We start from the raw sequence: 60,948 nt of genomic DNA on the forward strand, positions 1-60,948 counted from the left end.
AGTTCACCTGACCAATAAACTGGACTGGACTGATCACACTGCAGCAACCTATAAGAAAGGTCAGAGCAGACTCCATCTGCTGAGGAAGCTCAGGTCCTTTGGAGTGCAGGGGGCACTCCTGAGGACTTTCTATGACTCTGTGGTGGCATCAGCCATTTTCTATGGAGTAGTCTGCTGGAGCAGCAGCATCTCGGCAGCAGGCAGGAGGAGACTTGACAAACTTATCAAGAAGGCCAGCTCCATCCTTGGAATATGCCCTCTGTGCAGGTGGTGGGGGAGAGCAGGATGATGGATAAGCTGTCATCACTGCTGGTGAAGGAGTCCCACCCCCTGCAGGACACTATCACAGCACTGGGCAGCTCCTTCAGCGATAGACTGATACACCCCAAGTGTGTGAAGGAGAGGTATGGCAGGTCCTTCCTGCTGCTGTCAGACTCTACACCCAGCACTGCTCCCAGTAGACCTCACTGTGCACTGTGCAATAAAACTCTATACATAACTCATTTTAGTTTGCACTGAGCAATTTTCATACTCATATTTAATATTTATTAATAACAATACACTGCTCACACTGTTTATAATTACACTTTTTATACAGTAATTTGTACACATGAATATGAGTCTATTTCTATTTCTTACCTTTTTATTATATTGTTTTTTTTTACTATTATTATTGTTTATTGTTATATTGAACTGTCCTTTGGCTGCTGTGATGCACAAATTTACCCGTTTGCGGGACAAATAAAGGAATTTCTGATTCTGATTTGTTTCTGACCACTTAAGGTATTTGTCTTTCACACATGAGCACATACATTTGAACCACACTCACACCCAACCAAGTCAAGTCAATCATCAATTTGTGTAGGGTTATACTGTAAGGCATTCATTTTCCATATATACCCCTTTAAACCATTTAGTAGTTAGATACATGAAATTGAAAACTGAAATATGCATACTCAGAAAAATAGCTACCTGAATGGCTGACTTCAAAACGGGGAACTCGCCACTAATGTTGCACGACACAACTAGCACCATTGGTCACAACAAGTAATCAATTTATTACAAAATCAAACATAAGATAATTCAGATTTATATCTTATATTCATAATTTATATTATTAGATCACTTTGATATATTGGTATTTAGACAAGAAATAGTTCGGTTGGACCTGTGTTAGACTCAATGTAGTGACATTTCTCAGCCGCTGGGGGGGGCATCGCCTCTCCTGCCTCCCCACAAAACACACCTATGCATTTAGTATGCTGAAACAGTATGTTTCTTTGTAGCTACCAACTGTAAGTGTATTGCATACTCTTTTCGGGGAAATATTACAGAATTCAAGCACTGCTGTAGTGGCAACAACAACAGTGCAACAGAAATGCAGTCTTTCTGTTTTGGATCAGGCAGATTAGATGCTGAAATGTCGTCCTGCTGCCCTTTACTGTTTGTAAGTAATGTTCCTTTTGACAGTTATTTACATTCTTTTTTGTCATTCAAATTTTTATTGATTTTCTTTCAATTAAATATTCAACATACAGACATAATACTTACAAAATAGCAAACAAAACAAGAACAAAAAGACAGTCTTTAATGACAATGTAAACATTTCACAGATGCATCCATATATACTTTGTCATGAGCCCTTAATAAATAGAAAGAAGTTATCCCAGACTTCAGAAAACTTCCCTTTTGTATTATTCATTTGAGCCAATAAGTATTCAAAAGAGGCAGCTTCCGTCATTACTTTAATCCATTCAGCGTATTCTGAGTTTTTTTGTTTGTTGTAACTCTTGCTGCAGTAATGTAACCATTTCCCAACAAACCAAACTGAGCTTTAGTGACACCTGGTGGCAAAAATGTTTTATCCCCAAGAAGACATAACTGAGGGGAGAGTAACCACGCGGCATTCCCACATAGCATGCAAGAATGTGCCCACTGTATCCTTTCTTTTCCAACAATTTCTATCATGTATCAGGCCCATTCTAAATAGCTTTGATGAGGTGTAATAGTATCTATGTATAAGTTTGTAGTGTGTAAATTTACTTCTAATATCTCTTGTGGCCCAGCCAGTCCTGGATATGATATCCTGCCATGTCCCCTCTCCAATATCGTGTCCTCGGTCCCTTTTCCAAATTAACCTTAGATTTTCACATTTGTCACTTTGTGTTTTTATAATGGCTTTGTAGAACAATGAAGCACTGTTATTATGTTTGGTCAGTCAAAAAGCCTCTGTATTGTATTGGGTTCCTCAAAACCCCAGTTAAGTTTGAACAGGCTCCTCATACTGCTCCTTAGCTGAAGATATTTCCTGAATTTTCCCTTCCCTTCCAAGTCATACTGGTCAACTAGCTCCTGATATGTCTTAATGTCTTCTCCATCTGTTTGTCTCACCTGCGAAAGGACTTTTATGGATTTAAAAGGGACCGTCATAGATTTATCTATTTTTATGCAATCCAAGTGAGAATTGTATTGAAGAGAAAATGTATTGTGCTCAATGTTTCACTAACTTTTTCAACTAACTTTCACTAGACAAGTCTTTGAATAACTGCCTCCTTTGAAACAATGCCTGTGTTATACCATATTTATCTTTTACAACTGAAATAACATTTTTGTTTTTACAGTGAGAGTTAAGTATAAAAAAGGCCCTGTTAGGTACTGGTACCAAATTCCAGGTACGGGTATTGGTGAAAATGTGAATGATACCCAGCCCCTACACTGTAGAAATAAATGTTATTTAAGGCACCAAAATAAGTTCAGGATTGTTATAAGCTCAGAGATCCATTTCAGATGAATGTTGGTGTTATAAAGAGCCTTGTTTTCTGAAGTCTGAACGAAGCTTTGTCATATGTGTGTATGAAGCAAAACGGTGCACTTCCTTGTTAGTTGATGTTAGGCAGACATGGACCCATGGACTGCTCACTGGGAGTCACGTTCTGAGTCATGTGCCTGTCTCCTGAGTCAGCCAACCAATTCAATGAAAGTCAACTCTATATGGCAGTGGCATGACTCGGCACCAACTGCCTGCATCGTGATCAAATGTGTGAATAAGACTGGTTCAAAAACTGGTATCGACATGAGTGACGCATCCCTAAGGGTCACCACTGTTTGCATTTCCATATTTACATAGTGCTGTTGAGGGGAACAGTATTGTAGATAGAGCCTTTGTGGTGGAGGTAATATGAGGACACTGTTTACTGGTTTTTGACCCGAGGATTGATTACTAGCTGTGCCCTTGAATTATACTTTACCTCCTGCACGGAAAACTGAACTCAGAACAAATATAAGAAATGTGTTGCTTTGACTGTTATAGCTGATATGATGGACTTTGCCTGGATCTGATCAGCCAAAACATAATAAGGAATAACAGATGAAGTTACAATGCAATGTTCTGCTGGGAATCCTTGGCTCCTGATATTAAAAGAGCATTAAAGAGGTCAAGGCATCGACCTGGCCTCAAAACATCCCAGATTCGAATTTGATGGAACATCCGTGGGATGTCCCAGAAGAAAACCAAGCAATGGAGGCCCCACCATGGATTGGATTTTAGTCTGACTCATCAAGGCATGGACACAAGACTTCTGGGGGTGTCGTGTGATATCTAGCACCAAGGCTTTGGCGGCAGATCCTAGGCTAGGTAGATGCCTTGCACTCTTTGTCATGTTCCTTAAGCCGTTCGTGAGCCTTTTTTGCTCTGCAGCTGGGGGGAGAGGTTACTGACGTTCTCCTTGTTGAAGTTTGGTCACTGCCATCAGGTAGTGCCATTGCAATGTGTGTGTGGGTGTACTTGGTCTGCAGAGGTGTTGGGGTGGCTGGTGTGTGTCAAGTGGCATCCACATGAATGCCAGGATCCAAGATGTCCCAGCAGAATATTGCAACGTTGGTGCCCGATGGGAAGACAGTAACCCAAACTGATTCCGATTCATTAGTTACCAGATATGATTGATGACAATCATCGACAAATTTAAAACGCGAGTCCCCAAGATAGAGGCTGTTTTGCCTTCTTTTATTCATTTCTGCGGCAGAAAGATTCTGAACTGTATGTGCAAATTGCTGAACCATTGTGAAATCATCTGTTAACTTAGGAGGGACACTGCAACGTTTTGACGTGAGAGAAGACTTCCTCGTCATAAAGATAAGAGGACTTTGTGGTGTCTTATTTTCCCGACATATGCTTGTAGGAAACTGGTTCCTGCTGGTTTTCTTAAAAAGGTAACTAAGAAGAGACACAAACGCCCCTCTTAATAGTCATTCCCATAGAAACTTCAAGGCAATTGTCAGGGTTGGCAAGTTGACATGAAACTGTATGGAGTTTGGTGTCAAACTGTACTGGGGCACACTACTACATCACTGACTGCAGTGATGTAGTAGTGTGCCCCAGGTTGCTTCAGTACTCTGTGACATCACTGTTGGCTGTGGTTTTAGATGCAATAGAGCAGACTTGACAATATATACAGTCGTGGTCAAAAGTTTACATGCAATTGTAAAGAACATATATATCATGGCAGTCTTCAATTCCAATGATTTCTACAGCTCTCATTTTTCTGTGATGTAATGAGAGGAACACATACTACTTTGTCACAAAAACATTCATGAAGTTTGGTTCAATAATGAATTTATTATAGGTCTTCTGAAAATATGACCAAATCTGCTGGATCAAAAATATACATACAGTAATTCTAATAGTTGGTTAATTGTCCCTTAGTCATTTTCAACTCCATTTGGTGCTTTTGATCCATCCACAAGCTTCTGACAGGCCTCTGGCTGAATTTGTAACCACTCCTCTTGACAGAAACAGTGAAGTTCAACTAATGTTGTTGTGTTCCTGGCACAGACTTGTTTCTTCAACACAGTCCACATGTTCTGATGGGGTTCATGTCAGGACATTGGGAAGGCCATTCCAAAACCTCAATTCCAGCCTGATTTAGCCATTCTTTTACCACTTTTGATGTGTGTTTGGGATCATTGCATCCCATTTGCATAATTGGGATGCTTTTAGGTTGAAGAATTTGGAGATAATCCTCCTTCTTCATTATTCCATGTACTTTCTGTAGAGCAGCAGATCCACTGGCAGCAAAACAGCCCCACAGCATAATAATACCAGCATAGGTATGGTGTTCTTGGAGGTAGAGGTCTCACCTTCTTGCCTTCAAACATATTGCTGCTCATTGTGGTCAAACAACTACATTTTTGTTTCATCTGACCACAGTTTTCCTCCAAAAAGTGTTTTCTTCGTCCATGTGATCAGCAGCAAACTTCAGTCGAGCTTTAAGTTATTGCATCTGGATCAAGGGCTTCTTTCTTTCACAGCAGCCTCTCAGCTCATGTTGATGTCAAACACACTTGACTGTGGACACTGACACCTGTCTTCCAGCAGCTTCTAATTCATTGCAGACTTGCTTTTTGGTGATTTTTGGTTGACTCTTGACTATCCTGACCAATTTCCTCTTGGCAGCAGGTGATAGTTTGCATTTTCTATGACTGTTACTTGCCAGGCTAATGCAAAACATCAGCTTTGTCACATGACACATGTCATACAACGTCAAAGTCCATCAAAACACATACCCACACTATGATGTTTTGTAGTTCACCCATGTCAACCTGATCCTCCAAAGGGACTCAGATACATATCAGTACACAGATGCAATCAGCAGCAGTGAGAGACAGAATGGCTCTCCAAGGCTCTTGGCAAGGTGATACAGTGCTAGTTGAATGGCAGGGTACAAAGTTCCAAGGGGTATACTTTGTGTGTACTGAATCATTATATAACTCCTGATGAAAAGGAAATCCACCTTAAAAACAGACTTTATAATAAGAAATGCACTGTATTTTTTGACAATAAAGCTAATATATTTACAAGTGACAAGATGGAAATTACTGTGCTATGCTTGAATTAATCATGTTACCACGTTATTAGTGACCGACTCACATAACATTTCTATTTGAGCTTATACATCCAACCATCCAAAAGTTTTATTAGTATTTATTGTAAAATACTTCAGATTAACAAATAAAGTGTATTGTCGGAAAATAAATCTATTTTAAGGTGGATTTTCCATTGAAGGCTTGTATCGATTTATTTATTTATTTACTCTAAGGCCTGTGTGAATGTTGTAACTCAGTATTGCATAAGATGTTCCCAACTTATTTACGCTGCATGTTTTCTCTTTTGCTTTTAAAGCCACTGTGTACATCTTTTATGCAATATATGCTGTTTTTTAATATTCAGTTCTTTGTATGTAAAAATTAAATAATGTGTAGCTCTTTCAGTTCATTGCTGTGATATTCATTTTAATCCACCATACGTGGCAATGTTGTGAGAACATGTTAAGCACAACCCCGTAAGCATCAGCATTCTAGCATTGTGATCCTGTGGGCATTTAGCTCAAAGAACCACTGTGACTAATCAAATCCTCACAGAGCTGCTAGTGCATATGTCATCATCTAGTCATTATCTACTCCGATTGAAAGTCAGGTGAGGTTTTAAAAGGGAGTAAATACACTGCCTGGCCAAAAAAAAAGTCACCATCTGGATTTAACTAAGCAAATAGATAAGAGCCTTCCATTGGATAATGACTGCAGTGATTAATACGTTTCAGCTGGCCACAAGTTATTGAACCCTAACTGATGCAGTGAGTAGCTTTTGATTTCTTAAACAACCATGTGGGAATACATATCCTGTGGTCGTAGAAAGGATATTACTCTGTTTCAGAAGGGTCACATTATTGGCCTGCATCAAGCAATGAAAACAACTAAGGAGATCGCTGAAACTACTAAAATTGGGTTAAGAACTGTCTAACACATTATTAAAAGCTGGAAGGATAGTGGTGAATGATCATCTTCAAGGAAAAAATGTGGTCAGAAAAAAATCTTGAATGATCGTGATCTGAGATCACTTAAACTTTTGGTGAAATCAAATGGTAAAAAAATCAACAGTAGAAATCATGGATATGTTTAATAGTGAAAGTGAGAACATTTCTACACGTACAATGTGAAGAGAACTCAAGGGATTGGGACTAAACAGCCTTGCAGGCCTAAAAAAAAAACACTTACCAGTGAGGCTAAATGGGGGAAATAAAGGCTTCAGTTTGCGAGGGAGCATAAAGATTGGACTCTGGAGCGATGGAAAAAGGTCATGTGGTCTGATTAGTCCAGATTTACCCTGTTTCAGAGTGATAGGCTCATCTGGGTGCGAGGAGAGGCGGATGAAGCGCTGCACCCATCATGCCAAGTGCCTACCTTACAAGCCTCTGGGGGCAGTGTTATGATCTGGGGTTGATTCAGTTGGTCAGGTTTAGGTTCAGCAACATTATATACCCAAAAGCTGAGGTCAGCTGACGACCTGAATATACTGAATGACCAGGTTTTTCTACCAATGGATCTTTTCTTCCCTGATGGGCACATTCCAAGATGACAAAGCCACAATTCATTGGGCTGAAACTGTGAAAGAGTGGTTCAGAGAGGCATGAGACATCATTTTCACACATTGATGGCCACCACAGAGTCCAGACCTTAACCCCACTGAGAATCTTTGGGATGTGCTGGAGAAGACTTTATGCAGCAGCCTGACTCTCCCATCATCAGTACAAGATCTTGGCGAAAAATTAATGCAACTCTGGATAGAAATAAATGTTGTGACATTGCATAAGCTTATCAAAACGATGCCACAGCGAATGGGTGCCGTACTACAGATTTTCCATTGGCATGGGGGTGAGTAGATAATGTATGAATGTTCACTTTGTTTACGTTCTACTTTAAGATTTTGCTCTAAAAGGATGTTGAATTGTTTATTCACATTTTTTTATGTTTTACGCGACCTTTTTAGGGATGACTGGCCTCACTTCCTCTTCTTTGTATGTTGTATATGTTGTGTTTATGTCCTGCTGCCCATTCTTACTCTGGGAGCTGTCCTGTGTTCTTTTGGCCATTGAGTGTCACTGGAATAGTCGATAGTTCAGTGCCTTGCTCAGTGGCTTGTTAATAGTAGGTCACTGTGTAGGTGACAGGGTCACTCATCTGATTTCATGACCCACATTTACCCTAGCAGTTTGAAGACTCATACTGGACACTTTCTGGTTATAAGACCACCTTATTAAACCTCCAAATTACTGCCAATGAAAGGAGAATTACATTACATTACATAACATGACATTAATTCATTAAACTGTGCTGTTTATGGCTTTGCCTTAAATTTGTGACATCTTAGAATGCAGAAAATCCCTTTAGTGTGGCCAGCGATGCAAGGTTAAGTCAAAAGCTCTGACTACTTGTGGTGAGCTCATGTTGACTCCCCACCAAGCTGATTTATGATGGGGTACCACACAATGACTTTGCAGTTTTGGTTAGAAGCTGAGGTCCAATTTAAGGTCCACACAAGCAGCCAGATCATCTACTGACAATAAGACAAACCCATCCTTTGCTTAGGTCTAATGTTCAGGAACGTTGATGTTTGGTAAAAGATAAAAGTGAGGCTAATGGTATTTTATGTTGTTGTTGTTGTTGTTGTTGTTTGGAAGAAGAAGAAAAGCAGCAATGAATGTATCCTTTTAAAAAACATTTTCTTTGTAGTGTAAGCCTGATACATATAATGTTCTGGTGCTGTAGAATTGTACTATAGGAGAAATTCATTGGTGGTTTTATCTTTTGAAGATATTTGTCAGTAATGAAAAATATAATAACTTTTTCTATATAATTAATGCAAAAGCACAACATGACTGTTTAGTTTTTATTACTCATTTTGTACCACTTTTATCTGTTCTCGATTTTTCTCGATTACAGTCAGAGGACTTTCTCAGCCTTCACTGTCAGTATTTCATTCAAAGGGAAGCTAAAATGAGCTGATGCAGAGCATGTAACCCTACCGTTAATAGAAAAAACAGCTTGACTGACCAGCTCTTATGTAAGCAGTAGTTTTCCACTTATATTGTTTAAGTTAGACCTCCCCCTTTTCCCTGCCCACTGCCCGTCAGGCTGCAGTTCACTGAATGTATAGGAAATGGGGTACCTTTGAAAGATGACTCAAATGCGTCCAGTAGCAAAACAACCCCATCATCAGTGTCTTTTTTCTAAACTAGTGTGTGTAACATATTGATGTAACACTATGTGACCTGGCAGTCTAGTGGCTCACATCTGGTAAACACTGACACATGAAATCATAACATGTTTTGTTGACTCAGTTGTTAGCCTTAGTATATCATACACATCATGAATAAGTAACTTTTTTGGTTGGGCAGGGAGCACCTAGAAGCGAGGGGATAACCGTTACTGTTATTCGTTCTGTATACCTGAGTATTTGTTCAGACTTTGCAACATAGTTTCACGTGTTGTTTTGGTCAGAGCGTTGAATTAAACATTTTTACATCTTTTAAGGCTCACAAATCTTTTTGTATGTGAAAGAGAGTAATCACCCACCTCTGCAATTCCCCTCAAGTCTATCGAGCTTAAAGGAAAATGTTACCCTAAATTTTGAAAATTTCATTACCATCTACTCACCCCCATGCTGACTGAGAGTCAGGTAAAGCTCATAGTCCACAAAACATTTTTGAAAACAGCATTGCAGCATTCTCCTAAACAACTGAAGTAGATGGGGATTTGTTTTAAAATGTTCCTTTACTTCAGTAAATGTAGCACTGTTACAATCTATATACTAATGGAGGAAATTAAAATATTAAGTATGAAAGTATAATTAGCTAAATGTACTTAAAATAGGCCTGTTCAAAGAAGTACTTATTATGAAGAAAATGTCCTCCTGTGTGTTATTGGTATTGTTATTTGAATATTGGTGCATTAATCTGTAGCATTATAGTTGGTTGAAGTGGGGCTATTTTTTTATTTAGCTCAATGGTTTGATCTGTAATATTGCATCATATTTTTAAGCTCATATCTTCTCATCTCTTATGTAAAATGTGAAATTGTAAATTGTAGTTGTTCAGTGTCAGGAAAGTATAATGTAGTATAAAATAGAAATACTGGGGTCAGTTCTTTTGAAGAAAGACAGAGTTTTTTTTGTAGTTTCCCTTTATAATTAATGTATTTTTTTTTAGCAAGGCAAGGATGCACAGTAGTTTAGTATTCAGGTACTTGTCACTTTCATCCCCGCAGCCACGTTGACGAGCCCCTGTTCTGACGCCAATGCGTGTGACGCACGCCTGCAGATGCCGCCGAGCTGTGCGTGAGAGCCGTTCCCCTGCACCCTGTCCTATGGCCGGTAATTGCCTCCGTTAAGTGTTTGAGGAGGCATGGTTCGGGTTAGTGATGTAAGAGGGGTGTATGGTACATTCCTCCGCATCCACCAATGGAAGTAAGGGCAGGGCTCAACACCCATTTTTGGAGGTCTTGCTATAAAACCGACATAAAACATCCCAAAACTATTCAGTTTATATAAGTCATTAACCTGTACTGCAGTCTTGCCGGGAGACTTTCTGTTGAATATATAATGAGGTAAGTACAAATATATGATTTTTTTTTAACAAAAACTTTTATCATTTCAATTAATGGTCTAATATTTAACAAGCTGCATGATATTTACACACATGTTTTCAAGATTCATCTGTTTTGCTGATGTTTTGGAGATTTATCACTGTAAGTTCATCTTCAAAAGATCATTTGTTTTGCACAACGATATATTTATGTAAGAGTTGAGAATATGGTCTTTGTGACACCCGTTTAGAGCGATTAAGATGAATCACCTCCCGGTCCGTTCAAAGAAGATGGAACACAAAGAACAGAATTACTTGGATGACTGAAAATGAAATAACATTTTGTGAAACCAGCAGAATTAATAAAGAAACTATATATGCTAATATGTTCATCTGATAATAATCTCTGAATGTGCTGAATGATGAGCAATAACATATGAATAAGAATATTTAGATTGGTATTCACTTTAAGTTATCCTCTATAATGCATTCAGACAAACATTATGAGGCAGTTTTTTTGTGGTTGTGCATCAGCCTTGTCAAAAGGAAATTTCCACTGTCGGTGGAAGTATTCAGCTCTTCTACATAAGTAGAAGTAACAATACTCCACTTTAACTTAAGTAAGTATGAACAATCAAATGTACCTCAAAGGTATGAAAAGTATATTTCAAAAGTATTTTTCATGCAGAATGGCCCCTTTTAGTGTTACAATATTACATCTTTAATACACTGTTATTGGTTTAATGTTATTGACAATGATTGTAGGTGGTTGCAGGGGAGATCATTTTTAGTATTTTATAATTTGGAGTATTTTATATAGTTTTGTAAACTCCAAAATATATAATAATTCATTATATTTTATAAGATGGTCATATGTATCTAAGTCTAAATGTCTGAAGTAACTAGTAACTTTAAATGTTAGATAAATGTAGGGGAGTAGAGAGTACAAGATTCTCCTTTAAATCTTAGCGGAGTAAAAGCATAAGTAGCATATAATGGAGTATTCACATAAAGTACCTCAAGATTATACTTAAAGGAACAGTTCACCCAAAAATGAAAATTCAGTGTTTATCTACTCACTTTTGTTATTTAATTCTTTATTTAGTTTTTCAATCAACATGAACATTAACACAAATGTACAAGTATGGAGAAATAATAAAAAAAACATAGACAAATACCAGACTGCACAGACTAGACAGAAGCACAGCATCATCTTTACACTGCTCATATCATTAATGATTTAAGAGTTCACCAGCACAATACCAGGCTTTGAAAAAGTCATCCATTGATCCACTCTAGTGATCCAACTCGGCAACTTAAGAAAAGTCCAAATAAATAAATGAAAGAGAGAACCCGTCCTTACACCATTATAATAACAGAAAATTAAATACTGATGAAATCATTGAGAGACATGCATCCGAAGGCAAATACATTTCTAAAATACTGCAAATACAGTCATGCTATGCGGGGTCAAGTTGAAGTCCAAACAAGTGAGTCTTGAGTCTTTTGCGGAAGATGGCGTGTGACTCTGCTGTCCTGACATTGGTCGGGAGTTCGTTCCATCACTGAAGCGCCAGGTGCGATTTGTCAGGTATGATGTGAACCAGGTTAGAGCAGAGTCAGCAATGCCAAGTTTAGCCAGGATGGAGAGGAGGATTTGGTGGTTGACTGTGTCAAACGCAGAAGATAGGTCGAGGAGAATGAGAGTGACTCAGTCACTGTGAGGAGGGCCGTCTCAGTGGAGTGAGCAGTCCTGAAGCCTGACTGATTAGGGTCGAGGAGGTCGTTTTGTGAAAGATAGGAGGACAGTTGGTTGTGGACAGCGTGTTCCAGGGTTTTAGAGAGGAATGAAAGAAGAGATACAGGTCTGTAGTTCTGTAGTTTCGGATGTCATCTGAGTCTAGGGTGGGTTTCTTTAGGAGTGGCTTTACTGTAGCTGTCTTGAAAGGAGCTGGAATACGGCCTGAAGTGAGGGAGGAGTTGATCAGGGTGGTGAGGAATGGCAAGATGTCGTGTGGGATGTTTTGGAGAAGAGAGGAGGGAATCGGGTTGAGGGAACAGGTGGTGGCACTGTTAGACGTCACTAGTGTGTGAACATCTTCAGAGGAGAGAGGGCTGAAGCAGGTAAGGCCATCAGAGGTGAGAGTTGGGGGAGATGCTTTCTGGTATGGCATAGGAGTAAATGAGGAGATGATGTCTTTTACTTTCTTGGTAAAGTAAGTTGCAAAGTCATCGGAGGGGTGAGGAGGGAGAACAACATAGAGAATAGTAGTTTCCTGGGGTTGGAGGCAGAGGAGTTGATCTTTGACAGGTAGAAGGCAGATTTGGCTGCTGATACAGTTGAGGTGAAGTCTGAGAGGAGGTGGTGGTAGGGAGCAAGGTCATCAGTATGACGTGTTTTTTTTCATTTTCTCTCTGCTGCTCATAGTCGTTTTGTGAAAGATAGGAGGACAGTTGGTTGCTATTGGTTTGCAGAGTTTCAGACAACCAGGGAGGGGGGGGGGGATGATCGAACTGGTTGGGAGGTGAGGGGACAGAGAGCGTATAAATAAGAGGAGAGGGAGGATAAAACGTTGAATTGATTCAGTCACAGGTCTGCCTAGTCACTCCTGTATTGCTTTAATTCTATCTAACTCTTTTTTCACTGCTCTAACATTTACTGTCCATCAACCTCGCCAGCTCCAGGATGGATAACAAGTCTTACTTGGTTCAGATGAATGGGAACGGAGTCCATGGAAAAAGCACTGTCAATGCCAAAAGCCTCAATGGGAAGGGAGTACATGGAAATGGTATCCACCATGTCAGTGTGAATGGCAGTTTTTATCCGGCCAAAGCCAAGAGCCGCAGGCAGAGATGGGAGGTGAAGCCCTCTGAGATGGCCAACAACACACTCAATCCCATCAGGGCCATTGTGGATGGGATGAAGCTCACCCCGAACCCGGATAAACCCATGATCGCGCTCTCCATAGGTAAGAGGGTTTCTGCATGACAAAGCTGGGGCTTTGAAAACTTCTGGAGAAACTGCTTTGTTGTTTACATGCAATTCAAACATTCACTTTGTAATTATTAATTAATTAGGTTCACCAGGGTGAACAGGCTGATTATTAATCAATAAGATGTTCAGATTAATTCAATATATGGTTATAATCAACAAAGGATAACTATCCTCTTGGATTTCCAATTAGTTTCTAAGATTGGAAACAAGATAGACTAAATAAATTACCTATAGTAAATGATAATAATAATAGAATAGTTTAAGTGGTGGTAGATACATATGAAACGGCATACTGTCCACTGCTGTCCACTTCTTTACTGTTTTCGGCTAATTCTAATAGCACTTTATCTTGTATTTTACATCCCTCATTGTTGGCTGTTTGCTTACCATCACATTTTTTCCTCAGGGGATCCCACTGTGTTTGGAAACCTGCCTACAGATGATGCAGTGCTTCAGGCCATGAAAGATGCCATAGACTCCCAAAAATACAATGGCTATGCTCCTTCTGTTGGTGAGTCACACTAACCAGTAAACTAGCTAAATTCAAAGTAAAATAGCTGGATATAAAAGCAGGACCACAGATGCATAAAGATGATGTGTTTTTGTAGTTTTCAGCTACATTAGGTCCCTCTGTGCATTGTCACCTTCAACATATAAGGAGAAATTTAGGAGCCAGCTATTGTTTGATTTCAGTAACCACTGCATGCTTCTATTTATCAACCCCAACCATCAGTGAAACAGCTCCAAAGGGAGGAAATGTAGTGAAAAATATTATTCGATTTTCCCCTATTCTTCAAGAGAGCCAATGTATCTCTGTTTGCATCTTCTGTATATTTCCTCTGTGTCTACCGGCAGGTTATCTGAAGAGCCGGCAGGCAGTGGCCAACTTTTACAGCTGCCCCGAGGCTCCACTAGAGGCAGAGGTGCTTACTCCTCACACACTTCATACCCTTTATATTCATGCTTTCTCATCCTCATCCTTCTGCAGTGCTGCCTTTTCATCTGAATCACAGTACATTACAACTTAGTGCATTGCTCCCACATAGTTAGCAAAATTAAAATTTCTTTCAGCAGGATCATGTTATAAACACTGTTTGCAACTTAATGCTCATAATAATCAGATTGTAATGAATCAGAGTTTATGTCTTAGAAGTTAACACACTTTTTACATTGACTTTATTTAAGTCAAAGAGTAGAGACTGTAGGGTAAGCATGAATGTGTGGTTTTGGTGTCCGTGCTGTTAAAAGTAAAGTGCACCCGCCCTCCCTTTCAGGATGTGATTTTGACCAGTGGCTGCAGTCAGGCCATTGACCTGGCTATCAGTGTTCTGTGTAACCCAGGGGACAACATCCTGGTCCCATGCCCAGGCTTCTCCTTATATAAGACTCTGGCTGTCTCCATGGGCATCGAGGTCAAACTCTACAATCTGCTGGTAAGACGGGGCACGTGTAACACCATGCTGTTTATTCTCTGTTCTCACTTTATTCTAAACACAGAAACTGTACCTATACCTTTCAGTTTGCAAGCTTAAAGACAGAACACTATTTCTTGCTCAAAAAGTCTCACTCTGCTAAGACAACTGGATACAGTGCTGTGACTCATACTTGCTCATTTACTGCATAAAATATGGATGGATATCTGAATGAATTAATGAAGCCGAGGCAAAATAGCCTGAAACTTGCATTCTTTCTAATGGCCAACAGGGGGGAACTCAACTGGTTTAAAAAAAGAAGTTCAATTGTATGTAAGCTTATGAGAAAATGACCCTAGTTCTCACTTGATTTATCACCTCAGTTAACAGTTTCCGGGTGGGTGTATGGTCTCAATCACTAGTTTCAAGTCTTCTTCCATACAGCATGATGTTTATATGATGATTTTGCTTTAGGGCGTAGAGGTTCCAGTGGCCACTTGTGATATTATAACAATAATATCCCCTGCAGCCTAAAAAGCATTTTCCTAATAGACCACCATTATAAGTCAAGACACGTTGAAATACAGTTATCATTCTTTGTATTATAAATTGTATTCAATGGGATTCTATATTTTATATTTTCTCCACAACAATCCGGTGCATGTATACTTCAATGGCTGTACGTTAGATCAAAACTAACTACTACTTAAAACAGGAATCTTTAAAGAGGAGGAAACTTCACCACAAATGGAACAATATGCCTTCTAACAACTCCAAAGCTGTCTTTTTGAAAGTGTAGTTATAAGTTGGACCTGTATCTGTTGCCTTCAAATCCAATTGCACTGCCATTGTAACTTTCTGCAGTCTGAATACATCTTAATTCATAGCGTTCAGTAACAGCAGCTTCTCCACAACTGCCTCATAAGAACTGTTTATGTCATTATGGAGAAACACATAGCCACTGTTTCTGAATAGAAACTGTTGTTATTGATTATTTACAAATGTGATCCATCAATGCTGTGAGCATCATAGATGTAACTCCAATCATCTCCACTGTATTCTGGTGAGCGCAAAAATCAGAGGCAGGAGTTTCGACTGACATACATCTTTGTTTTGCAGCCAGAGAAGTCATGGGAGGTTGACCTACAACACCTGGAGAGCCTTATTGATGAGAGGACATCCTGTCTGATTGTTACCAATCCATCCAACCCGTGTGGCTCTGTCTTCAACAAGGAACACCTACAGAAGATCCTCAAAGGTTAGCTGCAATTCTGCCTCACTCTGCTTTAGTAGGAAAAGGAGTTCAATCCTCAAAAGCTTTCAATTGGCATCAGTCAAACAATTGGACAGTATTGGACAGAATGTACTTAATCTTAGAGTTACACTGAAATTATTCTTGTTTTTCTCAGTGGCCTCCAGACACTGTGTTCCCATCCTGGCTGACGAGATCTACAGCAATATGGTGAGTACAACTAGGCAGCAACACAAGTTACAAAGTACAGGTTAGCAGGTGGGCTTGGCCCTCTGTAACACCAGCGAGACACATTTTTCATCACAGTGAAAGCAGGTGTTTCATTTGGTGGTATTTGCTCTGGCTCTGGATGGTGGGTGGACAACCCCACATCAGCACAGGGGGGATTACAGGCCTTGTGTGTTGAATGAAGCCTGGAAGCAGCAACCAGTATGTTGGATGAGTGGGGGGGGTGGAGGTCAGCAAGGGCAAGCAGGGGACGTGGGCCGGGTGATAGCATTTTAGATGCTGGCTATGTGTATGTATATACTCAAAAGTGCCATCCAGTTCAAATATAATGATTATTTATCACAGTGAAGTTTTTCACATGACAGTCTGCTGCTCTGTCTAGAGGTTGAAAATAGCATACATTACCTTAAATGGTATTTTTTAAGGCTTTTTTTGTGATACAACATATCCTCATACCTACAACGACTGGATAGGTCAATTGCCAGTGACTACCGAAATGACATGACGTTCAAACATAGCAGCAACAGGAAGACTGGACCTTTGTCGTACTGTCACAGTCTGGTTAGGTTTAGGCACTAAAACCACTTGGTTAGGCTGAGGGCACATTGTTCTTTGGCTTAAAACAACTACATTTCTTATCTAACTTCAGTTATGAACGTACCTACCTCAGCTACATCATGTATGTGACGTAACCTCATTAAGTTACTAAATTAAAATAACTCACCGATGACTTTGGGTTTCACACTGCACATGAACAGGGGCCTCTTGGGTGAAAGTCCTGTGCTTGTTGGACAAAGTTGGATTGTTGCACCCCTAATTTCAGCCTCATCTTAAATGCAACATCATGCTGATTATTCATGTGAAGTTTACTACTGGAGAGTTTTTGCAGTTTGTGTTTATTCAACCACAGCTAATGTCCAAACTTTACAGACATTAGTTGTAGCTATCAATGAGTGTGTGGCTATGTGCAGAGGTGACATACAGCTAAGTACATTCACTCAAGCACACTAAATTACAAATTTGAGGTACTTGTACTTTTCTTGAGTATTTCTATTTGGTGCGACCTCATACTTCTACCCCACTAAATCTTGGAGGGATTTATTGTACTTTTACTCCCTACCTTTATCTGACAGCTTTAGTTACTAGTTACTTTTCAAAAAACAGATTTTAATACCCATTCTGTGCATCCTGCATCTCCAAATGGGTTGATTTAGAACATTTTTGATAAACTGAACTAACTGTTCCTTTATGGGTTGATTAAATTTTCTGATTTCTTAAACAAAGTATTTAAAAATCCTCGTTGATTAGCTTGAAAATGTCACAAAACTGAAAACAGGCTGACATCTTTATATATTAATCAATGTTTTCTCTCTTTCAACCTGGAAATGAACAAATTATCAAAATAATTATACAAATTTGTGTTTTATGACACATTGATGTTGTAACTGCATATTAGACTGTTGAAAAGATGGTGAGAGAAGAGATCATAGATGTTTTTTCAGATTGGAAATCACCCAGGTTTCAACTAGAAATCAAAGTTGGAATCCCAGTTTGTGCTCACTGGGTACCTTAATTCAAACAGCCTTAAGCACATTTGTGTCTCAGTCACGTCTTTCCATTTTAGTTTCACGCAATTGCACAGTCTCTGTGATTAGCTTTTCCTACAGTGTCTATACATCGTTACTGTATAATTCACAGTGTTCACTAATACCAGCTTTTCCTCAAAAACTCCAATCATCTCTAATGTATTGGGGTAGAGGCAGAAATCAGAAGTAGAAGAACTAGAAAGTGGGTGAACCTACCCTTTAAACCTGAAAATGACCAAATTTAAATATTGACTGTCAGAAAACAACAGTTTTTCAGCACATTCAGTCCAAAGTGTTGGCATCAGTGCTGTCCTTGGCCAAGTCTGTTCTGCTCAAACTTTAGTTAAAGGTCAGGCAAACATGTAGATGCACACACACACACGTAGACTCCAGTAGTTTTCCACTTATGCAACATTCTGATAAGGGGATCAACAAAAATCATGGGTCATGTCTGAAAGCATCTTTCAGCTTCTGATTCTTTGAATGTCACCTCAACTACTTGAGTGTTCTTCAACTATGATCTTTTAGAGTCAGTGTTTTATAGTACATTAATTAATCTCGGTGCCTCTGATAGCTGCAAATGTAAAAATCAATAGAAGTGTAGTTTAAAGTGGACAAATAGAAGTTTGGTCTGTTCATTCATCAAAGTATGAAGTTCATTAAGACAAGACTACTCGCAATTACATAACCCCCCCGCCCCCATCCTGCTCCTCCTCCAGACCAGAATGACTCTGCACTTTTTTGCCTGCATGTGTTTGCGATTAATGCAGATGTGGGTTTTTTGCAGCAGAAACAAGAGGAATGGGGTGTGTGTTGTGGTTGTTGGAGAGCTTTTATGACTTGAATGTTCAGAGGCCAAGGGGCCAGGGTGTCTGAACTTCACCAGCCATGCAGGGGGAGAGGGTTAGGGGGGTAATGCCCCACTGACACTCTCCTCCATACACCCTTAGAAGTAATTTATATTTTACAGGGCATGTCTGCAAAATTAATTGTTTTCTTCTTCAGTTCCGAAAAAATTGGTTACTGCTTGGTTGTTTGCTCATTTACAGATGTTTTTCACTGCACACATTGAATTAACCGCTCCATATTGATTATAGTGGTTTAATGTAATCCTACTATTACTTGCCTCATACTTGATTTCAGAGAGGGGAGGGGTGGCAGAGCCTGCCACAATCCAAAAACTGCTTTAAATTAGAGAGCTATGCAGACACACCATGTACTGGGCAGGCTCCTTTTACATGTCCATTGATGTTGTCATTCATAGCAGTCTGGCCAATAGAAAGTGGGGCAGTTCCCCTGCTCAGTGTCAAAGAAACTGTACAGCTGTAATGAGAACCAGCTTTCAATGGGAGGAGCGTATCTGACTATAGTTACAGATAACCACAGTCAGGTACTGTGATCAGTGTCCCTCCTCCATACACACTCTCTCTCACTCTTTATACTATCTAATCTAATACTATATTTCTTCTCATACTCTTCCTTTAGTTTCTCCCTCACTTCCAGAATAACTATTATATATGATTTTGTGTTCACAGCTTGTTCTGCCGCCCCCAAGTGGCCAAAAAGTTAGTTTATGCTGCTTTAACCACTCAAATTTTTCCTTCTTTATGGGAAAAATTTCTGATAGTGCCAAGTTTCTGAACCAGAACCGTGGCTATATACTAGACTAATATGTTAGAGCCCAAGGGAGTAACATTTTTTTTGTTGTCTACTCACGACTTAATTGACTTGAATGTGAGGCATCCATTTGAAATTGAGTTCCATTCAATGTCAGCATGAATTGGCGTTACCATCAAGCCCACTGTCAATGTTGAGTGACAGTGGACAATGGTGACCAGTGACCATAGATGGTTTTGCCATCTGAACATGTGTCATTGTGTTCCTGCTCCCTTTCTCAGGTTTTCCCAGGATGCGATAGTCCTTCCATGGCATCTCTCAGCAGCGACGTTCCCATCCTTTCCTGCGGCGGTTTGGCTAAACGGTGGCTGGTCCCTGGTTGGAGGATGGGATGGATCCTTATCCATGACAGGAATGATATATTAGGATCTCAGGTATATAGGCTTTTTTGTGCATTATTTTAACAGAGAGTAGGAAGTCTACAATAGATAACTGTTTCACTGGCCTAACTGACACATGCAGTATGTCTCCTCTAAAGATTCGACAGGGTCTGGTGAAACTGACGCAACGTATTCTGGGAGCCTGCAGCATCATCCAGGGTGCCTTAGAGAACATCCTCAACAACACAACTCAAAGCTTCTACAACAACACCATCAGCTTTCTTAAGGTAAAAACAGGGCGTGATGAATTAGGACTGAGTAATATCTTTAGTCTGGGACATACACATTGATCAGAATACTGTCTCAGTGACTCCCTGGACACACAAGTCGGTCTTATTTTAGGCCCTGCTCTAGGGCAAAAGAAATCTTACTCAAATCCCTCTAAACTTAATGTGTCTTCAGTTCTCTTTGACATGTATTAAACATTTTTTACTGACTGGATGTTTTATCTTTTCCTTCTTTAGTCCAACTCAGAGATTTGTTTCAATGAGTTGTCCACCATCCCTGGCCTGAATCCTGTCATGCCTTCAGGAGCCATGTACCTCATGGTCAGTGTTTGAAGTTTGTGTGGTATATTTTAGACATGGACACACATGCAAATATTTTTTGTGTCATGTTGACTTTGTAGTTTGGGGGGCACGCCGCAGAGTTTTCTCGTAACAGACAGTATAATGTCTTCTGTTGTTCTGGAGGGAGCTCCAGTATCTGGATATTATTTTCTGAGATTGCCGATATAATAATTCAATTTAATGTGCCATTTAAATGTGCTAATTTGGCTCTTGTGCGGCATGCAATCTGCAAAGTTACAAGTAACTCAAGTTCTGAAATAAATCTAGTGCAGTAAAAAGTACAATAGTTATCTCTCCAAACTGTAGTTGAGTGGAAGTATAAAGTAGCAGAAAATGGAAATACTCAAGTGCAAGTACCTCAAAATTGTACTTAAATACAGTACTTGAGCAAAGGTACTTGCAATTACTTTCAGTTACATTCCCTCACTGCAAAATACATCAAAAAGCCTCTTACATAATCAGCTGTTACATTAGAGCATCTTAAAATTGATAGCCATATTAACAAATTAAGCAGACAAACATGTTATTTTCAGGATGTCACTGGTAATTAATGTTCACCTTCTTATGAAACTGGTGCAGGTTTTATACAAAAAAAAATTCTGAAGCTTAAGCATGAAAAAAAAATTCTTAAACTTCACCACATGAGCCACACTTGATAGTCAGTATTACACATCACACCACATTTATTTCACATTAAGGTTCTTATCTCAGCTGTCCATGTGAATCTGAACGTTTTATTCTATCATTCTACAGTTTGTTCTTCACTTGATGGAAGTTTGAATATAAATGTGAGCTTCTTCTAAGAGGAAACTGTGTGTATATGTGACCTTTATCCAGGTGGGGATTGACATGGATCACTTTCCTGATTTCAAGAATGATGTGGAGTTCACTGAACGGCTGGTGACTGAGCAGTCTGTCTTCTGTCTGCCTGCCTCAGTAAGACACCATCCTTTTTTGTCCCTGCTCCCTGCATTTATCCATTTGTCCCAATATGTACACACTTCAATATATGTATAAATGAAAGGCGTGTGTAATCACTTGAAAATCTAAGAGTATCCATTCTCTGTTCTTTCCCAGGCATTTGAGTATCCTAACTACTTTCGCATTGTGGTGACTGTGCCGGAGGAGATGATGGTGGAGGCTTGTGGTCGGATCAGGGAGTTCTGCCAGCGCCACTACCGGCCCAACAGTCGCGACAGCAATGATCTGGACCAGTGATGCAAATCAGAGCTGGACCAGTCATGGACCTGAGGGAGACCAAAGCCTAGAGGATGGAAGAACTGTCCTCCAGTCACATATACTGAGCTGGAATCAGCTTTAAATTTTATTCCACAATGTTGTGAAGTTAAAGATGTAGAAATCTGATGTCAAAACTGTGTAAATATCATCAGTGTGGCAACAAAAAGCTCAGGAGCAACATATCTTATGGTCTATTGACGGTGTAATTTTTGATGTAAACCGTATGAAATGAGCAGACCTAATATTTATATTTTATACAGGAAACTTATATTAACCTCTTCTTGTATTTGTGTATTTATATAATTTGTGTAATGCGTTGTTTGTCTATGTAATGTAACTTCTTTGACATGAACTGCAGGTTCGTAGACTTTGCATACTGTACAAATTGGCTGGCTTCTTCGCTGTCACACACAGGGAAAGGGAATATATATTTGAATATCAATTTTTATAAATGTTATGAATAGTAATCTTCTGCATCCTTTGCTTATGCTAGAAAACACTTGCCAGTGCAGTGTTGGACTGCATTGGCATGGTCTTTATCAGAACATTCTGTGTATATTGTTTGTATTTTAATTGTCTGTCATATTGAATCACATATATTTACAGACAGTTTTGTTGATAGTTACATAATAAAAACGTGTTAAAAAGACTGCTGTTGACTGATATAAGAGAAGATTATTAGATATGCATTTTTATTTACAAGTAATGATGTTGTGCACACTTGTACACACTACAGGTGGATTAGACTCTCTGAACATGGCATTTTGCATACAAAACATGCTGAGCCTTGAAAAGACTGCACTGTGTACAACAGCACAGATTATGATCATTAAGGAACTGATCAGAATCAGCCTGAGAATCCCCCAGCACAGATTAAGACAGACACAAGAAAACGCTATACATATAAGCGTATATTTTATAATCACAACATCATCAATCAACACCAATTTGATTCAGTCCATCGATGATCTCATTCTAATTACTACAGAGTATTTGATTCTTATGTAACCTCATATAATTGCACATGTGACTATATGAATGTACAGTACATATAGTTATCCTTCCACTGCAGCCTGTTGATTGGGATAAAATGGTTTTCAATTTGGCAGCATTTCTCTAGTAGCACTCAGGAGCAGTAAGTCCTGGTGATATATTGTTTTTCCCTTTGTGCCACCATTAGGTTTTAAGTGCAATGTCTCAACAACTGTTGGATGGATTGACCACATATCAGCAACTAATGACATTCCCATTAGACTCAGCTGTGCTTTGTAATTACATCAATCAGCCACAACATTAAAAACGACTGATGACATTGCTCATCTTGTTTCAAAGCAATGTCTTAAGGTCTTATGACCATGCACTGAAGGGTCAGAGCTATTTAGTATTTTTACCATTTATGAAAATGAATCATTTATTATTGGGTTCCCAGAACTTCTAGTTGAATTGTCTGAATTTATAGAAGCTCACAGACGACAATTAAAAAATATATTATTATTTATTATTATTTAAAATATTTAATGATAATAAGAACAATTATAATAATAATAATAATAATAACAGTAATAATAATAGGAAGAAAATGAGGAAGAAGAAGAAGAAGAATCACAAACAATCTGTAGTGAAACTACTCTCTCCTCTCCTGTCTGCATTTAACCCATCTTGACTGATCAGTGGGCAGCCACTGTACAGAACCCAGGGACCAACTCTGGGAAAATATCAGAAAACGTATATTTCTATTCTTGCACAAAATATATACATTTAAGCACTTTTCAAGTCCATTTATGCCTAATTTCAAGAACTTTTAAGGCCTTGATAGACTGGGAGACTTTTATCAGTTGATGTGAATAATGAAACTCTTTTTCCCCACAAATCCACAGCCTTTGTACTGTAGCCGCACTGCACAGTGATACAAGATCACCATCTAATGTTGAAGTGGAAATATTACAGCAGATCTTTCTTGCAAAGTGACCCTGCCTGTGGGTGTGTGTTTATGTGTGTGCACTACTACCCCTATGAGACGAGTGACCTTTGCAACATGCTCCTCCTCACTCACCGAGCATACACATAAATACTTCAAGTGAAGTACTTTGTGTGCTGTCCAATAATTAACTATTGGACTGATAAGGCAGGAAGAGGAGAGAGAAGTAACAAGTGTGAGGGCAAGAGAAAGCAGAGAGAGAGAGAAGGAAAGAAACACTTGAAACAGCAAAGTGAACAAGGACGTTGACTCAGCAGTTGCAGTTTGAGGGGAAAAAGAGGAAGAGGAAAGCTCTGATAGTATACTAGTGTGTGCAGAGGTTCTCATTTTGTTTTTCTTGTGCAGTGGTTAAATGGACTCCATGGAGGACACACAGGTGGCCAGGACCATAGAGCTGAATGATGGCACACGTATGCCAGTTTTGGGTCTGGGGACATGGAAGGTAGCCTCAACACTCATTCCTATATCTGCTTTCTGCTGTTAAGAATTCAGTTGTCACCAATTTGTTTACCTGCACACTGTTTCACAAGAGTAATGTCCTTAATTATGCCCTTTACATACATGCCTTTTTATGTAAAAGAGTGTTTACTGAATTCTGCTTAGGGAGGCTTCTGATTGGCACATGTTTTGTCCTGAGATTCGTTCTGAGATGGTGGCATACTGAGCCTGCCTCCTTTTTTAAAGACATAGTTTGAAATTTTGGGAACTTAGCTTATTGTGTTTTGTTGTCGATAGCTAGACGGAAAGATTGAAACCAATCTAATATCTGTGCATTAATTATGGAGCGAGAACCATGAGTCATTTAGCTTAGCTTAGCATGAAGACTGGGAAACCGCCAGCCTTGCTCTGTCTGCAGATCAGAAATATACCTGTGAACACTCCTAAGCTAATTAAAACTTAGCTGGTTTGTTTACAATGGATTATTAAAGGCCATAAACCCAAACTCTCTGTTGCTTGCCATACCAAAAACTCAACAACCTACTATATATCACTATGACTTTTTATTATTATTATTATTATTATTTTAGCTAAATGTCTGGGTGTTTCTGTCTCTAGATGATGTGCATTTACTCTCTATACTACTGTGTTACTGCCATTTATTGCTAATTTCACTTGATTGCTTTTGTGCTGTGGCAGTAATTTCACTGCAGGAGAAGTAAAGCGCCTCTCATTCAATTTCTACTTCAAACTTGATAAATAGTTCTCGCCTTCTCGCTGGGAGATAGATGAGAAAATACAACACTTATGTCTGTGCATTCAATTTGAAGCTATTTTGCACTTGTTTCAAATGCAATACCTTTTTTTCCATTACAAATACTAAGCTTAATGGTTTAAAAGTTGAATCTTTGAGCGTGCTCTTGAGTTGGCATTAACTCCAGTTTCTGCAAAACCTGTTGACTCATGTTATCCTAGCATGATTTGACAGTGTTCCACAAAGCTTCTTGTGATGTCACAGAACGCTTGACTTTCTCAGTTTCAAGTGTCCCCATAAATGTTCAATGGGGTTGAGGTCAGTCAACTGGAGTCCTTGGAGTCCATGCCAGCTCGAGTGCATGCTGTCATTAAAGCAAAAGGGCGACATACCAAATACTAAGATACTCTTTAATGTACAGTATCTTAGTATTGAAATATGATATTTTTTAAAGATTCAACTTTTCACTCAAATGAAGCTTATATTATCATTTGTTATGAAAAAGAATAGTACTACATTTGAAAAAATGCAAAATAGAAGAACTTTGTCTCGTGGTCTCAGACCCTTTGTTTGAGTGTAGTGGCCTAATCTTGAGTGGGAGCAGGTTCCTGGCAACCTCACGTGGTGACAAGTCTCCAGCAAGTTGGCAGATTTTGTTACCTTTAGATAGAGCTAGGCTAACTGAATCCCCCTTTATACAGTCTTTTTGTTAAGTTAAGCTAACCAGCTGCTGGCAGTAGCTTAATATTTAACAGACAAACATGAGAGTGGTGTCGATCTTTAACTCTCGTCAAGAAAGTGAAAAGGGGCATAACCACTCACAGTACTGATATTATTACCATAAGGACCAGACAGATTTTTTAAGAATATATGGTGTGTTCCATTTACCTTGGAAGTCAATGCTGAGAAGGACAAAACTGACCACATTTCAGTGCAACAAGTTGGAAAAACACACAACAGTTCTAGTCAGATTAGCCATTGTTAGCCTTTGCTAGAAATGCCAGTTGATAACAATGCATACAGATGTTCACATATAGACGTTGGACAGTACTGTGTGCAAGACTGATTCAGTGAGAAACATAAAAGACAGAAGTGCTAATAAACAGTATATTCTACATTTTCAAAGCTGTTAATGCGCCAAGCAGCCATCTTGGATTTTGAGGTTGGGTGTGTGTCCAAGTTAAATGGAACACACCAAAAGTCAGCCTCTTCTAAACTATCCATAATGCATTATATAAATGTGAACAGTACAAGTTCGTTATATTGGAGAAATGAAGAGAATTAAAGGCCCATTTTAAAAATGTTTTTCTTGTTGCAGTCCTCTCATCTTCCCCGCACCTCAGTCCAGGGTGCAGTAGAGGCTGCCATTGCGGCTGGCTACCGCCACATAGACACCGCGTACTGCTACAAAAATGAAGCTGATATTGGCAAGGCTCTGCAATCCATGATGCAGCAGGGCGTCATCAGGCGCCAGGACATGTTCATTGTCAGTAAGGTGGGTGCTGAGGAAAACAGGTGTTACAGCAGGGCCAGGGTGCAACATGAGGAGGGGGGAATTACATCTCACTGTGCTGTACTGATACATTTAGTCCTTTTTATATTGCAGAGTACAAAAAAACATCCGTCTGAACGTTACACATAGAAAAAGGGTGCTTCTTTGATGTTTTCTGATTTCATCAAATACATTTTGTAGTGATTGTGTAGTATTGTAGTATTGTGCTCAATATGCTGCCTTGTATGTTACATGTGATTATTTTGTTAACCCTCATGTTCTATGCTTTTTTTTTAAAGCTGTGGGATACCCATCATGCCCCAGAGGACATCCCTGTGTGCCTGAATAAGTCTCTGAATGATCTCCAGCTGGACTACCTGGATCTTTACCTTGTGCATTTCCCCGTTGGCCTCAAGGTTGAGCATAATATCCAAAATAATGTGGCAGAATTAAGATTTTACTATCCATTCGTGATGCGCGGATCGACCCATAACCCATGGGACCCACCAACTGACCTCTGGGTTGGGCAGTGACAAAGCAGCATTATCTGCAGTGTCACTTCAATGTCGATGAGTGCCAGGAGAATGTCCTTCTCCTTTTCAGAGATCACTGTTTCACATACCCTCCCTTCTCCATGCTGGCTTGAGCAGTGCTGTGCAATCCAGCAACAAGCGCATCCAGCGTACAGTTTTGCCCTTTGAATTTCCCTCAGTCCAAACATTCGTAAAAATATAATGCATACAGTTGTTTTTGGGGTGGGGTTGGGTACGTGTTGTTGATTCGTGCATATTTTTATGGGCTGATGCTTCTAACAGGCTTGGTGGGTGCAGGAATGAAAAAAGTCCGACCTGTTCATCACTACTTTCCTGCCCTTATCCCTGAGGAATTTTGCCCAGACTATGAAAAGTTTGACACCAGATGGCATGACATTTTTGGGCTGTAGAGCCCATTAATGCAAGGCTCTGCCACAACCATACATGGTTTAAAGCTGTGCTGCATGATTCTTGACCACAAGGGGGAAGAGACCCTCCAAACCAAACTCAGATTAGTTCTAAGACACTAGTGGCTTATCACATCGCTATGGCTAACATATTAGCTAAAAGAGTTCAATGATAACTAGGTTTTATTCCAAAAAGCAGATATATATACATAAAGGTGACATCCAGAGCTTATCTAAATCTGAAACAACTTAATTTACAGCTTTTTATTGTCCGTATAGTATGTGTATTGATTCATCACACAAGTACTTCTTGGCTAAACGTGGCTAAAGACAAACGGGTCAAATTATTCTTTGTTTCTCACTCCTGATCTTGCCTGTCTCAACCTGACACTATAACTTTGTCTCTCCAGGTGGTTTCAGTTTCTTTTGCTATTCTGTAAAGTTAATGAAGTTTACATTTTTCAGCAGCTGATAACTTAATGGGAGTGCTGACTAGGCACAATTCACTGAGGGCATAATGACGTGCAGCTAATAAGGCTTGCATTCTTCAGAGGCTGAGATCTTTGGGGGAGTATGAAATAGTCACAGTTCACTGAGGGCTTATTAATGTTCAGTTTTGAAACACCAGCTGTGAAGACCATGGCATTTTTTTTAAGCTTTCACTTACACTGAGCTTTTTTACATTAATGGGAGTAAACGCTGATTAAAACTCTTTAACTGTATACACGTATAAAATAAACCTGTATGTAGGCAAGAGCGAACATTATGAAATGGGGTTGTCGGTGCTCATCAGAGTTTGCTGAGAACAGCTGCAGGGGATTGGTGAGACCTGCAAGAGTCAACCACAGTCTGCGTGCAGTAGTGTAGCCCTCGTAGCGTCAGCTGGGAGATGGCGTCATATACCAGTGGCAGCTCTGCTACGTTTCACAGACTCTTAGCTTTTAGCATAAAAAGTTAACAATCTCACAACATGTCGAGTAAGGAAATATTCTTACATCTATTTTCCCATTAAACAGAGAAATACAACTGTATACCCTCTGGATTTAAGTTTCCCCTTTTGCAAAACTAAGAGCTTTAATGCCTCGTTAGCTTATAGTAAAACACACTTCATTCAAACTCAACATAAACAAAATAAAACTCACCTTCTTTTGTCTTGTCGTCCCTGGAGTCGTTGTCCTGGTCCAGAGCCACCGGCTCTACGGCTAACTGAGCCATGTGCTAATTAGCTAAAGGTAGCTAGCTATATGCAATAGCTATAGCTAGCTACCTTGCTGGCTCTACATTTTTTCTAAATGTTCTAAGGACACATGCCATGTCTTTGCTTGCTAGCATTTGTCTGACTGTTCATGTTTCCTTTACATTTCCTTCTAGAAAATGGGTGATGAGCTTTTTCCAAAGAAGGATGGAATTATGCTGACCTCTGACATAGACTACTTAGATGTGTGGAGGGTAAGAACACATGCACTCTGTGTTTCAGTGTGCACTGGCACCACCACAGCACAGATGTACATATTCATGTAACAGAATCGCTTCAGTTTGCCATGCCAACTAGAGAATACGTAATACAAACAAAATACAAATGGTTTCCTAACATTTGCAGTTTTCTCCCTCAAAGTTAATTTGATATTCTCTTGTTTTTAATAAAACACACCTCATCCACTGGCATGGAAAGGAGACCACAGATTAAACCTCAGAAGCCTTTGAGAGGAGACTGTAGACATTCGTTATTTGATTTTATTGGATCTCATTCTCTAATCTTCCAAGAGTCTACATTAAGAACATTTAAGCATATAATTCATAAATAATTCAAGACATAATTGTTGACACACACATATTCAATTCATACATGCATACACATACATATATAACCTACAGTACATACATTGGCACATATGCTGTAATGTAGCTATACAGACCTTTACACTGTCTGTTGTTGTGCTTGTAGGGGATGGAAGTCCTGCAAGCCTCAGGGAAGGTGAAGAGCATCGGTGTGTCCAACTTCAACATCCTGCAGCTGGAGAGACTTCTCGCTCTGTGCAGGGTGCCACCTGCTGTCAATCAGGTACTAAATATTTAGTTCCTTTATTGATGTAAGCAAGAGAAAGTCTTTTAATTGAAAACCTTCTTATTTCCTTCTACCCTCACACTTCTTCAAGTATGGACCCATGTTCCATACTCAAGTAAGAAGTGAGTGGTCAGACCTCAGTTGGGCTGTCCACATCAACGTTGATGGGCTGTCTTACAGAGCTCACACTAAGATTTTTTGTTAGACAACAGAAAGTAGAAATTGAGAGGTACAAATGGGGAATAAGAGGACGAACTCTGTTTCTTTGCAGGGCTGCAATTTAGTTGCAGGAACAAGAACTTAAGCAGGATGTTTGAAAATGGGTTTATGTTATATTACATTCTTGTTGTGGAAAAGGAGAAATATGTCCTTATACAGTATCATACAATGATGCCATAAAAGAAGACCTGACTATGAGGAGGGGGTGTTGGTGGCATTACAGCTGAAAAAATGGCTGCCAAGAGACCACTGTTTGAAATGGTGTTTCATAATAAGCAAGCATGAAACCACTGGAGAGACACGTGGAGATACAGTATCTCCAGCTGTTTGTGTGGCGGCAGGTACTGGAAATCAATACGTGCTCTTTTCCTAATCCTAACCAAGTGTCTTAGTGCCTAAATCTAACCAGAGCATAAGCACAGTGTTGTTACAACATAACATAGAAAATTGAACAGAAGAAACATAAAAATGCAACTTAAAGAATTGTAAAGTTTGAACATATCCCTGGTTTATAGAAATGTACATTGCCAAGATTTATTCTGGGGATTATGTTGATCCATGACATTAGAAAACATCAATATGACATCACTTGACATTACACGTACTGTACGTCATCTTATGTCATGTCATTGATATGTATTTAAGATTATTAGCATAAACTATCTTTTCAGCTGGTCATCATCTGACATCAGATAATGTAATGTGATATTATGTCACAAACACTTAACTCTAATTTAGCTGACATCATATGCTGCTACACAACATACATCATCACATGATGTGGTTGCATGACATTATCATATAATATAAAAATGAGATACACTCACGTTGCATTTTATACTGTGTTGCACCTATCGTAACATAATGTGGAACAAGTTATTCATTTATTTATATTGTTATTTAGGGAGAAGTTATATATCTGGTCCTGCTCGGCAGCTAGCTTTAAATCCAAGCTGCCTCCATCAGCATTCATATGGACTGACCTTTTATTTGGTGTTACATTAATCATAGGTGGAGCTTCATCCCTACCTGGTGCAGAAAGACATGATAGAGTTCTGTAAATCCAAGAATATCACCCTGACTGCCTTCAGCCCCTTTGGCTCACCTGAGAGACCCCCAGAGACGTAAGACACACAGCATTACTCACACACTCTACTGACCAATTACAAAGAATCAAGAGCCTGGGTGCTTCTGTTGATACCATAAATGTAGGTGTGATCATGCTCAGAGGTAATTTAATGATCCATAGAGGACACATTTATTTAAATCCACTTTGTGTTGGTTCATACTGTGCAGATAGCATTAGGGAAAAAGTATAATAACTAAGGAATTGTTATGGTACATAATGTTATCCGTCCTCTTATAACTACCCCTTTGTCATCTTTATACCAGCAAAGAGGGTTCAGAGAAACTGTGCAGTTTTCCCTCTGATCTTTCATTTTTGTTGATTTACAAATAGGATAAATGTTGGCAACGCAGTATGGAAGATATGAAACGCCTCAATAACTTCAGAATGAAATACAACACACGTCATACAATCTGCATTTCCTTGGCATCTATATACATTAATTGTGTCAAAATCAAATGATGTTGGGATCCATAGATGAAGTTGTTCCTTCAAAATGGACGGGGAAAATAACTCTACTCAAATTAATACGGGGATGACGTAATCACAATAAACGTACCCCTATTATGCTGAGGGAAAAAAAGCAGTTTAAACCAATCAATGAGACAAACAGCACTTACCCGGAGCTGCAGGCTACTTTTATTGCTTAACACCGGGTGCAACAAACAGTGTAACCCTTAAACGCCAGATAAACACAGAAGGGGACAAAACCACAAACAATCCTCAGGGACATGAGGCACGTGCACAACCGTGACGGATTGTTTATAGTGGAGTCCCAAACAAACACAGCTTACCTACAGGTCTCGGGCGATCTCCAGATCAGAGCAGGATCTAATGTGACTCAAGGTGTTTATTACTCCAGAAGGTCTGGCTCTGCACCTGCGTACTCTGTTTCCCAAGCCACACAACACTTGGTAAATGTATTTAGTCTTGTTTTGACTGAGAGACCACTATAGCGGCAGATATTACATATTGTGAGTTTACTTATGACACAGTATATGCATACATAAAGAGAAATACAGATTGCAGTGGCTTTTGTGAATTTTCAATATAGACAGTTTTCATTATACAGTTCAGCAGTGTGCATAACACCAACATATAAAGTAATACTTGCTGTAGATCATTCTCAACGCAAACTCTTCTGTCCACCGTTAGGGTTAGGTTCTCTGATGTCTCTGAAGCAGACTAAAATGAGCTGCTGTATCAGTGTAGAGAAATATGGAGTAATGACTTTGGTAGAAATTTACTATAACTACCCATCGAGCCGACTGAGTCTAGAATTCATAATTAAAAATCCTTTACCCGTCTCTTTATCTTCCCTGTCTTCAGGTTGAGTGACAGCGATCCACATAAGCTCCTGGATGATCCAGTTGTAGCAGATATAGCAAAGAAGCACAGACACAGCCCTGCACAGGTCAGTGTGAGTCAGTGAACTGTAAAAGTGTGTGTGTGTATTCCTTTGTCAGTAACACTGGTGTTCTCCTAGGTATTGCTGAGGTACCACGTGCAGCAGGGTATTGTAGTCATCCCTAAGAGTGACAAACCTCATCACATCCTTGAAAACACAAAGGTAAAATCAGTAAATTTTAATCTATCTGCTTGTCTTCTCTTCAGGTAGTAAAAGCATCAAATACCTAAAAATACTTTAATACTAAGCAACACTAGAAAGGGTACTGCTTATAGTATACATTACTCTTTATAGATCCTTTTATTTAAATACATTTTAATCTAATTTCTTAACACATTATGTAAATGATTAGAAACAAAAAGTACTTAGGTCACAAATACATGTTTGTTTGTTTGTTCTTTATTCATTTAAATTGCATGCAACAAGAAATTGCAATAACCTCACTTGTTTAAAAAAAATAAACTGCTAAATTTCAGGCGCACCTGTGTGACCAGTGACAATGTTTAGTCGCACTTGATAGATTTTTGGGCGCATGTGTGACCAAAGGAAAACCCTGGAGCCCTGCTGACAGACTTTGGCTAGAGCTCTGCTGCTAGTGCAGCGAAAAATCCCTATTTACTAATGCCAGCATTGTCCTATCATTCAACACAACATGTGCTTAAACAGTATCATGGAGTATGTGAGGTATTAGGATCACAGATGATTGTGGGGGTCTGTATTCAACACTTAATGGCAAAGCTGACCAAAATGGCGATTAGCCCAGACATGGTGTATACTGTACCTCATAGAAGGGCTGGTTTGATTGTACTGCAGGAATAACAAAACTCTTGTGTCTGGGACGAGAAACTATAACCATCTGCATAGCTGTCTGTAAAACCCAGATGTCAAAATCAGTTTCATTGCTCATGGTGTTTTGTGCAGATCTTTGACTTCAGTCTGACTGAAGAAGACATGACAGCTCTGAGTGGACTGGACCGAGGGTGGAGAGCCTGTATGTCGGAAGAGTAAGTTTACACAAAGCCACTGTGGCAATAGTTGTCTGCAAGGTGAAGCTATCTTCATAGTCTGGCATGTTTTTTTCTGTTTTTCAGAGTCAAGTCTCATCCATACTACCCCTTTGTTTGAGGCTGCCAGGGGAGTGGAGAGAAGACAGCAACCTGGATCTACTATAACCAGACCACCGACATACAGTCTACCTACAGTATCACACACTGACATTCATCAGTGACGTGTTTACCAAAGAATGATGGAATGTGAAGACAAATGTGAAGATTTTGAAGAAGATTCAGTCTTCAAATATGAATGTAATGAATGTGACAAATATCAGGGCACTGATAAGCTCTTTTCTATTCTAGTAAAAACTGTGATTTTAACTTTTCTAATATTTCCTGTAAAGAATAAAATACTGTACATTTGTGTTCACACAATTATTTTTTTAATTTGACAATTTCACAAAAATGAACAATTTAACAAATAATTTGGAAACAGATTGTATTACAATATATAATACTGAGCACACTATAATTTCATTACATATACTGTACTTTCTGTATATGTGTTAAGGTAAGCTTCTCTAAATAGATCTTATAAAAGCGTGTAACAGTTTCTCAGTTTGTTTGTGCTTTGGTGGGAGACATATGGGTACAGACTGCACATTAAGTTTAAATCCGTCCACATACTTAGAAAACAACACATAAATAATGATGTATTTCATTTCATTTATTGCAGTTTTATACTCTGTGGAGACATCAGTTACAATATCTTTGTTGGACAATATCACTGCTAATGCTTTTAGTAGTGCAAGCCAGACTGACCTTGGAGCTGTAGTGAAGATTCTGAGGGACAGGAATGACCCAGTGTCTGACAGAGGACGAGCACAAAACTGTTTGTCCAGTGCTAATGCTCAGGTATACTGTAGGTTAATCAGCTACAGTTGTTGTAAGATAAGCTCCACAAATAAAAGCAGACTTACATTTTATCTTTCCCATCCTCCCAAACAAATAAATGCATTTGTGTTGTTTTTGCACTGGTCAAACCTCTGTAACTGAAAACTTGCTCAGCCCTGCGGTAAGGTAAGGTAGATATCCAGTCTGGCAGCAGGTTGACAGTTGAAATTCAGTCATTTCTGAAACAGTTGGTTGTTGTTTTCAGCCAGCTTGTTCATTGCAATTATGGGTAGACTACCATGAATGTTGTCTCATTAAATTATTTTAATGAATTAATCTCTGCTACAATACGTTGGACACATTTTTGGGCTAGAAAACTCAAAGTATTATCAAACAATGGGCCCCCTGCAATACTGATGACCTCCTAGAGGTCACGGACCCCTTGTTGTGGATCCAGGATGTAGAGGACATGGAAATAAAGCACCGTTTGTATATTGCCGTATAGAGCAAGTTAGTTTAGCAATGGACTACATAACTGCAGCTGGTGTGAGGACCCAAGAGGACTCTCGAAAATTTGAAACATTACAATTTTTGTGGTTCTGCCCACTACAATATGTGTGGATTCTATGATAATTGGCTCTTGGCTTGAACAAAACAAGGGTAGGAAATTAGAAAACAAATAGAAAGATGTTGGTTGCTGGTTGCTGCTGCATGCCATGCTGTCACATGATGTGTAGCCTACATTTTAGGATCAAGACACTGTGGCAGGTTTTTCTTTTCCTTATGTAATGGTTCCAAACAGTCAGAATTGTACAAAACAATCTACCTGTGCACCCAGTTTTATTTCAACATCCTTGTTGTCTTTCCTGTGTAAATGTGTAGATTTGTCCACAGTGCAGACTTGAATATCATTCCCACCCTTTCATGTCTTGCAGGTTAACACTTAATATTAATCCACCGTCCAGCCTTGGAGCTTCTACCAGCTTTCATTTTCAGACTTTAAAGTGATTTCGAGGAACTTTCAGTTTTTGTTGATTCTGACGGACCCTTTTGACAAAAGCGCTATGAAACCAGCGACTGATGTTGTAAAGATCTTTGCTAGCGCGTGCCGGCAACGTGTGCATTTGTTTTGGAAGCGAGTGACAGAGAGACTGCAGAATGTATCGCGATGAGGTCATGTATTTATATGTGATATATGTGTTCGGACCCGAGCACAGGCATTAATAATAACTTTATAAATGTAGCAGTCTTGTTTGCTGTAACAGGTCATTTTTAATCATCAGAGGAATGACAAGACTGTTTCATAAAACTTGAAAGTTCCTCGTAGTCACTTTAAAAACACAGAGACGTCTGAATTCATAGCATACTTTTGAATCTACCGTACCAAGGACACAAAAAAGATTGCTCTCTCCAGAATATATCTAACTGTGAATGCAAATGCAGAAAAAAGACTGTCTATCATATCATGTAGTTTTTGTCAACATACATTTATCAGGTGTTCTTACCAAAGAAAAACTCTGGTTAATTCAATGTTGGGCCTTATCGCTCCTCTCCTCTGACTTGGCGTGGTGCTGCAGTGCCTCTTGACTTGCAAGAAAACATTTATCTTCTATTAAAGATTTTGTATCAGAAGGATGAATTAAGCGTCGTCTGTCTCAATGAGCATGCCTTGTATTTATGCATGAAGAGCAGGTCCTTCATCACTGTTGTTACGTTGGGTTTCACATTCCTTTCATTCCTTGTCCCATCTTCTTCTTCTCCTCCAGAGAGGGTGATGATGGTGAGGGCTTCACAGTGCACACACATGCTGAGGCCCCTGCGATGCGTTTAGGCAGGTCTGGCCCTCTGGCCCATGTCCCCTTGTCAGGGCTATAAAACTGTGTAGCTCTGGAGAACACCATACTCTCCCAGCTGTAGCCCCCAAGCACATAGATCCTCCCTGCCCAGACTGCCAGCCCTGCCTCGCTGTTGGGCAGCAGCAGCGGTGCCACCCGGGTCCACTGGCCACTGTTTGGGTTGTAGGACTCCACCTGCAGGATGTCGAAGCGCTCTGTGGTGTCTTCGTGGTCATTGCTGCCACCAATTGCATAGATAAGGTTGGTGAGGGAGGCCATGCAGTGCCAGCCCCGGGCCAGAGACATGGGTTGGCGCTCCATCCATACATCACTGCCCCGTGATGGATTATAACTCAGGACATCTCTGCGGTATGGGCCGATCTGATAGTCATGACCACCTGAGATGTAGACTATACCACGGTGGACTGTGCCAGCATGGCCGTAAGTAAACCTAAAAAACAGACAGAATTCACAAAGCAAAATGGAGGACTTTCAATAAAAATTGGTTTTCTTGTAAAAATTCATCATGATGATAAAGAAACAACTAGAATAACTGCCTTATGGTGAAAAGCCTCGACGCACCAGTCAAGTTGCTGTTCCTGAGCTACAGCGTTGAATAAGGGCCAGAACAGTTTTTGCAGGATATAATATTGTAATTATGGATGCACAATATGGATTTTGTTCAGCCGATACGATAACTGATAATTACCTGACTCTCATGGCCGATACCGATAAAATAAGTGATAATAGAAATTAACATTTTTTAAATGTTTTTAAATAAATTGCTAACCTGTAGTATAAGCACACCTGAGTGTAAGAAAAGCTAGGATGTGGTGAGCAAAGATGGTTTATTTGACATTCCATAGCTGTGATCAGACTTAAAAACAACGTCCAGACCAGTGAGGACATTTGTGGCTCTACACAGGTGCAGCAGTTCTGCGTTGTTGTTCTTCTGTTTTTATTGGCTGCTCACAAAACAACTTTAAAGGTGCATGCCGCCACCTACTGTGTGTAAATGCTGCACCTGTTAAGTCAACAAAAGCAATATGGCTTTGTATTATCGGCTAGATTTATCAGCTATAATTTCTTTGTCACAGTGAAGTTGACCTTGAGATATTCGTATGGACAACCCGAAAACATAATGCCTTCGGTAACAGCTATCGACATAAAAGTCACAGTTACATTGTTACAATGTCATTGTGCATATTAAAATACTGATAAATGCAGCTTTACCAAAGTGTTTACTTGACAAGTTGTGCGGCCACCAAAGTAATACGTGAGAACACATCCTGCAACAATTTTTAATGGCAACCCATCCACCGGAGAAATTTCCCCATGAAACAACAGACCCAGTGATGACGTGTTCCTTCATACCTGGGCAGTCCTGCCACGTAGGACCAGCAGTCCTCAGCAGGAAAATAAACCTCCACGGAGGACAAAGCTCCGGTGTCGTTCCTCCCACCCACAGCGATCAGGCAATCTCCAACTGCCCCCAAGTAAAAATCCACTCGCCGCTGGTTCATTGGAGCACCCTGGAAAAACATCACACTGACATTGTGTCTGGGCTACTGCTTCAAGACAGTATAAATAATGGTAGCTGGAGGGTAGGGAATTTAATCTGATGCCTTCCCAGATGACCTCTTTCACACAATGTTTTTCACTGCTGTTTGTGCTTGAGGTCAAATCCAAATCTCAAAGTTTTGTGTATGCTATATACTGTAGACTGTGTTTGTTTGTAAACTGAAAAGTAATACATAAGGAGCATAGAACTGGCTCTGTGGTACAGTACCTTGGTCCACTGATTGTGGCGGGGGTCGTATCTGTACAGCAGGTTACAGGCAGCGTCTCCACCATTGTCCCTGGAAGAGCTGCCTCCTGCAGCAAAGATAAAGCCCCCCAGCACTGCCAGGGAGTGGTGGCTCCGCTGAGCTGGCAGTTCTGTTTCCACCTCCCAGCTTCCTGTTTCACTGTCCAGCCGGCAAACATTGGCACTGAGCTCCTCTCCACGTTCCGACACCTCGTAAAGTAAAGAGAGGAGGTTAGAGGAATCTGATGAGTTTCTGTTCTGCCTAGTTTCAATGACAGGACTCATTTGAAATAAGTCCCTTTCATGTCATAACACGTTTTAATTATAATTTAGATTTTTCAGCACTACACAGTTTCTATCAGTGATATAGGAGTTCTCTTCTACTCTATGATGGTCTGAATATTTGATGGTGAAAGGTGCTTTAGTTGTTTCTCTACTCTGGTCCTGGCTTGTTGCCTATGCTGGGTTTGAGTGTATGCATTACTTATAATAAAAGCTTCACTCATTCATTCATTCATACAATAGCAAGTCAAGCAGTAGTCTAAAGTCTCAGGACTATGAATTGCAGGTCTCATGTCAAGTTGCAAGACTTCATAAGTATGGCTTGTATGGCTGTGTAAAGCCTGTCAGCTGTTGTCTTATATAGTTTTATGGTTACAAGTTATCAATTACAAGGTCAACACTTGAGGCTTAAATATTCTCAATTAAGTCAAGTATCTAAGTCTCAAGTCTTCATTTTTGCTAATCAAGTAGAACTGAAGTCCGACGCTCTGCCAGCAACTCTAAATTTCATATTTAATCAGAACATTTTTCACTAAGGCTGTAACATCTAAAAATTGCTACGAAAGAAAATATTTATTTTTACACCCCACACACCCCATCTGAAGTGGGTGTGTGAATAAGTCCTTTCATATCAATCTGGGATCTCTGGGCTTCCAAGGAGTACACTGACAAGTTGTATGGAGCCATTTCACTTGTTTTAAAACAAGTCCCAATATTCCTCAGCTCTTTAGGAGAAAGCTGCAACGCTGTTTGTCCGTGAAGCTTCTAACCGTAACATAATTGTTAAACTGAATTTAACAGTAAACAGATTTCCATCTGTACCTCCCCTCCAATCAGCAGCAGTCGTTCTACTCCTTCCCTCAGCGTAGTGTGTCCTGTTTGTAGGAGCGGCTGGGCGCTGGGCCTGGCGTGGTACACCAGAGCCTCCTCCACCAGGGCCTCGCAGCCGGCTTCCTCTGGCAGCAGGGCCCGCACAGCTGGCAGCACCCGGTCCACTAAGTCCCCCATTGGCATCAAAGGAAAGCGGATGTGGGAGAGAAGTTGTCTGGCATGGATGGACCGCTCGGGACACTGACTGAGCCACTGCAGGGCAGCCTGAAGAAGTGCCTGCTCATTGTCATGTTGAACCTAACGATGAAGAGAGGAGCTCAGAGATTGATTGTAGTGGCTTCTCATATTCTTACCTAACATCTGAATCCGCTGTTGTGTTGTGGTCCAAAGGTCAGTATAAACTTTCAATTTTAACACATAAACAACATAGAGTATTTACCTGGCCACTGGAGAGGTAGAAGGTGAGTTTGTGTAAAGGAATGTCACGAAGGAAATCAGGGGTGAAAGAGAGCGTAGCGAAGCGTGTGAGAATAAAGTGGTCGATGAATGTGTTGAGTCTCTCCAGACTGTAGAGCAGAGCCAGCTCCTGCAGGTACAGGTAGTTGTCCTCGGTCACCTCCCTTTCCAGGTACCGGCAGCAGAAATCCACCACATGCCACATCTGAACAACAGCAGTTCTGCTATTTAACACTGTAATACTCTGTACAGTTTTAAACAGGGCTTTCTTAAAATTCTTATTAATGTTTTTTTTCTTTTTCTTAAATGCATCCTAAGATGCATTCATAAATGGTGTATAAACAGTAAATTAATGTCTTATAACACAATATAACAAACAGTAGTTCAAGATAAATATAATGTTTCACTAGTTTAAAATACACCTACACATGGTTTTAAACCTGCTGTACATATGCATAGTTGATAATTGCATTAATAAATGCGAAATAATCCAAGTTAAAGAATAAGACAGTCTCCACATCTGAAAAGAATGACAAATGCTTCCTTAAACTTCCCTTGCCAGCCTTGCCCTCATTATACCGATCATTTATTGCAATACTACACAATATCCTGTGATGTAAAAAGTACCCAAAAGTCATCAAAGTGAAGTAAAAATAAAGATATTGTGTTAAAATAATACTTTGGTAAAAGTGAAAGTCACCCATACAAATTAGTACTTGAAACAGAGTCTTAAGGTATCTGATATGAATTGTACTTGAGTATGAAAAGTACAAGTAAAAATAAATTGTACATATTTTTACATGTATGCATATACTGTATATTATGAGTTAAACCAGATTATCAGATCAGATATTCTGCATTGTTTGTTTTTATCTGATAGTTTGATTAAATAAATTCATTTAAATTAGCTACTTTGGGTCTGGTACGGAATGTAATCTACAAAGTAACTAGTAACTAAAGTTATCAAATAAAATGCAGTTGTGTGAAACATACGTTATTTGCCTCCAAAATCTACTGGAGTAGAAGTAAAGCAGCAGAAAACAGAAATACTCAAGGAAAGTACAAGTATGTCAACATTGTTCTTAATCAAAGAACTTGGGTAAATGTACTTCGTTACATTTCATCGCAGACAATATCTAAGTTACCTGGTTCAGTTTTGTTGAAAATAGGGGCAGTGATGCATTCTCACCTCTAAGCTTGACCTACAGCCGAGCAGAACCCTGTTTGTTCTCATTAAAAGCCTGTTCTTTATTATGACGTGTTGATCAGAGTCTGTCCACTTTCTTACCTGCAGGAGGTGGGCAGCTTCCAGCACATAGTCAATGTTTCCTCCATCTAATGGCAGCTGCCCGCTGTACAAGAAGTCCACTACAGCCTTCAGACCAATGTAGGACATCCCGACCAGCTCCACCTGCAGACAGGAGGACGACAACAGAGGTGAATCAGGAGTCAGACATATGATAATGAACGTGTACTGTACACCATCAATCTACACATTTATCACAGTGAGAGTGTTCTCTTATTGACATTACCATTAATAATCTATATATGTTAATTGACACAAAGAAAATAAATAAGACAGAATAAGGAAGAAACACACAATGAGGAAGTGGGACAAAGACAAAGGTTGTTCAAATGATCTACAGTAGAAAATAATGTCTTTTCAGCATCCTGAGTACCTCCTCCTGGCGTTCCTCCCTCATGCCCAAGGTGAACATAGAGTGGAAGTATGGGCTGGAGACGGCCAGCAGGGCTCGGTGAGCAGGGACCCGCTGGTCGTCAGCCACCAGCACCACATCACAGAACTGGCTGTGGCGCCGCTGCTCATTGAGGCCCTGCAACACCTCAAAACCTTGATCCACAGAGTGGAACACCTGCAAACACAACACCGCAATGTGGTTCTGAGTCCAACAGGCAATTTATCCGATTACATGCAGCTTCCTATGGAGCCACAAAGGGCTTTAAACTTAACATTTGAGTACAAGTAAGTGGGTAATGCAATCCACACTCCTATTGACTGTTCCGTGCTATCTACTAATGGATAGCACAAAGAAAGGAAGATATGCAGACAGGGAAGAGAAATATGGTAGCTGATGGAAAGAATGCATGTTTAAAATATTCAGTGGAAGTGCTGCTTACTTTGTTCTAATAGTTCAAACACAACATTGTGTGCACATTCCAGTGAGGCCTGTCTGCTGAAAGTCTGGTGTCTTAATAAACAGTCAATAATTCCATAATAATGTGAGCAATGCAGGTGACAGGTGTCAGCTTCAGGGGTGGGTTCCTCGGTAGACTGTGGCTCAGAGGAAACTGACATTAGTCTGTAGATGTGACAAAACAGCTGGCAAAGAAGTTCTAAACTGTTTGATTTCTATGTAAAACTGACCGTGGATCAGCTCTAGTCGCTCCCTGCACTGACACACAGGCACTGACCTGGGATGATTCACTGATGCGCTGGGGCCGACATACACGGCTCGGATTGCCACTGTCCATTATGTCCCCGCAGGCAGGCATCATCTGGGGGGGGGGGGGGGGGGGGCACACACACACACACACACACACACACACACACACACAGCTATTACAATACTACCTACAAACCCCCTACCACCCTTATCTTTCTATTGTGTGGGACATTTGGTCTTCATACTAGCTAGAAAAGCAAGAATACACACTGACACACACAGAGTCAATGACAACCATTAAGTTCAGTCACTTTCTGGTTCACAGCCTAGCATGAACCCATTGTTATAAACTGACTCGTGCTTACATTTGGAGGTGTGATGGAGCAGAAAGCATCTGTTACACTGTGTTGCAGATGCCGTAGCTCAGCTCATGAAGGAGGACGGCTGTATATTTAAACGACGACACAAACTGGCCCGCTTTGTGAAACAGTCTTTGTGGACAGTCTCCTCTTACACAGACACGTTCCTGTAAACGCACACTTTCTAGAAAGCGCTGCTCTGTGTAGCATTTGTCAGCTAGCCTGGAAAACAAACGGACTTCCGGTTTAAGATTTTCAAAATGAACTCCTTTGTCTCATGACTGGGGGGGGGGGGGGGGACAGCAAACGAAATCATTCACGGAGTGTTAATGAGGAAAAATCTAAATATATTTGGTTAGCTTAAGAATAACCTAAAACCTGAGGATGGCCTCGTATAGATATTTCTCATAAACTCAGATGTATTATGTTCAGTGTTTGAAGTCGAAGAATTGTTACAAAACATCGTTTAAAAAAACTGCAGTCATAAACTTCTGGGTTTTTTTTTAATGTAAATACACCGCTGTCAGGAACCATTGGTCATTGAAAGTGTAACTGTGTCATTTCACGTGAAAACGTCATCACTCCTTTGTTTCGTCATTTTATTTTGAAGTCAACACCTTCTTAGTATTAACATTGCTGTCGGTTACGCCTCGGCTTAACGGAGCTGCTTGAAAGCCCTCCAGGAAATAAGGTACAGCCAACGGACCAATCACAGTCAGCTCTATACGAGTACGTTCAAGACGGCCAGTGTTACAGCACGTTTTAAAGATGTTTAACGCTTCCGTGCTCACCTGGTAAGTAGGTCATAATGAAGTTGAGTGTTGGGATGCATTTCTTCAAAAAGCATGAGGTCTGTGAATGCTACAGAATAACTACACACTAGAGACTAATAAAACGTGAAAGTCTTTATGAGGATAAAACAACCCTAGTTTCTCATAGGTATTCTCCTTGCATTTCAATTTTCAATATAGTCTATTTATGAAATATTTCCTGGCTCATTGTGGCCGAGGAGGAGGTTAGGGGAAAGTACTAATGGCTTGATTTTATTACATATTTACATGGTTGAGAAAAATAAAACAATGCGTACACAAAATGAGAGACGTACATACAGAACCATTGAGAAAGTCAATTTGTGAGGAAAATAAAACATATACCCATAAAAATATATCAATATTCACTACTTCTTCCATGATGGAAGTGATGAAGCATGGGGCCCAATCTCACAATTCAAAATTGGACTAGCAACTGAACTAAATTCTTAAATAGGGAAATTCAACTGACAGAACATGCCAAAATAAAGGATCTGAATGGGAGCCAAACCTTAACTAAATCCAGAGTGAGTGACCATAATTAGAGATTGACAGAGGTCACTATATGATTTCAAGGAAGTCAGTGGGAAAAATATCCGTAACTGTCACTTAGAAATTAAAACGGATATTTTTCTCTGTATGTGTCCAAAATATAAAACCAATGGAGATTAACATTATGAAAGCTTTTAAAGGCTTTTCCAATTTTAATGAGCCTGTCTGATAATATAAAAACAAGACTAGCAGCTTGTTTTGTTACCTGACAGACTGATAAGAAATAAACTATGTAGGTTTTTTTAATGATACATATTATATGTAATGTATAGAATGTGTAACATGAAAGTAATATATCTGCAACTTGTAGCTTGACTAATGAGTCATAAACTACTAGAACAAGCGGTTGTGATGTTGGTGGACCAGCAGGTGGCGGGATGATGCATTAACAGAGAACCCAGAGTGACAGAGCTGAGACCTGGTAGGTGCTGGTCCTCTTTTAGATCAGGCCTCATCAGTGTCAGTCATCAGTGAGCCGGTGGAGCCTGTAGACTCAGGACTCCCAACAGGAGAGAAAAGACCATTGACCTCTGTGCTGGCTGCCTGCTGCACTGATCATCACAGCCCCATACTTAATCACTGAACTTCATGTAACCTAAACATACAGTATGCAACACCTGCTCCTGGCTGACTGTACTGTGTTGTTGTATGTAGTTTGTATTATATATAGTTTTGTATTATAAACTAGTTTTATGCTTTACCTACATTGTTAAGAAAGTTGCAATAAACAGCATATTAGTTTTATATAGGCTAACACAATACTGTATAGTTTTGTACTGTATAATGTTGCGTATCTGGGTGTTTCTATTAAAAGTCCTTAATTGGCCCTCGGGGACAACCCTGCATTATTACAATTAATTGATTTGAAATGACTCAAACAAAATTGGTGGATTTTAATACCGCTGCATCAATCTGTGTCAAGTTGCACAATTTAGCAAAAGAAAAACCGGAAGTTGATTGTTGTGCTGTCAGAATAAAACAATGACTTGTGTCACTGAAAAAGAACAATCAAGTTTTCTGCATTATCTGGCGTACAAAAGCAACAGCAACACTTCTAAAAAATAAATAATTCTTTACAGGATGTTACAGATATGCTCATCATGTATCATATTAAGCTTATCTTGCCGTTCCACTCCCTGTCCTGGGTTGCAGTTATTTCTCATGGTGATTAAGGTTTACTTTTTGAGATATTGCTCCATTCCTGCCCAATTTCAATGTTTTTCTCCTTTCCTCTTCCTCCTCTTTTAATCCCCCTTACAGCCGACCCTACATCTCAACCTCTCCATCTTTCCCCATTTCCCTGCTCTTTTTCTGTATCATTTCCAATGCAAAAATTAATCCAATAAATGAAAAAAAAAACATTCATTGTAACCAGCAACAAAATAAAGATCCAATATCACACTCACTAACACTTGCTTGATGTTGTTTAGTTCATTTCCTGGGATTTTCTGGCTGAAATAGATCACTGTAGGAAGCATATTCATGTAAACAGGATCATGATTTTGTGTTAAAAATTAATTTCTCCACTGCTGCTTTCCTTTCCCTAACAGACTCAGATATATACACCAATCAGCCACAACATTAAAACCACTGACAGGTGACGTGAATAACATTTCTTTACAGTGCAATGTTCTGCTGTGTCCGGACATTGTGTGATTTCACTTGACATGCACCACCCACACAAACATCACTGCAGACCAAGTCCCTGCAAAAATGGCTCAGGAATGGGCCGACCGTGGATCAGACAAGCCGGCCAATGACTGGGTCCATTATAACACTTGATTTACAATGCAGCAGCCCGGCTGCTCTTCCACCCAAGTTCTCCCACACTACAGCTCTCCTCTGCACTGGCTCCTGGTGGCTACCCAATCCGGTTCAAGACACTTCCTTGCCTTGCCACCTAACATGCTGGACTTTGTCAGACTGTATATACCCCAGCCCATCCACTAGCTACTGCCAATCAGCGTGCTACTACCTCACTACAAGGGTGGCTCACTAACTGCTCAACAAAATCAAGACTATTTGCTGTCCTGGCTCCACAGTAGTGGCAAAAGCTTGCCATTGGCATCAGTACAGCAGAAACTGTGTAAAAAAACTTGCATAAAAAACTTGTTGTAGTTGTTCTATATGTAGTGCTTGAAGCAGTTCATCTTAATTAATATTTATAGTTAATGTACTTGATTTGTAAAATATTTTTGGGTTATATCCACATGATTGAATACATGCATTAGACGCTTTGGGTAAAACGTCAGTTAAATAAATGCAGTGTAATAATAAACAAAACCGCTTTAAACCAATATTATGCTGCAGCCATTGTGTTTATTACTTTATTTTGAAAGTCCTTACCGGAAAATGTAGTTGTATTTCGCGGGTGCCTTGACAGCGGTCCTCATACCATTGACCATTCACAGGGAGAAGGTGAATCCAGCGTCTGGGGGACTCCTCCGTCTGTCTACTGGCAACCTGATCGACTAACATCACCAACGCCCATAAAGTGGCAATATACAGGAAATGAACCGAGCTGCTAGAAGAAGAGCCGTCTTTTTCCGCTAAGTCCGACCAGCTCAATTGTTTCAGTGCGGTGGTCGTGATTTTCAAGTGAGCCTATTGTACAACGTTATCAGTTATAGTTCTCTGATGCATTACATCAACTGTATAAGTTAGCTGCTTTATTACTGCGTAGCTACCTCTCCTGGTTTGGACTGATACAACGTTGACTTCGTCTGTTTGATTCCCGTCCACCTAAAAAAATGGCAACCCAAATCGATAAAGAGGCTTGCAGAGAGGCTTACAACCAAGTCAGAGATGATAACACGGACACCAACTGGTGAGTATACGGACATGGTTTCTTATCCATACTCGTTCAAGAATGTGACTGTTTGTATATCGCCTTGCATATTTGCAAAAGTAAATGTGTCGTAAATATAACCCAGAGTCAGAACCTCCATTGGGTATGAAAAACTAAACCGTTATTTAACCCGGCAACAATATAATTCATCCAGCAATCTGTTTTTCGATCTAATCTCAGTTACATGTTTTAGCTCTCCTCGCCTGTTACCGCCCACTGCGCCGTCTTTTCGACCGAGAACGATGCTAAAATAATAGCAGACCTTTTATAAAAGTTTACATCCTATTAAAATCTGTTTGGCTTACTGGATATATGCCGAATGGAAGATAGGAGCCCAAAGACATATAAAATGTAATAAGCTGCAGTTTATGTGACATGAACAATTACATTTAGCCAAGCTAACTTTAAATTGCTCGATTTTTAAACCTAGTTCGACCTGCTTATTTGGAAGACGCGTTTACAATGGCACATTGGGGGGTTTGCCGGGGATTTTTTCCCACACACTGGATACGTGAAACCCTGGTTCCAGTGCTTTTGTTTCTAACAATATAGTCAAAAATACATGCAGCTCTCAGTGTCGTGTGCTAGCTGATCTGTGTTAAGGCTATTTAGCTGTCACACACGGCACAGTTATGAGGCCCAGCGGGGCAGAAGTAATTTCCTTTGTCCTGTATTCAGAGAGGATAACGTCCTAGTAGTGACACTTACACATGGCTGACACGCAGCTGCCACCTTGCATGGGCGTCTGAGGCATGTTGTGCATTGCTTCAGCTTGCAAAAATGGGTCTGATGTGTACATTTGTGATGGATCAACAGATCACGAGACTGAATAATGCGCAGAGTATTAACGCACGGTGTGTTGTGCATTTTCCAGGACTGCCTTTAAATATGAGGGCTCTAGGATCGTGCCTGCAGGACAAGGCTCTGACTATGAGGACTTCAAGAGAATGTGCACAGGTAAAGACGGCATTTTATTTCAAGTATGCAACCGCATATGTTAACCCAGCTTTCCCAGCATAATGTATGGCTGAATTGTATGTCCCTGCTGCTGATTAGTGTAGATTGTGTGGTATGTGTGTGGCCTGTGTGTCTCTGGACTGTTAAACAGCCTATATGCCACACAGCTTGACTTGGCAGGATACTAATCTTTTAAGACTCTCTGCCCTGTCACCCATTGGCCTTGAGCCCTGTAACAAAGCTGTCAAAGCACTTAACACTGTATGCATTGCATTGCATAATCTGTCCTACAACATCCTGTGCATGGTTTTTACAAGGTGAAACATTTATTAAGGTCAGCCTTTTGTACAAAGGTGGAAATATTTTCCTGAGTTACAATGGGAAGGTGTTGAAGTCTACTTTAAAACTCCTTTAAAAAGTCCTTCTTCTCCAACTAGTTGTCATTCATGTAAGTTTAATTTTTCGCTTCGTCCTACCAAAGCATCTACATGCAGCCGAATGAAAAATACACACGCGAACAGGTTTATGTGTGTGTATGTGTCTTTTTTATGAGGGATCTGGTCTGCTGTGTATTCACTGCACAGTACAGTATCTAGTAGTATCTGTTTGCAAGGAGTTTATGTTTGTTCCTCACAAAAAGGAGAGAACAGAAAAAAGCCTAGAAAGTAGACTTTCAGATGATAATTCCCTCGGAGAATGGATAAATAAGGGGTGCTGGCCGGATGTAGAGAAAAAAGTCTGTCACTCTGATGCAAGTTCCTCTCTTTCTGTGTCCTCTAGAGTAAAGCATCTGCTCAGATGTAGGGTGTGGCTGCTTCTGACGCTAGCTCTTGTTGTCTTTAAAGCTTGCTGCCTCAGGCCTTTACTCCTTTTCTCTTCCTGATATTTCAGGGCATAAATTCCTATGTTGAAATCACTCATTTATCACAGTGCGTTGCAATAGTTGAGCTGGTGTGTTTGCCATTGGTTCCTGTTCAGAGATGACACACGCATTATCAGACATGTTTCTGTCTGTGGGCTTGTTTTCCTTATTTAGCAGTGAAGTTGTAACTGCAAAAAAAAAACCAGGGTGTAGGAGGAGTTGATGCAGACTGATAGTGTAGTGAGGCTTGAAGAGGAGGGCTCATTATGAGTAGCAATGTTTAACATATTCAGGAAGTAGAAATAGAGGAATTCTGGTGTGCAGGGTTATTGTTTCAAGAAGTCCAAAATCCATTTATTGATTTTAATTTTCCACCAGAACTTTTAAACCTGATTTCTGCTGACAAAATGTGGCAACAACCAATAACTTATTTAGTCAGTGTCATACATTATTAATTGTAGGTCACCTAACTATCAGCTAAAGGGAAAATCAGTCCTGAATGTTGCCTGGTGGGAAGGTTTTGTCAGGTTTTGTGTCTTCAAAATTGATTTTTAGTGTTTTTAGCTACTTTAGTGGCATTGCTGTATTGCGGTATTGGTTGGTCCATCCACCACTTTTGTCTGGACTGAAATTGCAAGACAACAATTGGATAGATTGCCATGATTGATGAGGAAATTTGTCAATTTGACCTTTACCGTCCTCAGAGAATGAATCCCACTGACTTTGACAACCTCTTGACTTTTCCTCCAGCGCCACCAGCAGGTCAGATTTTTCACTTGTCAACTGAATGGATTGGGGCACCATGTTGTGCAGACTTTCATAGTCTCCAGTATCGATGTCTCTTTTTGTTTTCGGGGGTGGAGGTGCAGATACATTAACAGCAGCCTCAGGAAAAGACACCCCGCTGCCACCACTGTAACTGAGCGTGTTGGGCTCGCCTAACATGGCAGGTTTAATAATAAACAGGAGATGGAGATGTAACATTGGTGCATTAAGCAGCAACAAACTTCATTTTCTCTCACACATGTTAGAAATGTGAACAACTCCTGCTTACAGCAACTCTGAGGGGACAAGCTACTTTTTTGTGCTCTGGTGGGGAGGCTTTTAAGTCACTACGTCACAATGGTACAGGGCTCAGCAGCAGATGACTGTCAGCCATTTGTGATGTCATCCATCTGCCCAACCCCAGTCAACAGAGGCTGAATCGTACTGACTTCTTTTCAAGTGCAACCATCAGGTTCCCATTATGGATTCTGACAATCTTTTCAACTGGATTGCGATGAAATTCAGTTCAGATATTTAAGATCCCCTCAATGAATCTTAATGATTTAATTAATCCTCAGATTTTTCATCGAGTGCCACCATCGGGGCAGGCTTGAAACTAAGCCTGTGAAATATCTCAACATCGCAGATTGGTTTGATTTCACCACATTAAATGTTATTTTTGAGGTGGACTTAAACACATCTTTTGTTTACAGAGTGTTTAATCAATTAGTTTATTCATGCCAAATGGTGACACTAGAACAAATGTCACTAACTAAGGACCCAGGTCTGGACACAGATGCTGTCCGACCCGGACATAAAACTAATAAATTATTGAGAATTATTAAATTTTAAGAGAGTTTCTATATTTACTGAAGCAGCTTTTCCAGCCTTTACAGTATTGGTTTTGCTGCCCCTGGAAACCCACAGACCGATTGCATGTGTTGTTAAACATCTCACGTGACGCTACTATTCAGACAAGCGCGGCAACCGCAGTGAACAAAAATATATATACACAGACAGAGACATCTGTTGGATGAGTCAAAGAAGAGGTCTTTCACATAGCGCTCTAAAGAGAGAAGAGTGACCGACGAGAACAGCTTTTAATCAAGACAAGTTAATTGTTCCCACGAGCAATTCAAAACCAGTACGTCTCATATGTTCTGATACCATGGTGATTATTAAAAGCAGCAATGTGAAGAGCCACTATTAGATGAAGCAGAACACATACCCACGCAAATCCAAATTATGGGCACCAAAAGTAAAGGCAGCTTTACTCACCTTGAATATTATTTAAACAAAATACCGTTCCATGCTCAATTTTTGACCATCTACACAGGTGTTGAGGGCTGGCCCTGACACTGTTACAACCCAGATTTAGAGTTCTTGCAGGAAAAGCATAAGCTCACTTCTTTCGCTGAACAAGAGATAGTGGAGGAATGGGGAATAAAAGGGAAAGAAATACTGTTCAGTTATTTAGATATGGTGAGATTGTTTTTATACAGTTGGTTAATAATGTTAAGATGGAAAATGGAGTTCACAAAAAAGAAGAAAAGGGGAAACTCAAGGTACACTCAATTTTTTCTTGTAAGATTAAGCCTGTTATCTTAAAAGGCACATTTTTCAAAACATCTGTTATTTTAAAATACAGCCCTTATTTTACTTGAAATGAGAAACAGACATTTATTTATTATTTAAGTACTTATTTATAATCCCTCTAGTTAACTGTGAAAACTGACAAAACTGTTGAAATATGTGTCAAATCTAGAAAAAAAAACATAGAATTGTACTTCATGTAATTTGACAGTCGGTTTTTGACAACAAACAGATACAACTGCTAGGCTACTTCGGTATAGGCTACTGTATATGGCACTGGATCATAATGCAAGTTAGACATTATGAGGTCCGGACCTTAGCTTGAGGAAATTTTCTCTAACTGGACCTCTTTGAATTTTGATTGAATACCCCTGTACTGAAGGGCAGGTCAGAAGGTCAGCCAACCCAAAGTGTTGGTGAATGGTGAGGTTTTGACCTCAGATGGGCACTTTATTATAAAAGATCACCAAAATCATAAAGATTCAGCCTCTGGAGATCAACACCCAATTAATTGTCTGGCATCTCCATCCTCTGGCCCTGCTGTTAGTGGAGATAAAAACCAGAGCAACTTTGGACTCAGTTAACATGTTGGTAACACCACTCCTCTCCAGACCCACCTGACACTGTCCACAGGAGACAGCTCTAGTTTCCAGGCTGTCGCAGAGGGACTGAGCGTGGGCTGAGGCGGCGTGCACAGGAAGATACTGTGTCACCCGTCAACCTTTGCCGTGCTCAAACAAAGTCAATTTATGCAGAACAAAGTCTCTCCGAAGAAGTCTTTCTTGCTGTCTCATCATTGTTGTAGTTTCAGAGCAGTTTTCTCTGCAGTATGGGGAGGTCAGCTGCAGAGTCAGCATGGGTTTAGAGGGAAGACAAACCAGGAAGAGTCTGGCAGAGGGAGGAAGTCGGGTGGGGGGGGCGGACAGCGTCTGCCCTCGGCAACAGAGCCAGGCAGCTCCTGCAGTTGAATGGCGGTGATTATGTCACGTGATTCAGAGCAGAAAACTTTAACTGACAAATGACTTGTCACCTTCCACTATTGTGTTGTTGTAGTTACGGTCTCTGGTATAGAAAAAGTTTACCGACTGTCAGCCCTCCCGACCAAGACTTCAGGGAACTTTCCCCCGGAAAACAGCATCCCTCCCTGTGAGTGAGAGTCAGACAGGGTCCACTGTTTACTGATGGTGATCATGTAATTATGTAATTTAGAGCAAAAAACATGACTTCCCATTCATTTTCCAGGATGCATGGTGGGTCGGGATCTCAATCACAAAACTTGATCAACTTCATCCATATGATTATAAACAGTCGGCAGATACATGTTTAGATTATCAAGTGGAAACCGGGGAAACACATTAAAAAAACGACGGATGTCAACGTCATGATGTGTGCCATCACGCCTCTTTTGGTTCTGCAGCTGCTCGTATCAGTGTGAACAAGAAAAGGCGGCTTAAAGGCGAGCCTTCCTTGCAGTGATAATGCGGAGTCTATGTGTGAAAAGGGCTACAGACTTTGCTCTGTGTGTGTGTGTGTGTGTGTGTGTGTGTGTGTGTGTGTGTGTGTGTTTAGTGCTGAAGGCAAGGTGTTGAAACTGGTGAATTCCTCTGTGGCCACACTGATAAGACACTGTACAGTGACTACTTAATGGTGTTAATGTGCGGCTGATCTGAGAACAGTGCTGCTGAGGCTCTGCCAGGAAAGTCTTTATCAGCTGCCTCAACAGGTACATAAAGATAAAAGAAAAGTAACTGCTTTGTAGTGAGAAAAAACTAAAGTAGAAGAAATTAGCCTGGATGAGACAATAGCTTGGGAGACGTGGTCATCATGGGCTGTCTATTCTCCAGCAAAAACGGCAGGTGAGATTTTTCAGTTTTGATAAATCAACAGTATGCTGGCTAACATTAGCCTCAAGGACTAAAATCTTCACTGTTATTTGGCAACTCTGTCAGCTGCTACAGGATATCTGAATGGTTGCTGTCGTCTGTAGAAAGTACTGATGCAATCATCCAGATTTCAAAACATAACATGTTTGATATTTATCAGGCTGGCCCCCACGAGACTGTGGGCAGTTCACAAGGTTTAAGACTGTAAACCCCTCCAAGTACCAGATGATCTGGGATAAAGATTGGTACTGACCAAGGTCCCCGACACGATTTCTCATCAGAGCAGTATGACATTTCTGGTTTGCAATACAATAGACTACAAACCTGACACACCACATGGTTTGTTACACAGAACCATCTGGAAAGTCATCTTTGCAAACTTTCTGGAAAAGGGCAGGCACCATAAAAGAATACTTGGAAGGTGACTGGAAAAGCCGTCTGTCTATTACTGTCTATCACAGGCTAACTTCAACTAATTAGACCAAACAGTAGGAGAACGCTATCACCAGTGGAGCCAGCTGGTAAATCAAAATCTTACTGAACCCAGTCTAGAAAAGAGCAAAAACATCTATACGATCGAGAAAAGCCTTCAGTTCCGTTCTTCGCTCTTCTTTCAATGAAATATATAAGCGCTGATATAACTGATACTATAGCAGCTATGCTAACCTTTTGAGGAGTCACCACTGTTGTTTTCAAATGAACGATCACATATCTCTCTGGTTGGCACATTTAAACCATGGCCGTCGCCACCAGTAGTTTCTCAAATGAAGCTGATTGGTTGAACGCTTGTGTATTCGGTCACAAGGACATTGCTGGAAGCCTGGCAAGATCTCAAGATCACGTGATCATGGGATTGCAAATCCAGCTACCTTGCTAAGTAAGGAAACTACAACTTTATAACACAAAGAAGGGGTTATGAAAAGCTGATATGGAGTTTGCAAGATGTGGGCAGTTACCAGGCAGGGTTGGTCTAACGAAAGATGCCATTTAGTCGAATAACTGGAAGTGTAGCATCCACTAACTTAAAAAAAAGGTGAATTAGAGGCTCAAGCATGTGACATATAAGGAATTTACATGCCACTCTGTCCAGTACAATGCCCATATCATGTCTACCTTATCCATTTTGGTAATCCAAGTATCAATCTCAGTTTGTATTCAGTCAGTAGGCATTCATAACAAATTTAGGGGATATACAGTACGTAAAATTAAAATACATTCCAACACAGGTTTAGTGTAACTGCCTTACTGAGAGTTCGGCTTTGTCTACGACTGGCATTACATCATTATATGTTGCATGTGTGTGAGCAGTTCACCCTACAGAGTGATGTCCCCTGCTCACACTGCTTCATTTCAAGATTTAGAAGAGGTAAAATTCTGTGGAAAAAACAAACAAACAAAAACAAACAAGAGTTTTTTTTTTGTCTTTTTAGCCTGTCTGGTTGTGTGTATTCAGACATTGTTCACAGTATTCACAGTTCTGAGGTGGACCACCACAAGAGTGACTGCCGTGGTCACTGGGAGGTCTGTGTTACTGCAGGGCTCACAAGAGATTTGACTCATTTAGTCTATTGACCTGAATATTTCCTCCTTGTGCACGCACACACACACACGCAAACACACACATTACAAAACTTCACCCAAAATGCAGAAGCTTGTATTCATCTGCATTGCAGCACTGGACCTCTTTTGTCTGTCCTCCACACACACAGGCATATTGACATACACACAGTGTAGTTTTGAAACAATTGATGCTACTGCTAAGTGATTAAGTAAAGAAATTTACAGATTTAATTTTATTTTATTTACATACTTCATGTCTTGTAACATTGATGCATTGTGCACTAATTGGGTTTGGGAGAGCGATCTTATATCGGCATGTTGGTGTTTTTCCTGGAACATCATAACTGATGTTGCTCCAGGACCATCATTGCAACTGACCACTCACGTTTTCGTAATATCATAGCTTTGGGCCTCAGGAAAAAGACTGGAAAAATTTGCACATGGGAGAAATTATTATTATTAAGTATTTTTGCTGCCTAAACCTCACCAAGTATTTTTGCTGCCTTAACCTCACTAAACAGTGACAGAAAACTGAAAAGAAACGGAAAATAAGTGAGCTTTGTGTAAAAATAAACACAAGTCAACAGTATGATAAAATGATCCAAATGGGATACAAACCCAAGTTTTCTGAGTATGTCCTCCTAGCCACAGTAGTTTGCTCAGAAAAAAACTTCATTGTGGTTTCCTAAGTTGAAATGATAGTCCTGGAGCAACATTAGTTGTGATGTTATCAAAATATCAGATAAGCCATGTTTAGGAAGCTGTATCTTAAAGATATGAAAAATTTACACAGGAAAACGTCTGATGAGAACAAAAAGCAGGAATGTATAATGTTCAATCAAAACTTTAACTGAATCGTGACCTTAAAATCAAATGACATTGTATTGTGGATTTGGAGAATAGTGACTCCCCTAGTCCTTAAGTTTTCCCAAATGACAGTTTGGGACAACTTGGGAAAAATGTTCAAATACAGAGAAACCCACAGGTTTATTCAAGTAAACGGTGTATTTCATTTGGTTGCCTATCACTATAACTTCAGCAGAGAGTCAGAGAGTGAGGAAGGAAGTCGACGAATGTGACTATCATGTCAGATAGATCAGCAATGATGGTTGTTTTATCAATGAAGACAACAACTCCCATGATCCCATGCGACTTCTCAACGTCATCAAACTATGTCTTTAGTTGTCATTGTTTTGATTGAGAGACCCCATAGCAACAGAAATGACAAGTATTTAAGTGATTGTAATGAAATGCAGCTGCTGTACTGCTTGGACTGTTAAGCTTCTGTTATGACCCACTCCCTCTCATTGATCAAAGACATTTTATGAAGAGATTATTTGTTTAAAGGTGAAATCAGTAGCCCTCTTCTCTCAGCAGATGGAAAAACAGAATGTGACGTTAAATCACATGACTGGAGCTCAGTTAGAACCTGCCTGGTGTAATAAAGACTAGGACAACGATGTACAGTTGTTTGTGTGTGTAAGTCTCTGATCAGACTGGAGAATTGTGGGAGTGTTTGTGTGCATCTTCTACTAGGATGTGATAAAGTATGTAACATTTTCGAATATAAGCTACAAGCATGTTAAATCTGTATTCTAGTCTCACACAGTCTCTACCATCTCTTCCCTTAGATGATTCCCGTCTGTTCGGCTTTGTCCGGATCACAACAGGAGATGCAATGAGCAAACGAGCCAAGTTCACTCTCATCACCTGGATTGGCGAGAACATCAGCGGGCTGCAGCGGGCCAAGATCAGCACCGACAAGGCCATGGTCAAGGAGATCGTGCAGGTCAGAGACTCTGTGCTGTTGCATGTGTAGAGAGCAGCAATTAAAATAATGGTTGTCATCATGAGAGTAAAATAGAGTGGAGCTTTAATTGTCCCTTTGGGGAAACCGGGTGGCTACAGAGGCAAATGGCAACCAAACACTGAAAACAGCTAAACAACTGGGATTTTTAAAAACAACAAACCATAACATCTTTACATGATATGAGACAAAAGTGCATTGAAGCAGATGCATCATGAAACATGTATCAAAGGACTCAAATACACAACATTTGAAATGTAGTAGTTAATGTATCCAATGTAGTAACAGCAAGGGAAAATAAGACAATGTGTGTAAATATATTGTACAGATTCAGCATATTCCCATACGCAAAAGCTGCACTAATCAATATTTCTATATTAAGAACAGAAAAAAATCATGATGTGAAATGCTCATAACGATATGGTGATTCTTTTTCCCAAGCAGGAGACTAGAAAACTAGAGAGCTGAAAACAGACTAAATATTGGACTTTAATCTATGCCAAATGAATCATTTTTGTGTTTACTGTTTGCTCCTTTGCCCCAGAGTCACCAAAAATGTACATCACTTGAAGCAGCTTTAAAAAGCTCTTCCTTCAATTAAATATACTCTCCAGCTCTGATATAACTGATACTATAGCAGCTATGCTAACCTTTTGCATAGTCACCACTGTTGTTTTCAAATGAACGGTCACATATCTCTCTGGTTGGCACATTTAAACCATGGCCGTCGCTACCAGTAGTTGGTATTCACATTAAAGACAAAAGCCAGATGTTGGTGGGTGTAAGTAGCTTTTTTGTCCTGTGTGAAAAGGGTATTAGAAACAAGCAGCAATGTTGTTATGTTCTTCTTCACCTGGTAGGTTGGAAGGTCCTGAAACTCATACTTGACTTTAGCTGACAAGCTTCAGTGGTGGATGATGTAGCGTTTTTGCAGCAAAACTCATTTAAACATTTTTTTTTTACCTCCAGAATTCATTGCCAAAGAGTTTTAGATATCAAGACTTGTATCAATAATTTACATTACATTACAATTATACAGTATATTACCCCATTTCATATCTGACACCAGCTGGGTTGTCCTTACAGCATTGTTACATAAATGATTATGACTCAAACTGAGTGTTAGCAAGCTGATTAGGTCAGAGAATTTTTTGCCCTCTTCAATAACTCTGTAGTGAATTAAATCTTGTGCAATCCTGATAAAAGAAATCCTCTGAGAATAAAGACAGATACAGGGACAATAGAAAGAAGCTCAGAGAGCTATCATGACATGTTCCTGTCTGGTTAGCATGTTATCTGTTAGCTCACCTGCTACAGCAGTTTACCGACAAGACCAAGCGCCATGTCGACATATTTCCTTCAGTAGTCCTGGGCCTTAAAGGTGCATTTTGTAAGATCTGGACATAATATTAGTTTAAAACATTCAAAAAAAACCTTATCAACAGTGTGAAGAAGTAACAATTCTAGCGTTATGTCCAAGATGCCTATGTGCTGTATTGCAGAGATATCTGGTGCCAGGGACGGGCCGTCCCTTCTTGTAATAAGTCTTCCTAGCCTGAGAGGCAATATTGAGTCACTGTAGCTCCAGTGTGCCGCAGGCGAGGATAAATAGAGGATGAAGAAGCCGAGCTGGTTGGAGTTTGAGCGTCAACTGAATAAAATGTGTCATTATACTGCACATACGAAAAGTTTATTCATTCAAGTTTATAAAAAAACCTTGTTCGGTAAATAGTTCACTTAATCTTTTGATCTGAAGCTCAATTCTGAGGCTGTTCTGTAAATAGTTTTCTCATAAATACTTAGCAACTTCTCTCCCATATAAGGGTTGGGCAATGTCTACTGAATTAACATATGATAACTACCACTGTGAAACATTAGTTAATATGGTCTTTATCTCTGCACCATACGTCCGTAACTTAGCTTATAAAGTTATCCGGCTAGCTTTACTCAGGACGTTAAAGTAGCAACAAACTTCTTTTTCCTTCTTCTTCCACAAATGGCAATAACTCCTGCCTTACAACTCTTTGGAGACATGCTACTCTTTAATGCTCTCTGTGGGTTTTGGGGCTTTTAAATCACAATGGTACTGGGGCCATAAGGGGTCTTTGGGTCAGTCATTGGTTTTCTGTATGCCAACAGTTAGTATAATAATAGCATTTTTGGTGAAAGGCACGTTTATCCTTTGATATCCCTTCTTCACTTCAGAATGTGTTTTTTTTTCTCCAGAACTTTGCCAAGGAGTTCATGTTCAGTGACCTGAGGGAACTTGATGAGGACAACATCCGTAATGAGCTGAAGAAGGCAGGTGGAGCCAATTATGACGCTCAGGCCGAGTAGAGAAGTGCCACGGTCCACTAGAAGGGTTGGGGTTGGGGAGGTCGGGTATGGTCCGGGAGGGGTAGGATGGAGTAGGTGGGAGCGGGGAGTGTTGGGGCAGGGCTGCTACCTCTTGGGGAGAGGGCGAGGCGGGATGGAGAGGGTGCTTAATGAAAGGTAAATCAGTGCATTGAACACACACGTCTTACCTTCACAGTGAGGTGCAGGAGAGAGCTCATAGTAAACAATGTGCTCATTTGCAAGAACATACTGTAGGTAGACACAAAAACAAAGCAGAGGTGCACCAGGAGCAGCTTGTAGAACCAGTTAAAGTTTTTCAAACACTGGCCAGACACTTTTGATTCTGCCTAACAATGGCTTATTGTAAAACAGATCAGAGTTACTGTAGTTACTCAGTGCTTTGGCACAGATCCTGACAGTACAGATACTGTTGGTGCACCTCTGAAATGACATCATGACAGCATCTGCATTAGGGCACTTATATACTTGGTTTTAACATGCTAATGTGTGAGCTGCTTTGTTCACACACTCACTTGGAGCAGTTTGTGTATCTGGAAGATTAAAAAGTCCATCCAAAGGACATGTGGGGGCAGATCTGGGCCAAATAGTCCAACACCAGGAGATCTTCCTTGAGACCTTCAGATTTAGCACATAAAGATATCTTAACATGGTGACACTTCCCTCATAGCAAGATGTGTCTGGCCCGGGGACGGGCCACATAGCCCACCTACACTCCACCCGAATATAACGGTGAATTATGGTCCACAGGTGGTCCAGATCTGGTAGCAAGAACGCAGCTGACCATGACATAGCAATATCTCAGCCAACTGTATGACTATAGCGTAGTTGAAATCAAGTGTATAAGAGCTCTAAAAAATCACAGACTGTCCTCTCTCCTCTCCTACCTGCCCTCTCCCCAGTGAGCTCATGGTTGGTTATCTACTGTGCTGTGCATTATCATCTCACACTCATCTTCATCTTAGCTGGGCTGCAGCTGAGCAATATGAAGTGACATCAACGCTTCAGCACCGTTTCCTAGGAATAATTTCATGTCATGAGGATGTAAAAAAACTGAAGGGTTTCACTTCAAAATCTTGTACTGTGATCATGGATCATATTGTGAGAATGAGTTCATTGATAAGGAACAAATGTCTCTAATTGAAATGAAACCCTTTACTTGCAGACGTGTTTTACACCAGAGCATGCTCTTAGTCATGATACACTGTACCTCCAGGAGGAAATGATCTCCATTTTCTAACAGTATCCTTGGTGGTGGTTGGCAGCTTGCTTTGAGTAAGCCTGAGTCATTGTGCTGAGTAAACCATCTCTTCATCTCTAGCCAGACAGCTGTGTTTGGATTATAGCCTCAAAGCCAACCATGACGTCTTGTCCTGCAATGGGCTGTAATTCATCCTTCTGTCCTCAAACTTGCTTGCTTTGAGCTTTGATTCCCTTTTATTACTCGTTCAAATGTGTCTTTTTGTTACTGTGAACATTTTTGGACCTTATTTTAATGTAGTTTCTACCTTCTGACATAATTAATGTTTGCAGTTTCCAGAATTTGTAGAGGAGTACGTGGCAAAGAGTGAGACTCTTGGTCTCACAGAAGGCTCTCTGCCTGTACATATTATGCTTTAGAAATACAAAGGAACAACTAATATATTGATCTTTCTGCAGCTCTTGTAGTCAAGTATTAAATTTTCCCCAAAGGATTTTGAGAATGGAGATCTTTTCTTCTGGTGTTCATCTTACAATTTACCCCATCATACTGTAACCTACTGTGTTTGGCTGCCTTAGTCTCCCAGGGAGAAAGGGGCATCATGGGAGCTTCTGGACACTACACTGTGATTGGCTATCCTATGGCGGCGGGACTTTGATCAGCACATGACCCATCACAACAATGGGCTGTGCTTATCATCCCAACCCAGGAGGAGCCATTTCTCGGTTGTAGCATCTCTCTTTATTTGGTTTCAACCCCCCCCCTCCCTTCCTCCTGCAAAAAATAGGATTTTTTTATTGTACTTTTTTTGTTTTTGTTTTTGAGATTAATTTTATTGTCTCTGAAACTTTTAACTTTTGATTTTATTTTTAAGAGCATTGTTATCTTGATCATTGGCAGAAGAGATTTTCAAAAAATACAGCAAAAAAAGAAAGAATGGGCACAAGACGAGTCATTTCAAAATAAAAATTGATGTTTTTTCCAACCCTGCTTCTCAAAGTGTCTTTTGTGCGTCTGTGAAGCTTAGAAGACCAGGGATATTCTGGTGGGACTAAAAAATGCAAAGATCGGGAGGGTTGTGTCCCTGTTTTTTGTTTGGCCATCTGTTATATACTAAGGTAAGAAGTTGTAGGCACTTCAGAGCTGTGATGTGTCAAAGGTCCCTCTCATTTGTTTAAAAATAATGGTGAATCAAAATAAATAACACATCTTGGAACCAACAAGGTTTTCTACAGCACCTGATGTGGTCAAATTTACTAGAGCCAAACAATATACGTGTCTTTGTATATGTGGTCCAATATGGGATGATATTAAATTCAAGTTAACTGTTTCTGTGCACTGATGTCATTTTGGCATTTTAGACTCTTTTCATAGCAGACAAAAGCAGGGAAAGCACCAGGTGTGATCCCAAAATTTTAACAATGGCCCCATTCTATTAACTGTCCCCATAAGCCAAGTGATGGAGAGAGGATTCACATTTGCATTTCCTGCTTGGACAAGTCAAAATAACTGCTGTAAAAATCGTTTATTGATGTTCATTCAGTTCTGTACTATATAAAGTTTTATCAGTAGTTCTTGAAACTAACTTGAGTTGTGTAGTCATTCATAGTCTGTAATTCATTACTTCATGATGATAAAAATAATGTAACTAACAAAAATAATGCAGACCGGATGTTCTGTAATTATACAAGTCAAGCAAGTTTGTACGACTGAATTGGAGTT

The 60,948-nt window shown here is 40.0% G+C and overlaps 4 protein-coding genes across 4 annotated transcripts; 3 read left to right on the forward strand and 1 right to left on the reverse strand.

Annotated features, from left to right (window-relative positions):
* The first annotated feature begins 13,098 nt into the window (after nt 1–13,098).
* Nucleotides 13,099–22,387, forward strand: tat (tyrosine aminotransferase). Its single transcript, XM_084365236.1, has 11 exons — nt 13,099–13,384; nt 13,817–13,921; nt 14,266–14,333; nt 14,685–14,843; nt 15,942–16,080; nt 16,232–16,284; nt 19,787–19,939; nt 20,044–20,172; nt 20,410–20,493; nt 21,352–21,450; nt 21,592–22,387. Exons 1-11 carry the CDS (start codon nt 13,102–13,104, stop codon nt 21,730–21,732), a joined length of 1,413 nt encoding a protein of 470 aa, XP_084221362.1. The 5' UTR covers nt 13,099–13,101; the 3' UTR covers nt 21,733–22,387.
* Nucleotides 22,388–23,974: 1,587 nt separating this feature from the next.
* On the forward strand, nt 23,975–33,772 carry LOC311264267 (aldose reductase-related protein 2). Its single transcript, XM_084365001.1, has 10 exons — nt 23,975–24,173; nt 26,242–26,418; nt 26,715–26,831; nt 28,727–28,804; nt 29,301–29,417; nt 30,651–30,763; nt 32,095–32,179; nt 32,252–32,335; nt 33,095–33,177; nt 33,265–33,772. The coding sequence occupies exons 1-10, from the start codon at nt 24,084–24,086 to the stop codon at nt 33,296–33,298; spliced, it is 978 nt and encodes a 325-aa protein (XP_084221127.1). The 5' UTR covers nt 23,975–24,083; the 3' UTR covers nt 33,299–33,772.
* Nucleotides 33,773–33,877: 105 nt separating this feature from the next.
* Nucleotides 33,878–42,249, reverse strand: klhl36 (kelch-like family member 36). The gene is made up of 9 exons (XM_084365000.1): nt 42,041–42,249; nt 41,704–41,787; nt 40,950–41,144; nt 40,559–40,681; nt 39,254–39,475; nt 38,806–39,111; nt 37,684–37,911; nt 37,269–37,426; nt 33,878–36,345 (listed from the first exon to the last, which is right to left on the reverse strand). The coding sequence occupies exons 2-9, from the start codon at nt 41,785–41,787 to the stop codon at nt 35,781–35,783; spliced, it is 1,881 nt and encodes a 626-aa protein (XP_084221126.1). The 5' UTR covers nt 42,041–42,249; the 3' UTR covers nt 33,878–35,780.
* Nucleotides 42,250–45,785: 3,536 nt separating this feature from the next.
* cotl1 (coactosin-like F-actin binding protein 1) lies at nt 45,786–60,211 on the forward strand. The gene is made up of 4 exons (XM_084364917.1): nt 45,786–46,222; nt 47,118–47,200; nt 55,495–55,652; nt 57,897–60,211. Exons 1-4 carry the CDS (start codon nt 46,146–46,148, stop codon nt 58,005–58,007), a joined length of 429 nt encoding a protein of 142 aa, XP_084221043.1. The 5' UTR covers nt 45,786–46,145; the 3' UTR covers nt 58,008–60,211.
* Nucleotides 60,212–60,948: the final 737 nt, after the last annotated feature.

This window comes from Pagrus pagrus, assembly GCF_965226575.1.
Source record: "Pagrus pagrus genome assembly, chromosome: 10".
NCBI classification, from domain to species: domain Eukaryota; kingdom Metazoa; phylum Chordata; class Actinopteri; order Spariformes; family Sparidae; genus Pagrus; species Pagrus pagrus.

Bases quoted from the DNA above. Each gene is read 5' to 3' on its own strand.
- tat (XM_084365236.1), top strand. From the start codon at position 13,102: ATGGATAACAAGTCTTACTTGGTTCAGATGAATGGGAACGGAGTCCAT. The intron at 16,285-19,786 runs GTGAGTACAACT...TCCCTTTCTCAG, and splicing joins ACGAGATCTACAGCAATATG to GTTTTCCCAGGATGCGATAG. The intron at 21,451-21,591 runs GTAAGACACCAT...GTTCTTTCCCAG, and splicing joins TCTTCTGTCTGCCTGCCTCA to GCATTTGAGTATCCTAACTA.
- LOC311264267 (XM_084365001.1), top strand. From the start codon at position 24,084: ATGGACTCCATGGAGGACACACAGGTGGCCAGGACCATAGAGCTGAAT. The intron at 29,418-30,650 runs GTACTAAATATT...CATTAATCATAG, and splicing joins TGCCACCTGCTGTCAATCAG to GTGGAGCTTCATCCCTACCT. The intron at 30,764-32,094 runs GTAAGACACACA...CCCTGTCTTCAG, and splicing joins CCTGAGAGACCCCCAGAGAC to GTTGAGTGACAGCGATCCAC.
- klhl36 (XM_084365000.1), bottom strand. From the start codon at position 41,787: ATGATGCCTGCCTGCGGGGACATAATGGACAGTGGCAATCCGAGCCGT. The intron at 41,145-41,703 runs GTCAGTGCCTGT...TTGTGTTTGCAG, and splicing joins GCATCAGTGAATCATCCCAG to GTGTTCCACTCTGTGGATCA. The intron at 36,346-37,268 runs GTATGAAGGAAC...TCTGTTTTTTAG, and splicing joins TACGTGGCAGGACTGCCCAG to GTTTACTTACGGCCATGCTG.
- cotl1 (XM_084364917.1), top strand. From the start codon at position 46,146: ATGGCAACCCAAATCGATAAAGAGGCTTGCAGAGAGGCTTACAACCAA. The intron at 47,201-55,494 runs GTAAAGACGGCA...CTCTTCCCTTAG, and splicing joins CTTCAAGAGAATGTGCACAG to ATGATTCCCGTCTGTTCGGC. The intron at 55,653-57,896 runs GTCAGAGACTCT...TTTTTTCTCCAG, and splicing joins TGGTCAAGGAGATCGTGCAG to AACTTTGCCAAGGAGTTCAT.